The sequence below is a fragment of the Humulus lupulus genome, chromosome 2 (assembly GCF_963169125.1).
Source record: "Humulus lupulus chromosome 2, drHumLupu1.1, whole genome shotgun sequence".
In the NCBI taxonomy this organism is placed as follows: Eukaryota; Viridiplantae; Streptophyta; class Magnoliopsida; order Rosales; family Cannabaceae; genus Humulus; species Humulus lupulus.
Window position 1 is genome coordinate 258,897,486 of NC_084794.1, and position 72,089 is coordinate 258,969,574.

General features: G+C 37.0%; 4 protein-coding genes and 1 non-coding gene across 5 annotated transcripts; 3 read left to right on the plus strand and 2 right to left on the minus strand.

Moving 5' to 3' along the window:
• The first annotated feature begins 17,819 nt into the window (after positions 1-17,819).
• Positions 17,820-20,802, plus strand: LOC133819278 (pentatricopeptide repeat-containing protein At5g19020, mitochondrial-like). Its single transcript, XM_062252477.1, has one exon. The coding sequence runs from the start codon at positions 17,943-17,945 to the stop codon at positions 20,073-20,075; it is 2,133 nt and encodes a 710-aa protein (XP_062108461.1). The 5' UTR covers positions 17,820-17,942; the 3' UTR covers positions 20,076-20,802.
• Positions 20,803-21,528: 726 nt separating this feature from the next.
• Positions 21,529-23,915, plus strand: LOC133819280 (pentatricopeptide repeat-containing protein At5g19020, mitochondrial). The gene has a single exon (XM_062252479.1). It carries the CDS (start codon positions 21,719-21,721, stop codon positions 23,801-23,803), a length of 2,085 nt encoding a protein of 694 aa, XP_062108463.1. The 5' UTR covers positions 21,529-21,718; the 3' UTR covers positions 23,804-23,915.
• Positions 23,916-24,058: 143 nt separating this feature from the next.
• On the minus strand, positions 24,059-31,453 carry LOC133819279 (mediator of RNA polymerase II transcription subunit 33A). The gene is made up of 12 exons (XM_062252478.1): positions 30,939-31,453; positions 30,580-30,690; positions 30,059-30,406; positions 29,516-29,835; positions 29,308-29,399; positions 28,595-28,958; positions 27,680-27,890; positions 27,097-27,211; positions 26,758-26,919; positions 25,981-26,647; positions 25,618-25,824; positions 24,059-25,316 (listed from the first exon to the last, which is right to left on the minus strand). The coding sequence occupies exons 1-12, from the start codon at positions 31,211-31,213 to the stop codon at positions 24,202-24,204; spliced, it is 3,987 nt and encodes a 1,328-aa protein (XP_062108462.1). The 5' UTR covers positions 31,214-31,453; the 3' UTR covers positions 24,059-24,201.
• Positions 31,454-35,848: 4,395 nt separating this feature from the next.
• LOC133819281 (ribonucleoside-diphosphate reductase small chain A) lies at positions 35,849-40,565 on the minus strand. The gene is made up of 9 exons (XM_062252480.1): positions 40,189-40,565; positions 38,896-39,056; positions 38,148-38,196; positions 37,927-38,053; positions 37,567-37,632; positions 37,341-37,457; positions 36,913-37,075; positions 36,746-36,816; positions 35,849-36,220 (listed from the first exon to the last, which is right to left on the minus strand). Exons 1-9 carry the CDS (start codon positions 40,373-40,375, stop codon positions 36,106-36,108), a joined length of 1,056 nt encoding a protein of 351 aa, XP_062108464.1. The 5' UTR covers positions 40,376-40,565; the 3' UTR covers positions 35,849-36,105.
• An 11,834-nt stretch (positions 40,566-52,399) lies between these two features.
• On the plus strand, positions 52,400-52,506 carry LOC133820474 (small nucleolar RNA R71). Its single transcript, XR_009886882.1, has one exon. It is a non-coding gene; the product is annotated as a small nucleolar RNA R71 (small nucleolar RNA).
• The last annotated feature ends 19,583 nt before the right edge of the window (positions 52,507-72,089 follow it).

Below are 72,089 nucleotides of genomic sequence, written 5' to 3' on the forward strand. Positions count from 1 at the left end.
TAATACCATTATACAACATTGCATACAAATATAGGGAACTCTTAGTCCCAACATAATTACACAACTGGGTACAGTTTTCTTACCTTTAATTCCGAGTGCTTTAGTTACTATGAACGGTCCTCGAGCACGATCCCGCTCCGAGCCTTAGCGTACACCTAGTCACAATCCATAAATGAAACCTCAATGAGTTTGAATTCCAAAGGACAATCTCGGGACCAAACTTGCGCTTTCGGGACCCCAAGTTCTACCAAACGAGGTGGTGAACCCGTCCCCCGAGCCCCCAAGCGAAAACCCTAAGAAAATACCCAAAAACCAATTTTAGGAGGCTAAGGAGCGCTACAATGCTACAAGGTGGGTGCTACAGCGCTACAGACAGAAACCCAAAACCCCCAAAAAACACAGCCTAGCGTTGTAGCGCTCCCCACCTAGCGCTACAGCGCTGCAACCCAGCCTGCAAATTTCTGGGTTTGCTCTTCGAATTTTCCCGAGCCAAAGCTCCAAAAACCCATCCCTCAAGACCTCCAAACCCAAAATTAACCACATAAATCACTATAGCTCATCCAAAACAACACAATAACATCAAAACTTATCTAAAAACCTCACCAAACACATAAATCAAAATCTGAGCTTTGAAGCTCAAGAACCCTAACTAAAAACCAAAAAACTTCTCAGAACATTAAAGAAGTCCTTACCTTAAAGAGGAATTCGACCTTAGGTTGCCTCCAATATTATTCCAAGCTTTAACTCCTTAGATTCCCAAGCTTAAGTCCTTAAAACTCCATCCCAAAACCCAAATTCAGAAATCAAAATCAACTAAAACTCAGCAAACTCAAAGGCCTGAAACCTTACCTCCATGGCAGCTAATCCTCAGCTTCAATCCTCCAGTTCTTGAATTTAGACTCCCAAACTTCCCAGCTGAAGTTCCCTCTGGTTTCCCTTCCAAGACCCCAACTTCCTTCAGCAATTCCAGCCTTCCCTTTCCTTCAATTTCCCTTCAACCCAAGCTTTATTTATGCATCTTTGAGACCCTTAGCGTCACAATTCATCAAGAAAAGAGTGAGAGAGAGGAATATGTGAAAGAGAAGGGGCAGGGAGGTTCTACTCCTTTCTGTTTTATTCCTACTAAATCTGAGTACATCTCATTTTAGAAAAGACCAAATTGCCCTCCCACGTAACACTTAATCCTTTAGTCAACTAAGGGGTACACTAGTCATTTGCTCCCAATTCCCGCTAATTCCTCGAGTGTTCCTATTATTTACCAATTAATCTTGTCATCAAATTAACTCCCAATTACTTACCCAAATGTCTAATAATCCTCGATATATTTTCAAAATTCCCAAAATACCCCCCAGGCTCCCTCGAGCCAGGTATAAATCCCCGCTGTGACTATTTCGCCAATCCGCTCACTAGGGCCGTCTCGAACCATATGCTATGAATATATCCACATAATAATGTGGTTTCAACAATTTATCACACATAATTACATTTTATGCCCTCTACGAGCCAAAATTACAAATATGCCCTTCCAAGCAAAACAAAGCCCACATGCATAGTTAATACTCATAAACATGCATTTATTCACATCAATATAATCATATAATCATGCATGCCACATAATCATGCATTAAATCATTAATTCACATAAATACCAATTATGCCCTCACGACACACTAATCAATGCCCTTAAGCCTTATTAGCAATTTGGGTCGTTACAATTTCTTTTTAGTTTGTTTCCTTATTATGCAAAACTATTTCTTGACATATCTACTCGTTTGTTTTTGTATTGTAGTTATGCAAGCCGACGACACATTCAAAATCTATGCTTCTGTCGGCACTCCAGCAAGCACGAAGAAGTGGAGCAAAAGAAATCCTGGAAAAGCCGGTAGGGAACCTTCAAGAAAAAGGGCTTGACCAGAGAAACCTCCAACTCCCATCCCTTCTAGATCAACTGTAACGACCCGGATTTTCAAGACTCGATAATGCGGAAATATAAATGTTTTCATTTAACAAAATGTCTCAAAAACCCATAGAAAAAAAAACTTTTTAAAAAGTCGTATGGCCATACTTAACATTTAATTACAAACATGTTTTATAAAGATTAGAGTGAGCCTAGTTTAGGAAAATTACACAACATTTCCAAAAATAAAAAGGCTTCCCAAAAGGTCGGTCCACATGTACATTTGCAAGGAAGACTCCAACGCTCACTGCTCTGCCTTGCCCTTGCACTTACCTACAACATGAAACAACTAGGAAAGCGAAAACGCTTAGTAAGATCAACTTTCAAATAAAGCATGTAGAGAATTAGGGTGCCGGACCCATTCGGACCCTACACAATCAATTTCAAGAACGCCAAAGCGTCCTGGCAAACTTATGGTCATGCTTGATAGCCAATGATAAATTAATTCATAACTAGATAAAAATTCATAATTAATAAAAGTCATTTGTAAGGATTTATAATCCTTATTTGGTTTTAAACCTATTAAGGAAAGTTATACAAAATATTCGAGACTAAACCCTAAGTCTCGGGGAGACCTATCCTAAGGTCTCGATACCTAGGCTCGGGTATCACAATGGTATTTCCCACAATCCGCTAAAAATCTTATTCTTTCAAGGTATCGCCATTAACCCGCACTTTCGACTAGTCGGTTAAAATATGTAAGATTTTAGCCTGTATTATATCCAGAAAATACAAATAAATTCCTTAATTATTTTTAAAGAAAATAAACTCTTTAAATTTTCCTTTTATTTTTCTTAAGGTTTTAATATCTAAAAATCGTTTTAAGAAAATTGCCTAATTTGTCTTAATTAGGAAAACCGTTATAAATTTCTCATCTTGACTAATTAATTTTCCAAAAGCAATTAATCAATTTTACTTACTAGGAAAATAATTTATTTAATTATTTTCTCAAAATATAGGGTTTTAAACCCTCTTTTAATTTATTAACTATTAATAAATTAAATCTCTTATTTTTAGAAAGAATAAAAACTCTTTAATAAAAATAATTCATTTAAACTCAAAGGGTAAATTTTAGTGAAAATATGATTTCAAGACTTACCATTTTATATCTTGAAATAACCAAAATTTTACTTTTTACCTTATGTTCCAAAATCTCATTTTTACACTAAGTGTGAAAAACATATTTTTCACATTTTTAACTACATACTTCGTTAGTTCATAACTTGAAATTTACTTACCCAATTGTTACCAAAATTTCCCAATTCCATTTTTGTTATGCCATTTAGGTCTTCATAAAATCTTAGGTCAAAATGAGCATTTTTGATTGGTGAAATCATTTTCCAACAATAAGGTAAAAATGACCTTATTTTCAAGTCCTTATTTTTTTTCCAAACTTTGACAGTTAATAACTTTCAAACCGTTTAATATTTTCTTACCAAATTTTACAGTGGACTAATAGGTTATGCCAGAAATATGTCCACAAAATTTTAGAAAAAACTGGGTTCATTTGCCCTATACAGTGGCTGTCCAAATTTGGTTCCGAAAATAAGAATACGAAAAAACAGTTTTTTACCTAAACTTTGAAATATCATAACTTACTCATTTCTAAACATTTTTTAGTGTTTCAAAAGCTCAATTTTATGTACTCAATCTCAACAACATCACAGTACAGTTTAATTTTACAAAAACAATATACAGTGGCTGCTTGACCCCTTGGAAGTCACAGCTTAAAACATGTTTTGTTTTAGGGTATCCTACAAAACCCTTGGGGGTTTTGGTTCCCATTTTCAAAAATCAATACACATGCATCATAAAAATTATTAAACAACTACCATAACCTTATTACATCATCAACAAGAAACTCTAAGCATTAGATATACAAAATAATGCTTAAAACTAAAAACCCTACAACAAACTCATCAAAAGTAAACTTTTTACCTCTTTGGTGTTCTTGCTTAAGGTTTGGACCTTCCTATAAGCTTTGACTCCTTCAAAACCTTTCAAAAACCCTAACAAACTTCCCCCAACAACATAGTCAATTAGCTATTTGAAACTCTATGCTTAAAACTTTACAAAAACCTAGATTAGTGAAAGTTTACCTTAGGGAAAATACTTCCTAGACCAAGACTTAGCCTCCAAGTTTTCCTTGGTGTTCTTGAGGTTGAATATTGAGAGAACACTTTGAATGGTCTTAAAAAATCAGATGAGAGTGAATGAGAGAGGGAGAGTGGTCGGATTTGGGGTTAGAATGGCTCACACAACTCTTCAAAATATCACAAAACACTTGAGTGCTTTTCTACCCACTTGCCCACTTGACTTCTTAATTAAAATGAGAGTTAAACTTTATAAAATTGGGTTCACACCACTCTAAAACACCACATGGCCGGCCACCCTTTCCCATATATGATCATTTCATTATTTTTTAATTTTTTTTTTTTTATTAAAGGTTAATAAAGGTTTCATAAGAAGAAAAGTCCAAATTGGCTTTTGACATCTTTTTTTTCACTCTTATTAAGTTTTAATCACCAAACTTAACATTAATTAATTAAATTAAATGTCTCTCACATTTAATTTAATTAATCACATAGTAAAATTTAACCTAAGGTCCATTCATGGAATAAAATTCCCCATTTTGGTAAAATTAGGCATTTAACACAAAATGCCCTAAAATTTCCATTTTCTTTTAGGTTTATTATTTTTGACAAAACTTTAACTTTTATGAATGTATTTTATGCCCAAAATATAATTGCCATGATTTTTCATTTTATTTTCCGAGATTTTTACCCGATCAGGGTTTTTGTGTCGGTCTAGGACCGAAAGTCTTATCTTGACTTTTAAAATCACAAAATTCATATTTTGGCTAGCAATAACTCATGGAATACTTACAAACAAAATATAATATTATTTAAAATAATATTCTTAACCCGGGGGAAAAATCCCGACCCGAGTCGTTTAAAGGTACCCGAAAATGCAGGACGTTACATCAACTACGCCTCCCCCTCCTCCTCTCATTGGGCCTTCCACCGACCAGACAGGGGGGTCTTTGGCTGCAGAATTGCTGAGCAATGCTTAAAGCTCAAAAAAACGATAAACTGCAGAAATTTACCAAGCACCGCAGCAGCCAGGAGGCCTTTGCCTGTCTTCCTTCATTGAATCCCAACTAGGTCCATGCTCGTGGGTTCAATGAAGTCCTCAGTGTAAGTTTTTTCTGGATTGTATTTTAGTCGAACAACATTTCATTTAATTAGCTCTAACAGCTTCATTTTTCCACTGTTCACAAAGTATTCTGACCATGAACAATGGCTGGCGCCGTGCTGAGGAGGTCGATTTAAAGCATGCCGAGGAGATCAAGGCATGAGAGGCTAAGGTTAAGGTAGCTGAAGACAAAGTTGATGTTTTAACCGAGGAGCTAAAGAAGAGCCAAGAAGATCTGGCTAAGGCTATTGTTGCCAAGGAGAAGTTTAAGGAAGCCTCTGAAACCAACTGCAAGGAAGCAGCCAAGCTTCAAGAGGATCTGGAGGCAAGCATGAAGGAGGCCACTGGCCTAGAGGAGCGAGTCAAACTGCTCGAGGAGAAAAATTCCAAAAACTTGGAGAGGTTCCAAGGAGCCACCTCTAATTCCTTTTACATGTTCTGGAAGAATAATCAAGATGCAAAATTTGACTATCTTCCTGAGCAGGTAAAACAAGCTGAACTCGCCAAGTGTGCTGCTCACCTAGAGGAGGATAAAAATGCTCAAAATGCCTCAAATTCTCCTGAAATTTCCTTGGCTACGAGCATCGATGGTGCTGATGAAGAAGTCGGACGTTCAGTCGACCAACAACCTCAGCAGGACCCCCATTCAGCTACACAGTAAAAATTTGTGTTTAAGTAATTAAAACACCTGAACAAATTGTTCATGGTGTTGAGACAATTTGCTTCCTAAGGCAGTTTTACTTTCCTTTTAATATTTTTAATTACATCTGAGCAGCAATTGCTCATGTTGTAAAGACGTTTCATTTTAATATTATAACAGTTACACATTATTATTGCTATTATAACATCTGCTTGTATGACCGAACTTAGCATAACACTTTATTATGATTTCAAAAAATGAACTAAATTTTTTGAAAAATACTCTAAGTGTCGTAGTATGCTTTCCCTTATTTTGCTCGTGTGTTTACATATGTTTTATGCTGATATGCTTTGCTCGCTTAGTATCTTATATGCCCCCCAAGTGATCGAGGAGTCTAAGGTTCTCGATCATTTGCCATGACCAATAACTGTTCGAACATTACTGCTCGCGTACTTATAAGCAATCAATGATAATATAGCAAAACAACACACATAATGAGCAAATACTTGTAATAAATATAATAATTGGCAAGAATAACTGGCTGCGCACAGTTCCTTTTATTACTCGTAATAAAATGGACAAGATTCGTGTCTGTACGAGTGATCAAAAATTAATCTTACACTTATAAGCGACCAGCCATCGAACTGACCAGCCCTTGTTCAAAAACTTGTAAAAAGTAAAATTAATACAAGCCAAATCTTTAAAAAGAATTGTTCATTGATAATACTTGCGCAAGTGTTCTCCATTCCAATAGCGAGGAATGAGATCTCCATTTAAGCGAGCAAGTTTGTATGTGCCTGGTTGAAGGATTTCTTTAATCTGATACGACCATTCCCAGTTTGGTTCGAGTACTCCAGCAGCCTGATCGTGAGTGTTAAGAAAAACTCTTCTAAGTACCAAATCTCCCACGTCAAACTTTCTTTCGCGTACTTTAGAGTTAAAATATCGAGCGACCTTTTGTTGGTAAGCTGCAACTCGTAGTTGAGCCTGCTCGCGCCTTTTGTTGACCAAGTCCAAAGACTCCATTAATAATTGGTTATTCATGCTCTAGTCGTATGTCAGTCTTCTATGCGATGGTGGATCTAACTCAATGGGTAACATGGCTTCATACAAGTATGCATTACCATTTATGCAGTAGGAATAAATAACATACAAGTATGCATTACCATTTATGGCTAAGTTTATTTATTCTATTGCCATTCTGCATTAACAAAATCACACGTTAATCAGAATATGCAAGATTGTTAGAAATAATATAGCGGAGAAGAAAGAAATATATATATTAATATATTTAATTGAAGAACAAAAATGAAAAACAATACAATAGGAAGAATAAACCAAAGTTGAGGTGCGCGAAACATGCTTTCCTTAAAGCAGATTTGGCCTATCTACCTGAACGGTGCTAGAGAATTCGTGAGCAACCACTTCCCAGGATACAACATCTATCAAGCAGGACGAATGCACCACTGCGTTTGCTTAGGCGAAATCGAAACAAACCTAGAAAATACTACAGAGACTGAAGAGAGAAAAATACTAAGTGTGTGATATTCTGTATCAGTGTGTCCTAGAATGAGAGGAGAAGCCTCCTTTTATAGGCTTCATGGAGAGTTGAAAAATGTGTGAATCAAGTGCATTAATGCCCAAATATCCAACAAATCTGGTATCTTAATATCTAAAAATCAATCAGAATTGATTACCCTTATTCTGATAATATCAGCAGTTACCCAAAGTGATTTTCTGATAATCAATCAGAATTAATCACACTTATTATGGTAATATCAGTTGCTACCCAAAGTGATTTTCTGACAGTTAATCAGAATTAATTACACAATATTCTGATATCTTAATTTTGACCAAAGTGATTTGCCAAAATCAATCAGAATAAATCACACAATATTCAGATAATATCATCTTTAATCAAAATGATTTGCTAAATCATTACCATTTTAGGCATCAATTTCTTATTCACTCAATTGTTTCCAACAATCCCCCACATGAATGAAATTGATCAACATTAAGAAACAAAGGCTCGACACGACTCGACACAACAAGGTGATAGAGTTCTCTTATTGATACCTGCACAGGATAGGTGGGTGTTAGCCTTTGAACCTTCCCTCGTGAGAGTATATTTACTTTACTAACTGATCAGTAGACGCGATGTCTTTGAAATGTTCTGTCATTTGTGTAAACGATGATTTATCTCACACAGATATCTTTCCGGCATAGTTTCGGTTCTCATGGTTATGTTCATTTTGGCCGTGAACATCTGCCTAGTTCTGTGAGAGGTTTTAGAGAATTGAGCCCCCCACAATTCTCCTTCGAAGCGGCCCCACTTCTCTCTCACATAGGTGACCTCTTATCTAAGAGCAATCTTGCATTACTCTGCTCGAACTTCCGATGCGCAAGGGTCATTAAAAGCTTGAGCTTAACCTCTATTACAACGGGCATCACTGTTTCAACATTGGAATGGGTAGGGGTAATCCCCCATAGTGATCCTACTCGGTCTCAATAACTAGGTTGTCCCATTGAACCTATATCTTGGGATCTCCAGTCAATTAGGTTGGGTTTCCTTTATATCGACCTTAATTTCTTTTGGGCTTAAGTCCCATTCCTTCTGATGTTTTTTTCAACTTGATCTCTGTTTAACCCTTTGGTTAGCGGATCTGCAATGTTATCTTTTGATTTCACATAATCAATCGAGATAACTCCAGTTGAGATCAGTTGTCTAACGGTATTATGTCGTTGACGTATGTGTTTAGACTTACTGTTATACAAAACATTTTGTGCCCAACCAATTTTTGCTTGGTTATCACAATATATGCATATTGCAGGCACAGGTTTAGGCCATTCTGGAATATCCTCCAAGAAACTACGTAGCCATTCTACTTCTTCACTTCATTTATCCAGAGCTACAAACTCGGATTCCATCGTGGATCTAGTGATTATAGTTTGTTTCAATGATTTCCATGAAACAGCTGCGCCACCTAGAGTGAACACATATCCACTAGTACCTTTTGAATCTTGGATGTCAGATATCCAACTTGCGTCAGTATATCCTTCAAGAATAGTTGGTTCTCTGGTATAGTTCAACCCATAGTTTCGAGTATACAGCAGGTACCTAAGTACTCTTGTAATTGCCTTCCAGTGTTCAATACCTGGATTACTCGTGAATCGACTTAAAGCACTTACAGTGTAAGCAATATCTGGTCTTGTACAACTCATCAAGTACATTAGACTACCTATCACTCTAGCATACTTTGCTTGAGAGACACTGTCGCCTTTATTCTTGGACAGATGATGACTTATGTCAATTGGTGTTCTGGACACACCAGAATCATTTTTACCAAATTTGTCAAGAATCTTGCCCACATAGTGTGATTGACTCAAACTAAGTCCAATTGGCGTCCTTGTAATCTTTATTCCTAGAATTACATTAGCCAGTCCCATGTCCTTCATGTCAAACCTTGAGTTCAACATATCTTTGGTAGATTTTACCATTCGTTGGTTGCTTCCGACAATGAGTATATCATCTACTTACAAACAAAGAATAATATATCCATTATTTTTATTTTTGATATAAACACATTTGTCACACTCATTGATTTTGAAGCCACTGGTCATCATGACACTGTCAAATTTTTCATGCCATTATTTTGGAGCTTGCTTAAGTCCATATAAGGATTTTACCAATTTGCACACTTTCCTTTCTTTTCCTGAAGCTACAAAACTCTCGGGTTGTTCCATGTAGATTTCTTCATCAAGATCCCCATTTAGAAAGGCAGTTTTTACGTCCATTTGGTGGACTTCAAGATTTCTCAATGCGGCAATTGCCAAAATCATCCTAATGGAATTTATTCTCATCACAGGAGAATACGTGTCAAAGTAGTCATGGCCTTCTTTTTGTTTGTAACATTTTATTACAAGTCTAGCCTTATACTTATCAATTGTTCCATCTATTTCCATTTTTCTTTTGAAAATCCACTTGGACCCTAGAAGTTTACATCCGGGAGGGAGGTCAACAAGTTCCCAAGTGTGATTTTGCATGATGGAATCAATTTCGCTTCTTATGGCTTCCTTCCATAAAGGACCTTCAGTAGAGCTCACAACTTCTTTATATGTACGAGGTTCTGCCTCTACCATATAAGTTAGAAAATCTGGTCCAAAAGAATTTTCTATCCCTGCCCTTTTGCTTCATCTTGGCTCTACTTGGACTTCTTCACTCTAATCTTCTATTTCTTGCTCATGGATATTCTCATCCATGGTCTCAAATGTTCATTTAGAAGAGCTTGGTTCATCCCCATCAGATTTACAAGGAAATATATGTTCAAAGAACGATGCATTTTTGGATTCCATTATCGTATTCTTGTGGATGTCAGGGTTTTTAGACTCGTGTACAAGGAATTGATATGCGTTGCTATTTTGCGCATAGCCAAAGAAAATACAGTCAACTATTTTAGGACCTATTTTCATCTTCTTTGGCAATGGTACTACAACCTTTGAAAGACACCCCCACACTTTTAAGTACTTGTAAGAAGGTAGCCTACCTTTCCAAAGTTCATAGGGCGTCTTTTGTTCTTTCTTTTTTGGGAATCTTATTTAAAAGATAGTTAGCCGACAAAATGGCTTCACCCCACATGTTCTATGGCAATCCAAAACTTATTTACATAGCATTCATCATGTCCTTTAGAGTGCGATATTTCCATTCTGCTACTCCATTGGATTGAGGAGAATAAGGTGGTGTGACCTTGTGAATAATTCCGTGTTGTGCACAGAATTCACCAAAAGGTTGTATGTATTCACCACCACGGTCACTTCTTATCATCTTAATTTCTTATTAAGTTGATTTTCATCCTCTTGCTTATAGAGAGTAAATTTCTCTATAGCTTCATCCTTGCTTTTTAGCAAATATACATAACAATACTTTGTACTATCATCAATGAAAGTAATAAAGTACTTGTTACCTCCTCTTGTTTGAGCAAACTTTAAATCACAAATGTCATTGTGAATTAAATCAAAGGGTTCAGTGTTTCTTTCAACCGTTTGGAACGATGACCTGGTTAGTTTGCCTCTACACAAGTTTCACACTTATGTTTGGAATCAATATTAAACGTGGGTATGTGTTCAAGTTAATCAGTCTACGTAAAGTATCATAATTAACATGACCTAGTCTACCATGCCATAAATTTGAAGACTCAAGCAAGTAAACAGAAGAAGTAGTAGTATTATTATTATTAATAGTCTTTGGCTTAACAGTCATTACATTCAACTTCCACATTCCATCTTTCACATAACCATTCCCAATAGGAACACCAGCTTTAGTCAGTACAATTTTCTGGGACTCAAAAACCATCTTGAACCCGTGTACGCTCAGCAGCGTTCCAGAGATCAGATTCCTGCGAAGGTCAGGCACATACTGTAATGCCTTGGTTACCCCAGAACAGTTACGGTGAATGGTGAACCGGAAATTTGACTCGATACCCAAGTCCTTTGGTCAAAAATGTGTTTCTAAGTGTTATTAACAGGCTAAGGTGGAAAAACCAATTAAAAGGAAAGGATATATTTTATTTAGAACATAAAATTGTCATGGGCCCATAAAAACATTTACAACTCAAAATGGTCATTACTGTTTCAAATTTACAAACCCGTCGACCTAAGCGGCAAAAATAGGGTAAACCCCCTAGTTCCTCTGAGAACTCCTTGGCCGTGGTGGTCAAGCGGCCGCATATGTACACATCACCACCTAAGCTCTCCACTCAAGGATGGGTGAGCTTTTCTTTCCCTTTACCTACACCACATAGCACCCATGAGCCAAGGCCCAGCAAGAAAACACAATATAGCATGATATAATATCAACAATGACCATAATCATCATTCAGGACTTTCAGTCCAAAACAGATGAGTGACAGTCGCAAAAGTCACTAAGGTAGGTTCCGTTCCCTCTAGCCATGTAACAATAGGGTCACCGGGGCTTTACAAATAAGCAAACATTTCACTAGCTTAAACAGGATAGGTGCATGGTGACTAGTCACCAACATAACCTATCTCATGACCATAGAGTCATAACCATGGGATTTCGCTCCCTAGCCATGTGACAAGCAGTCACCTAGGCCTTAGGCCCTGGCTCTGAGTAACTAGTCTTAGACTAGTCAAGCGCTTATAAGTTTCATCGACCTTAGGGTCGGTCCAGCATTAATGCCTTAGAGTCATTCAATGCTGATATCGATTAGATCTAATCCTTAATCGGCCCTGCGTTCAGGACGCTTATGCCGTTTCTGACTCACAGGTCAGTGATATGTGACCAGTGTCGTCCCTGACTAATCAGTGCCATACACAAGTAAGCAAGCCCTACTAAGCATTTAATATGCAATCAATGTCCACATTTATCAACCAACATGCATCAACAACAATCATGCATGTCATATACACAGGGTGCAGTTTTCTTACCTCTGGTTCGAGTGAGAATTAATATAAGAACGACCCTTGAGAACAATCTGTCTTTTTGTCTCTCAACGGTTACCTGGTCATAACCAATTATGGGATTCCATCAATAAAATGAATAATAAAATATTCCCGGACCAAGACCTAGCCTCTGGGACATCGAATCCCACTAAACCGGGTAGTAGGATCGATCCCGAGGCCTAAGGTTTGAATCCCTAAGTCAAAAACACACTTTTAGCCAAGATGGCCCTCAAGCGCCACGGCCCTTCCCCAAGCGCTGCGACCCTTCCCAAAAATCAGAGGCAACTCGCCTCAAGCACCTACCTCAAGCGCCGCGGCCCTTAGGCCTCTTCAGCACCACTTTCTTCTTCAACAAACTTGGGCCGCGGCGCTCTAGAACAGAGCCGCGGCCCCACCCAAAATTCATCCAAAAACCTCTATTTTTCTCCTTTAAACATATTTAAAAACCTTATAAAAACTCTCACAATATCACTAAGCACTGCCACCAATTATTACCACAACTTATCCACCATATAACCATCAAAACCCAAGCTTTACACCAATCAAAACTTCCTCAAATTCCCCATTCAATTATCAAAACTCCAAACTTTAAAACCAGCTCAAAAACAGGGAAAAACACTATAAAATGGAACTAGAACCTTACCTTAAGCTTGAATCTAAGTCCTCTTCAATGGTTGAACTAAGTCTATAACCTCCAAGCATTGATTCTTCAATTTGGGATCAAAAACTCCAAGGAAGAACAAGGAAAGATGATGAACGTGAGGGAGGAAGCTTGGCTCTGTTTTGATTATGCTTTCTACAGGTTACCAAGGTCATATATATCCTAGGGGTGAAATGACTATTTTGCCCCTAGGTCATTTAAAGGTTTCTAAAGACTCCCAAAGGTAAAACTGCCCTTTTTAACCTATCTCGTTAATCATAATTAACACTCTCCAATTCTCGCTATTCTCAATACCAATCATTCCTATCCTGTTACCCTTTAATTCCCGGTAACGCTCTAATCACCGAAATACCCCGAGACTCACCCCGAGCCCCGAACTTAAACTTGCTATGACCAAACTGATAGTTTATATTCAGAGATCGTCTCATGCCAAATAACTCGAACAAATCCACATTATAATGTGGCCTCAACAATTAATCACAACACATGCACCAAAATATACAAATATGCCCATAACGGGCCAAATTACCAAAATACCCCTGTAATCAAATGTGGACCCACATGCATGCATTTAACATCATATTATAATATAATTCACATAAACCTGCATATAATCATTTAATGGCGTAATAAAACAATTATGGCCCTCCCGCCCTACTAATCTAGCCATTAAACCACATTAGGGATTTTGGGGCATTACACATACAACACATTCTGTAGCTTGACACTCTTTCCAGACGTCATCTTCAAGTATACAGTACCCTGCCCCTTTATCTCAGAGGTTGCCGAGTTTCCCATGTAGATCTTATCCCCATTTTCCACTAAAGTAAGGTCGGAGAAGGTAGACTTATTCACACAGACATGACGAGTAGCTCCAGTATCGAGCCACCATTCCTTTGGATTAGCATGCACTAGGTTTATTTCAGAGACCACAGCACATAGGTCTAGGTCAGCGATCTCTTGGGACATGGCTTCCACAGCATTAGCCTCATTTCCTTTCTTTTTCGATAGTCTACAATCTGATGATTTATGTCCTGTCTTGTTGCAGTTAAAGAAATTCCCTTGGAATTTTGGCTTCTTTGAAACTCCACCTTTTGGTCCTAGTTTGGACCATGGCTTGGCCTTAGGCTTCTTCCCCTTGGATCCTTTGTCATGCTCCACCATATTAGCCTTGGCAGCATTGGGATTTGAGGATCGATTCTCAGCACTTTTGTTATCCTCTTCAATGCGAAGTCTGCGAATGAGATCTTCAACACTCATTTCCTTTCACTTGTGCTTCAGATAATTTTTGAAGTCTAGCCATGCAGGGGGTAGCTTCTCTATAATAGCGACTATTTTGAAAGACTCACTCAAGACCATCCCTTCAGCATGTATTCCATGGATAATCAATTGAAGATCTTGCACTTGGCTTATCGCATTTTTGGAATCCACCATCTTGAAGTTCAAGAATTGGCCAACCAAGAATTTCTTGGCTCCAACATCTTCGGCTTTGTACTTGTGGTCCAAAGACTCCCACAATTCCTTAGCCGTTTTCTTCACACTGTACACACTATACAACGAGTCAGACAAGCCATTCAGAATGTAATTCCTACAAAGGAATTCAGCATGCTTCCATGTCTCAACTGCATGTTGAATTTGCACATCTACTTCGTCCTCTCCTTCAGTGGGAGGATCCTCTTTCAAGAATCTCACAAGATTCAATGTTGTTAAGTAGAATAGCATTTTCTACTGCTAGGTCTTAAAATTCACACCAGTGAATTTTTCTGGTTTCTCATTATGGTTCACAGGAACCGTTGGAACCAAAACTTGCACAGGCTGGTCCCTTGAGGATTGGTTCTTTGTGGTCTAAGTCGGAGTTCGGGGAGATCCACCAGTGCTTTCAGTAGGAATAAAATCTATATTTTCAGCCATATCTGAACGGTTACAAAATATTTGGAGAAATGAGTACATATAAATTTATATCATAAAACAATATAAATTTGCATATGGAAACTATATATCCATTAACCATAATATGTATATATACTATACATTTAAATACATTGATATGACAATTTAAAAACCAATTTACAAATATATATATACATATATTTAGGAAAAATTAAAACATGCATTATCAACATAGTAATTAAAAAAAATGTACATTATAAATAGATTAATTTATAATGAAATATTGCGCTTATCAATTTTGTAATATATGCATATATCATCTATTAATCTATTAATTTATCATACATATATAGACACATATATATATATATGATTATGCATATATATATTATTACCATCATATATATATGCTTAAATGTTCTTAAATGATTTTTTTTCCATATATAAGTGATATCGCCCAATAACTTCTATGCGGTTGCAGTAGTAATCGAGCTATGTCGTATCCACAGATAGGTAAAATACAAGTAAAAAGAAAGATTAGTAAATTAGAAATAATAAACTTTGAAATAATGTAACTTTAAAAAAGAATATATTTTTTGAAACATTAAATAAACAAAATCGAGGAATTAGAATCAGAAAGAAAATGTGGAAGACATAAGTTTCATTCATACAAACATATATATATTTTAATAAATTGATTCCTTCTACTCAACTATAATTCTACATCATTAATTATAGTTGGAAAATATATATAATAAAGCTCACCTTAAAATATGTTCTTAATTAAATTATACTAACTTCTAATTTTAAAACCTATCATATTATATACTTTAGAGCGATAAAATACCAATGGCAGAATGCAGTAAAAAACATATAATATAACAAATATCCTAAATTAAATTAAGAGCCTAAATTACATAAGAAGAACATGACTAGACTTATGTAAAAGACACTAATAAATTTAGAATAAAAATTAGAAGAAAATAAATTTAATTGTAACAAAGATATAGAAATGAAGAACAAAATAAAGAATAAATATATTAAAAATATAATGTGAAACATGAACTTCATTCTAGCATTTCCACAAGAGAATTTAGCCTAAAATATGCATTGTTTTCACTCAAAGTAATGTAAAAGAAATGAACGAAAATTAAGAAATAAGTGTTTTTCTCTCCAACAATACTCTCTACACTTCCTTCCACAATCTGATGATTTTTCACAACATTTGGTCCTCTATTTATAGTGAAAATATGACCCAAAATGTGTTAAAATCGTGTACAAAAGAGTAGGAAAAATGGCTGCAAAATAGGTGCAAAGTGGGACAAGTGGGAGACAAGTGCAGCAATAAAGGAGACACGCTGGCCACGTGTCACGCACCGATTGGCTCGTCTTGGAGTGCGTCAGGCGCGTGGGACAGGTGGCAGGCTCAGGTTGGCTCGGCAGCTGGCGCGTCAGGCATGGCAGGTGTGGCAGCGTGTCAGGCGGCTCGGCTGGAGGCGTACGGCTCGCATCAGGCGGCTGGAAGGGGACACGTGTCAGCTGTTGGAGGAAAGGCTCGGCTACTGTCAGACTCGGCTTGGCTTGGCTGAGCGAATGGCAAGCTGCCATGTGGCAGTGTGGGCATTGCTGAAAGCGTGGGCCTGGGCTATTTTTGGGCCTAAGTTACTTTCAAAAATACCATTTTTTCATGGTTTCTTCAATTTTAATTCTTTCTTTCTTCTTTCTTCTTTCTTTTTCTTTGTGTCAAAATACATTTTATTTCCTGAAAATTAAACAAAAATTAAATTAAAATTAATATTTTCAAATATAAAATATATGACAATAAATCCATGAAAATATTAATTAAAACTTAATTTATTTTCAACTTTAAAACTAATAAAATGATATTTTTGAGCACTAATCACAACCCCCAACCAGCTTATTGCTAGTCTCTAGCAATTCAAGCGAAATAATAAATATCAACATGATATATTTCCGATCAAAAATTATAAAAGAACTTAAGTATAATCACAAAATGTTAGTAACAAGTCAACAAGAGTCATCAAAAATTACTTTGAATAAATCTAGAGTTGTGAGTGTGTGCACCAAACTTGAACCTTCTTACTGCAAATTATAGCACAAAAAGCCTTCGAAATTATGCCAAGTAAAAGTCTCAATTCCATTAACATCTCATGTAATTGAAAGTATTTAAAGTTTAAGGGTTTCATTCATGGAGTTGGAAAAGAAGTAATTACTCATCAAACAGGTATATATTTAGGACAAACTTTTAAATAATTATTGAAACGAAGATAGAAAGTAAACTTTTTGGACAACCACCAGAAAGAGTACCACAAAACCAGTTTTTTTGGGAATTCTAAGTTAAATAGACAATCTTTACATTTATTCTAAGAGCCATAAAATAAAACATCAAATTAATAAACACCCTTTTTTTTTTAACACAAGAGACAACATAATTGCAAATGATAGAACCATTGCTCTTGTGTTTTTCTTTTTCTTTTTTCTATTTTTTTTTCGTCTTTTTTTTTTTATGAAGCACATAATAAAATGCTCTCTAATAAGATTTGTCTATAGAAAATATTATCTCTAAAACATTTTGAGGATTGGTTGTTTGTGGTCGAAGCCGGAATTCGGGGTGATCCACCAGTGCTTTCACTAAGAATAACATCCATATTTTCAGCTATATATAATTACCAAAATGCCATTATAATGAAAAGTGGACCCAAATGCATGCATTTATCATCATATAATAATATAATTCAAATAAACATGCATATAATCATTTAATGACATAAAAAATTAATTATGGCCCTCCAAACCTACTAATGATTGACCTACTAATCCAACCATTAACATCATAAGGGATTTTAGGGCATTCCAGTCGTAATAATCATATTTTTGTAAACTTCTCAAAACACACACACACACATTCCTCATTTATTAATGATACATAAAGGTTTGGATTAGATTTTGATAACCCCAAATAAAATATAATTAATTGAAATATTTAACCTTGAAAAGACTGAAATTTAGGGGCGTACCTATCATTAGTCATTACTCTTGTTTCCTCCCAAATGAGCTCTTAACAGTTAACAACACCATGCCAGACTTGCCGGTGCCGTAGTCCCTCTCCTCTCACTCTCATGCTCTTTCCTTTCCGACACAACTCCTTTCCTGTATTTCCGTACACCTACCTCTCCTTCTTCAGATGGCTCTGTACCGGAACCCCAATCACCGGAGCTTCTTCTTTTCCTCCTCCCGCTCATGCCCAAAACCGGCTAAACTATCTCCGTATGTTCTTTCGTTTGGGCATGCAGTTGCAGAATTATCAGACCAACGATTACGAACTCGCATTGCTCTCCGCTCTGAGGACTATCTCTTCCATCTCCGACGTTTTTCTCGGCCAGCAAATCCATTCTCGTGTGTTGAAATCTGGGCTCGGATTTAATACTTTTATTACCAACAGTTTGATTAGTATGTATGCCAAATGTGGGGTCATTGAAGATGCTCGCTCCTTGTTTGATTCTTGTGCTAGCTTGGATACTGTCTCTTGTAACATTATGATATCTGGGTATGTTAAATCAGGGAATTTGAACAATGCCCGCCAACTGTTTGAGATTATGCCTTGGAAAGATTGTATCTCTTACACAACTATGATCATGGGTCTTGCCCGAAATGAATGTTGGACTGAAGCAATTGAAGCTTTTAAGGACATGAAGTCCGCTGGTATTTTACCAAGTGACTTGACAATGTTGAATATAATCTCGGCATGCTCACACATCGGTGGGATTTGGGATTGCCGAATTCTCCATGCATTGCTAATCAAGCTGCAGTTACTGAGATTCGATTTTGTTTCCACAAATTTGTTGAACTTGTATTGTGCTTGTTCGAGTGTAGGGGAGGCAAGGATTTTATTCGATGAAATGCCTGAACTGGACATAGTTTCATGGAATGCAATGCTGAATGGGTATACAAAAGCAGGACTTGTTGATGTGGCTAAACAATTTTTTGAGACGATTCCTACAAAAGATGTGGTGTCGTGGGGTACAATGATTGATGGCTTTGTGCAATTGGAAAGATTAACTGAAGCTCTAACAGCCTTTCGTGCAATGCTGAGTACTGGATTGCGGGCCAATGATGTTATGGTTGTAGACTTAGTTTCAGCATGTGGACGATTTACAGCATTTGCGGAAGGTTTGCAGTTCCATGCTATGATTGTGAAGGAAAGTTTCGATTGTTATGACTTTATACAGGCAACTATTATCAACTTTTATTCAGCTTGTGGTAGAACCATCCTTGCACGTTTGCAGTTTGAAATTGGCATCCAGGATCATCTACCATCTTGGAGTGCACTCATAGCAGGGTACATAAAAAATGGAATGATTGACCAGGCAAGGGGATTATTCGATGAGATGCCTGAAAAAGATGTTTTCTCATGGAGTGCCATGATTTCTGGTTATACTCAGAATGAGCAGCCTTATGAGGCTCTAGAACTCTTCCATGGAATGAAAGCTAGTGGGATTGAAGCAAATGAAATTACCATGGTGAGTGTTTTGTCTGCAATAGCTAGTTTAGGCACACTGAGAGAAGGAAGATTGGCCCATGAATACATACATAGTAACTCCATCCCTCTTAATGACATCTTAATGACAGCAATAGTTGACATGTATGCTAAGTGTGGGAGTATAAATACCGCTGTAGAAATATTTCATCAATTCTGCGACAAAGTTTCTACCATCTCACTGTGGAACGCAATAATATGCGGACTTGCCATACATGGACAAGCAAAGTTATCTCTTGAAATATTTTCGGACTTGCAGGGGCGTCATATCGAACTCAATTCAATCACATTCATTGGTGTCTTGAGTGCCTGTTGCCATGCTGGGTTGGTGGAGGTCGGACAGAGACATTTCAAGAGCATGAAGAATGTTTACAACATAGAACCTGATATCAAGCATTATGGTTGTATGGTGGATCTTTTGGGGAGGGCTGGTAGATTAGAAGAAGCTGAGGATTTGATAAAGAGCATGCCCATGGAGGCAGATTTTGTATTATGGGGCACAGTATTGGCGGCATGCCGAACTCATGGGAATATCGAAATAGGGGAAAGGGCTGCAGAGAGTGTAGCCAGATTGGAACCATCTCATGGAGCAAGTAGAGTTCTCTTGGGTAACTTGTATGCAGATGCAGGGAGATATGAAGAAGCTTTTTCAGTAAGAAGAAGCATGCTGGTTCTAGGAATGATGAAATCTCCAGGGTGTAGTGGCATTGTATAGGTTATGATACACTCAAGTGCTTGCAAAATGCTTGAAAACTTCAGATTAATATGAAGGACGAAGACGAACAATGATCAAACTTTCCCTATTGACTTATCCTTGCTTTGTTGAGTTGACACATTTAGTTTTGCTAAATGAAGAGAACAGAATAAACGGATAAGTCAAAATTAGGTTGACCTTCAATGTCCATCACCTCCAGGAGCTACCTTAAACTACTACCTTCTTTGTCGAAAACTGTTGTGGTGCCTGCTCGGACAAGTGCAGTAAACCTGGATGAAGGGGCATAGAGAAGGCTATGGAGTTCGATTAGAAATTGCAGAATAAGTACTCCATCAAGAGCCACTCCAAGAAGATGGATAAGTTGCCTTGAAATGGTGGTTGGGAGGCTACCTAAGGAGAGCTGAAGGTCCAAGCTGCCCCTTCACCAAGCTTGAGGGCTAGGGCCGCAAGTGCTGTTGGCTGCATTAGAAGTTAGTTTGCTTTGATTCCATAGCAACCATTTCTCACTTTCCTTTGATCACCTTACATTTATTTGGATCACTGTTTTTGAGTTACAGCTTTGAATCTCACTTGATACTTCTCATAATTGGATTCCGTAGTTGTATTTAATCCACTGATTTATTCTCTTAAAAATTTCTTAACTACTTATGTATATAAAAAAGTTTTTAGCATAAATACCTTATTTTAAGGTTTATTATCTTAGACAATTTAGACATTGAGAAATTATTATGACAATTAAATTTCTTAGTTTTAAAAAAGTGTAGTGTAGTAATTAAGAGTTTTATTATAAAATTACAGATAAATTCTCCTATATTTAAGCCTTACCAGTGGGACTCTTAGTGTTTTCAACATGTTTGAACATAATTTTCGTTATTGTAAATTATTTAGAATTTTCTGAAAATTTGTAAGATGCTCTAAATAGTTACAATATATACGGTCATTAAAAAAAATCGCGTTGAAAACTGTTCACGAGTCGAGAAACACTGAAAGTCTTACAGTGGGATTTAAATTATACTAAAATTATAATATTTTAAAAAAACTAATGTATAATATACAGACTAACACTAATTTTGTTAATTATAAAAAATTAAAATTTTATTAAAAAAATAACAATAAAGACTAACACTAATTTTGTTAATTATAAAAAATTAAAATTTTATTAAAAAAATAACAATAAAGACTAACACTAATTTTGTTAATTATAAAAAATTAAAATTTTATTAAAAAAATAACAATAAAGACTTTATTAGTAACACTTTTAAAATTTAAGAACTTAATTGTAGATGGCCAAAAATATAAGGATATTTAAGGCTGAAAAAACCCCGAGTAAAAATATTACTGTATGTTCGAACTTTTTTAAATGAATTATTAAAAATTGGAAAAAGTATAATGTTACGGGAAAAGTCCAAATGTAATACTTTTTTAGGAATGTAGATAAGTTATAAGTGTCATTCCCTTGGGTGTGTCCCAAGAGGTACCCATTTTTGTGTACATCGGTGAGGACTCACACACTTGACCGGCTTGCACACTTATAGCAGAACCGGAAAATTGATCGTAATTTCGTTCCAATTTTATTTTCGTTACTTTCTTTGCCTCCAAAAAGTTGTGAGTGATGGGTTGGAGAATTTGAAGTGTCTTCTCCAATGTTCTTCTCTTTGCGTCCGAAGTCCAAGCCTTCACCTTTACTTCAGAATTTCACTTTCAGATGGCTCTCTACACCAACCGCCAGAGCTCCTTCCGAAGACTATCTCCATACGTTCTTTCGTTCCGGCTTCAACTTCAAGGATATCGATTACGAGCTCGCCTTGGTCTCCGCCCTCAAAGCTTGCTCCTCCATCTCCGCCGTCTTCCAAGGTCAGCAAATCCATTCTCGTGTTCTCAAGTCTGGCCTCGGTTTCAACTCGTTTATAACTAATAGTTTGATTAGTATGTATGCCAAATGTGGGTTCATTGCCGATGCTCGCTCCTTGTTTGATTCTTGTCCTACCTTGGATACTGTCTCTTGTAATATAATGATTGCTGGGTATGTTAAATCTGGCCATTTGGACGATGCTCGCCATGTTTTCGAGATTATGCCTGACAAAGGTTGTATCTCGTACACTACTATGATCATGGGTCTTGCTCGTAATGACTGCTGGGCGGAAGCAATTGAAGTTTTTAAGGACATGATGTCCGCTGGTGTTGTCCCAAATGACGTGACTATGGTGAGTGTTTTCTCAGCATGCTCGCATCTGGGTGGGATTTGGGATTGTCGAATGCTCCATGCATTGCAAATCAAACTGCAGCTACTAGGGTCTATATATGTTTCCACAAATTTGTTGAACTTCTATTGTGCTTGTTCTAGTGTTGTGGATGCAAGAAGTTTGTTCGACGAAATGTCTGAACGTAATATAGTTTCGTGGAATGTAATGCTAAATGGGTATTCGAAGGCAGGACTTGTTGATCTAGCCAGCGAATTGTTTGACAAGGTTCCTGCTAAAGATGTTGTGTCTTGGGGTACGATGATTGATGGTTTTGTGCAAGTAGAAAGGTTGAGTGAAGCTCTAATGATGTGCCGTGCAATGCTGCATACTGGATTACGTGCAAACGATGTTATGGTTGTTGACTTAGTTTCAGCGTGCGGGCGATTTACAGCAATTTCTGAAGGTCTGGTTTTTCATGGTATGATGGTGAAGGAAGGTTTTGATTGTTATGACTTTATTCAGGCAACTATTATCAACTTTTATTCAGCTTGTGGCAGAACAAGCCTTGCACGTCTGCAGTTTGAAATTGGCATCAAGGATCATGTCCCATCTTGGAATGCTCTCATTGCAGGGTACATAAAAAATGTAAAGATTGACCAGGCAAGGCTACTATTCGATGAGATGCCCAAAAGAGATGTTTTCTCGTGGAGTGCCATGATTTCTGGTTATACACAGAATGAGCAGCCTGATTTGGCTCTAAAACTCTTTCATGAAATGATAGCTAGTGGGATCCAAGCAAATGAAATTACAATGGTGAGTGTATTGTCTGCAATAGCTAGTTTAGGCGCATTGAGAGAAGGAAGATGTGCACACGATTACATAGACAGTAACTATATCCCTCTTAATGACAACTTAAGTGCAGCACTAGTTGACATGTATGCTAAGTGTGGGAGTATAAACACTGCCTTAGAAATGTTTCATCAAATCCGTGATAGAGTTTCCACTGTCTCACCTTGGAATGCCATTATATGTGGACTCGCCATGCACGGACATGCAACATTATCTCTTGAAATATTTTCAGACTTGCAGAGGCGTCATATCAAACTCAATTCAATCACATTCATTGGAGTCTTGAGTGCCTGTTGCCATGCTGGGTTGGTGGAGACCGGAGAGAGACATTTCAAGAGCATGAAGGATGTTTACAACATAGAACCTGATATCAAGCATTACGGTTGTATGGTGGATCTTCTAGGCAGAGCTGGTAGACTAGAAGAAGCTGAAGATTTGATAAAGAGCATGCCTATGGAGGCGGATATTGTAATATGGGGCACATTATTGGCAGCATGCCGAACTCACAAAAATGTCAAAATAGGGGAAAGGGCTGCAGAAAATTTAGCCAGGTTAGAACCATCTCATGGAGCAAGTAGAGTTCTTCTGTCTAACTTGTATGCAGATGCAGGTAGGTGGGAGGAAGCATTTACAGTAAGAAAAGATATGCAGGTTCTAAGAATGACAAGATCTCCAGGGTATAGCGGTGTTGTATGAATTATGCTACACTCAAGTGAAATGCTTGAATAATTTTGTTCAGTATGAAGAGTGAATATCAAAATAAACTTTCCCTATTGGCCTGTACTGCCTTTGTTGGGTTTTGACTTTATTTTCCTTAGCAAGGGGGCCAACATTTTCAGTTTCCCATTGATCATAGTGGAGATTAAATTCAAATCAATTTAGCAAAAGAATGGAGAAAAAAAGTTAGTAGTAAAACATTACTGTCTGAAATAATATGCAAAGCCGCCTTCGTGACAAAATCTGCGGAATGCTTTTCATTGAACAAGGTTATGATCTTCATGGGAAAAGGTTCTAATTTACAACTACAATCTAGTAATCTACCTACATGTATTGCCGCCACCTACAAATTTCAATAAGAAAAGAGTAAAAAGAATTTACATCTCAATTTCAACTATTAGTTCAGCAGCTGCACCCACTGTACCTACCCCCAACAATGCAAGAGCAAGTTCTACTTCATTCCACTGCTTCAGCCCAATACTCATTCTTTTCAGCACATTTACATCCACCTCGAGCACCCATTTGGGTGTGCAGCCCACCATTAGGCTCACAAAACCAGATACATAAGCACGCCATGTAGCACTATCGCAACCAAGTGATATCTTCCCATCAAGAGCGCTTGCCAGAAACTCCATGTGGGTCCCCAGAACTTTTGGACGCCGCTTTGATGCTGCTGATGATGAGTCAACACCCCAGGCAAATGCTCCACACAACACTGCAAAGTAAGCCAGTGCATAGCCCCCAAGCATAGCAACCATTCCTTCTGATGATCCTTCTTCGTGTTCAGACCTATGCTTAGATATAAACCAAGAAGGCAAAGTTTCTTTGAACAATGACTGAACCAGAACTAAGCCTCCAGTCAACCATACTAACGAAGCACCAAGCGAAGCTGCTAGTTTCACCCGAGTCATTGCTGCAGCAAGTGAAACCTGTCCATATCTCACACCATTTTTCTTGGTTGTCTTTAACTTCCCCAACTTTTCTCTGGAAGGACCACTGCAGGCTATCTCTCTCACAGATTGCATCAAGATGGCAACAATTTCTTCTGTTGTAAACACAATATCTCTCATTGACCGGAACACACGTAGGTAAAGAATCCCAGGTGCCACAGGGGACATACCGCCACAGAAATGAGATCCAAATCCATGACCAAGAAGAGTTCCAACGCCACCATTGTTTGAGATTGGAGTGGCATTCAGACCAAGTGTAGCAGTGAAGCAGCTCTTAAGAAGCTGAACTACCGCATCACTGTTGTGGAGGAAGACAGTTCGAGATGCAGAAAATACTAGGAAGTCAGTCCATCTCTTGGCCTTCTGGGTCCATAGGGACGCCACAATTGGCATGCAAGGCCACGGGCAACCTGCTGCAAGAGACTCTAAGGCAGGGCCAGCCAAATTTAGAAAACGCTCTGAGGCCTTGTCAATCTTATAGGTTATAGTCAGGCTCACAAATGCAGCCAGGGGCAAAGGAAGTATAGCTGGTGAGTTTCCGCCTATTACAGTGACAATTCAGACAGTCAAATTACTGGAGCAGAAATACCAGCTTTACTATAATGAGGAAAGAGGAATAGAATATATTTTCAGGGCAGTACTTTAATAAGTTCAGCTTGTTTTGTATCCAATATTTATAATGTTAGCAATAGTAATGGTGAGGTTTATTTGAATGCACTCGCAGAACAATAAAGATTTTAGTGGGAAAGCAAACTTGCTGAGATGCCCACTGGCAGCAAGCAGCATCAGTCATGCATATTCAAAAGAATATAAGCATTCAACTAACAGTAATAAGGAAATAACCTGCAGCAAGGCTAGGGACATCAACGCCAGTAGCAGCCAGGATTTCTTTTATCTGCTCCTCAACATTGGACAAAGTTGCAGCAGGACTTGGCCAATCTGTTCCATTCATAAAAGCTGGCTTCCAAATTCCACGAGTTACTTCAGCAGAAAAGTAACCCACAATGCCCGCCAAAGATGCAGGCAGAAAGTCAGCTAAATCTTTAAGCCCTGTAACAGCGAAATCAATGTTTTAAGTGAAAAATCAAGTATAGTTTAGGGAGCAGCAACACACCTAATAACCCAAACTTAATTAATTTGCTTCTCTTTACAAACCCTTTATACAAAAGCAGACAAGACAAACAAGTGACAATGTGCAAAACTAACCAGTAGCCAGCTCACGAGGAGAAAGTGTTCCATGAGCACAAGCTGTAAGAGCAGCATCAACCACAAAGGGAACAGCTGCCAGTATATCCCAGGCGGGCAATTTAGGTCTGAAGGAGTTATCTTCAATTCCAGGTCCTGAAGAACTACTACTCCCAGTAGCAGAAGTAGCAGAAGTCAAAGACTGACTTCCTCTATTAATCTTTCTGAACATCATGTTAAGAAGTCCATCAAAAATCTGATGAACAGGGGTTCCATGAACAAGACCAGAAAGAGTTGATGCTATACATGCTTGGTGCTGCCGATACCAGGCCTTTAATTTTGGAAATGAATCAACAAACACGGGTTGAGGACATGACGAACTTGCAACAGAAGAGAGTCTCCTCTTGTTTTGGTCCTTGAAGGCATTTCCAGAAGATACTAGATGTGAGTTACGTGCAGCGAGAAGGTATTCGGGAGTTAACTGGGATCCAACTGTGGGTACATCTCCCACTCCGTGTTCAAGAGGAGGATGATTAAACCTCCATAGCTTCAACAGAAGAATAAATGCATTGGAAAACACAGCATGGGCAGAAAATTCTTCTCCTGATTTGAGAGTCCAAGAGAAATTGGGCACACATGAACCAAACACTTCACATATTGGCATTAGGGAACAAGCAAGTTGCGGAACCTGGCAAGAAAATTTGAAAACAATATGATTATTTAAGCTCGTAAGACATCCACACCATCCCCCAATACCATATATCTAATCTTAATTGCACAAGATAATTCTATACATACCAAGCCAAGTAGAGAGAAAATCTGAACACAGTCAACAGAAGCTATTCCAACAATGAGTACATTCAGCATCTGAGCATAGCCAATTAAATGGCTGTCAATCCCAGAGTAATCAGCCGGAGCTGGGGGAGACAACAATCTGATGATAAAATAAGCAGTGTGTTCCTGCATCAAGACATTAACATGACAAAAAATTTCAATCTAACAGTAGAAATTAAATGAAGGTAAGTTGGGTGGGGAATGAAGTGATGAAATCAATGCCTTTATTAATGGATTCATAGTTGGGGCTTTATTGATGGATTTGAAGACTTCAGAATATGATTTTCAACTAATTCTCTTTACCTGTATATTCCATCCCCGAATTAGTGAGGCTCCACAAAGAATTGTAGCAGCGGATATCCTCTCATCTTCTGATCCATTAATTGCAATCTCAAATACTTTCTCAAGTTCTGCTAAGCTTCCATCAAATCCATGAGCTTAAATTCAGTGGCTTTACCTATGATTAAATTTACGAAAAAAGCGCATCTGATATACCCGGCTTCAGAAAAGAAAAAGAAGTGACTGAAGACCAGGCAAAACTAAAAAAGTTGATTATTTTAAAGTCATCAGGAAGGAATTTTCCCTCAAATATTTCATGGATAACAACTACCATCAAAATTGGGAATGCCTCCTACGGTTAACGGACAATGTGTAATCAATCTTGCTCATAAACTAAGGGTGACACCAGAAGAATAAGGAATATGTGATAAAGACTTTTAGAGCATGACACACATCATACTAAAAACAACACCCTTAATTTGCTCAAGTCACCACAGATGTAAAAATAGTTGTTAATGTTTGACGCCAGTAATGGTGTAGTACCAAAGACCAACATGAATTATTCAAAGGATTAACTACATTATTTCAAAAGTTTGTGCAAGTATACCTTGAAGCTGGGCTTGCAACCAAAACATTTATCATTAATGGGGTAAGTGTGGCCCCTTTCATAAGTGATGACCAACCAGGCACTTGGGATGGAACACCTTGAGGTATTTGGCTGACATGTCCATTTATATAGCCTGGCCAAAAGTATGCAGATGTGTCCAATAGTTGTCTTGCAATACAAGCCTCAACTATCAAATGACGCATGTTACCAGCTGCAAAATAATATAATTGAATTAGAAACATTAGAAAGTCTAGCAAGCACATCTGACCCAGAAAACAATTAATATATAAAGGATATGAACAGTGCGATAAACAGTTCTGAGGGTCTTAAAGAAAAATGGTGCATAAGCATCCTCAACCTAAGAAAAGCAGGTTTACTTCACCAGAAATGATGATTTTTCGTTAACCTATATTCATTTCTAATTTTTGTACTATTGACAAGCAAATACTGTGTAAACACCACTGAACAATATGTACTCTGCTGCAAAATCCAACTGGCACAAAAAGCTATTAGGTAAAATAGGCTTGTATACACATTTAAGACAAACCCTATCATCAAGAGGTTTCCATCAGTTATGTTAGGAAACCCCGTAATCACTGAAAACTCATTAACGACACACTCCTGAAACCTGACAAGCTCTTAGAACATGCAGAGAAAAAACACCATTTCCTTTGTAGTTAACAAGTTTCCTTGTATTCTGTTATGAGTTCATATAATGGCACTTGATAACATCAAGGGATAAAACTGCTCATAGTGAGGTGAGATGTAGGAGGCCAATTAAGTATACTTTCATTACCATGGCCAAATCTTTATTGCAATGTCATGCTGTTTCTAACATTTTGGCCACAAAATTAGATATTCATGGTGAAATAACTCAATTCCAATGCTGACTGATAACCAGATATTATTACTTACAACAGTTGATTGGCATGTCTTTTACACTGAGGCACTCAAAGTATTGATTTCCTGCACCAATGCCTGAAATGAAAAACATTGCCTTTGCAGCAGCCTGATTGGCCACAGGAACAACAGATTGAGGTGGAGCTAGCAAACTCTGATAATCACCCAACATCTGCAGGCTAGATATTAGATCATTACGGCGCTTTCCTGATATCTCTTTTTTTTCTTTCCAATGATTGGTGGAATCGCATTCTGTTTCATCAAGTGGAGCACTTTCCTCTTCCTCGATAAGATCCACAACCACAAGAGTAGTGATACACAGCAGTATGGACAAGCGGGTATCAAGGTGAGGTACAGGGCCTTCTATGGGGTCCCTTTCCTGAAATAAAAAAAATAAATATATATATATATATATATATATATTAAAGCTATTACACACCCCACTTATAAAGTAATAGTTGCTTCAATCTGGTGTTCACAAGCCGATTCTGGAATATATTGTTTTCTGAGTTGTTGCAAAACATTTTCATCAAAATTTTGAGCAATGAATAAAGTATCAAAAGTATTAAGTCATAAATTTGAATTCCATTAGAAGTGTCCTGTCAATTCTTAGGACAATTGAAATGTTATATTTTACAGCAAAATATAGCAATCATTATAAACCATACACATGGAAAAGAAAAGAAGAAAAAGACTTTTTAGTTCAGGCAGAAGTCCCAAGTTCTAACCCTTTGAATAAGACGAAGAGCTGCAATCCAAAGACCTAAAAATGTGTCATGCCAGGTTGTGCCATTTATTGCTTGAAGGGTCTTTATCAAACCTGCAAAAAATGAAAAGAAAACAAATACATATTGCATGTTCACAGGAATTTTACCATAAAAAATAAGACTCGCTAATAAAAATACTACAAGAAAGGCAAAGAACATCTTCCTTTACCAGTAATTCGTTCTACAGCACTAGTTGCTTCCACTTGGTATCCATCCATGGCATCTTCTAATACAAGGTCAAGAGGAAGCCACAGAGCAGAGCGGCTAGCCCCATAGCAAAGACCAGCTGAAGAAGACATAGATCCAAAGGCCATGACAGCATGGAACTTTTGTAGAGAGCTTGTTTTGCATTCTCGAGACAAGACAATGCGAGTATCTGAAACTAGCTGCATAAGAGCCTCAGGTGATAGAGTTTTTGAATTTCTTAATGCTGATGAATTTTCTCCAAGAAGTTGTAGTCTACGAAGAAAATTCGCCCAATGTGTGGACCTGAAAGTAGTAGAGCATTGTCAAACACTCTTCAATTTGAAACAATGATAAGAAGGAAAGCATAGTAAACTGTTGGGAAGTTATGAAGAATGTTGAATGTAGTGAAATGGGAATACCACTTGCTAACCAAATGTTATTTACTGAGATTTTACATACACAAAATAAAAGGCAACCAACACAAATTTATAGAAGTAATCAAAATTAAGAGAAAAAGTACACATACAAATGTCGACGAGCCAAGAACAAAATTCTTGCTGTAACTTTATTTCGGAGAAGTTCTCCAACTATCTCAATGGCCGTGACAGTATTTGCATTCTTCAATGTCTCATTGTGTTCGTTCCACTTCTCATCATAACTATTATGACCATCTATTTCCATTTCTTGAGTTGTGACTGCCCATCTGGAATTCTGTTCCAGAGTATGGTTCAGCAACCCTTCATCATCCAATGCTGCATCAAGCAACTGCCACGCCATTGAAAAGATAAACTCAACCACAACAATCCCAGGTTCACTTGCTGGCAGACCAAAATAATTGGAGAGGTGAAGGACATCATCTATTGATTTCATTACCCTGAATGAACAAGAAAAAAGAAAGGAAGAAATTGAAGATCAACAAAGTAATAGCACATTCTGTTCCCTGAACTCCCTAAGGCAAAGAGGAACAAGCCTAACGCCATTGACAATGTTAGGTGCAGAAGCTGAGAATATCACTCATATGGCAAGAAAAACACAACTAAAGCTTACAATTCACAATTTGGTCCGTTCATCTGGGATTTGAGGTTGAAAACATGGCGTTTAACAAGTTCCATATAAAGTCTATACGCCGCTGGCTGAGAGCTTCTTCTTGGAATGACCCTGTAGAACATATAACATTATAGAGACCACTTTAAACAAATACAAGCAAGTCAATTCAAAAACAAACACATAACAAGCAATAAATACATAACTGCTCCAAAAAGCCAAAACCCAACCAAATCCTTATTTCCAATAACCAGCAAGAAAATATAACAACAAAAGCCATTACAAATCACAGAACCAGAGACAAAAAAATCCCAGGAACCCATATGAGAAAAGAAAGCCTTAACATGACATGAAACACAAACCTCGTAGAAAGCAAAGCAAGCACAAACATAGGAGGCACGATCTTCAACATCAATGCCTTTTCAAGAAATTTCCACAAAATGGGCACGTTGTTTTCCCAACAGATGTAAGAAACCAATGAATTAGCGACCTCCACAGAAGGCAAAGACACGCCGGCCGAGCTCAAATTCGACGACAACTGAATCGCCCAGAGCAAAGGGTCGCTACCCTTTTGCTGAGCCACCTTGGTGAGCTCCATGACACTGTCACAGAGACTCGTTTGGACGGAGACCGCCATGACTGAGCTGAGCTCCCCCAGATTGATTAAAACCGAAACAAAATAAAACAAAAAAAAAATGTTGTTTTCCGGTATTAAGGAAAGATAGTAGCCGAAGTTGTTACCCCCGAGATGAAGCAAGGATGATGGAAGCGGTTACTACATTCTTGGGTTTGAGTGATATGTTTTTGGTAATGGTCGAAGAAGTCGATCCATAAAACTTTAAAGTCAAACTCCGAAACTGTGCTACTAATAATCAATATCAATGTTAGATTTTTTAAACTATTTTTTTCATATTTTTAGTAAATGAATTATATTTTTTACATTTATCATTTTCTTTACCACCCACTATTTATTATTTGTTTGATACTATCTCTTGTCGTTTTTTGCTTTACTTTGTCAAATGAAAAAAGGACAAAATATTGCATTACGTTGATCCATCAGTTTAGTCAATTACCACTTATTCTTTTTTTTTTTTTAAATAATAATTTATTTTTTACAAAATGTATAAATAATTTCGACTTTGGTCCAAAAAAAAATTAATGTAATTATCGTGCATGAATTGACAAAAATAAAAATAAAAGTAACTAAAATAAATCGTAAAATTAATTTTGATCAATTATATCAAACCAAATTTTATTTTACAATTTTTTAGATATAATGTTTAGCTAAAAATGAGTAATCAAAATAAAATATGTTTTCAAGTAAACAACAAAAATTACATCTTAGTTTGTGACAATTAAAGATAATTACTATTCAGAAAAAATAAGCTATTTACTATGAAAAAGGTCAATATCTTACCAAATTCTTCGCATCCAAACCAAAAAAAAGATGAAATACCTTGACATAGTATAGACTTCATTTTAGAGTGTAACTTTTTATGACAATATTTAGCATAGATTCATTTGTTTCTCTTTTTTTTATTTTTTTTAAAACAAACCTCATAGTCATTAGATGGAAAGAGGAAATCATTTTATTTTATAATTTTTCATTTAGAAGATAAAGTTTGGAGTTTGGATTTATTCTGAGCCACTATTTATTTTTATTTATTTTTTCCAAAATATGTAATTTTGAATTTATTGGAATAAGATTCTGATAAAGTTGAGTGGTTTAGAGGTAGGTAAAGATGATGGCAGGGGAGAGTCAGTGAGTGATATATCCACTAGAGAAGAAGTAATGATATGATGATATTAATATATGGCCAAAAGCAAAAGCCTTTATTGGTAAGGAAAGGTAAAGAGTCCCTTTTTTCTTTCTTTCTTTTTTGCTCACTCATTAATATACATAATATTTATTTATTTGCATAATTGAAAAGAAAAAAGAAAGAACTTTATCCTTCTATTACTCATCAATACTTACACATCTTTGATAAGTATAGATGGAGATGGAACATCTGGGTTGGTAAGCACTAGTGGCTTGTTTAGTTAGGAACTATTATTATTATATGTTATTGTCATTATCCTCAGAACTTTTTTTCTCAACTAATATGGTTCAACCTCTTCACAACATGTATTCACTTAATCTATATAAATACACAAATATTGATGTTAGATTAGCTTAGTTGGAAGAGAATCTAATTTGTTCAATCTCAAATATCAGTCTTAGTAGATTGGTTGGTTTAGGGTACAAATACCCAAAAATCATTTTCTCTAAGCTGAAAAAGGAGCCACTTTAATTATGGTTTAGCTTAAGAAAGTTAAGCTTATTGATTGATTATGATTCTTCGCTAACTGTCAACCAATAATAATTACAATAATAGTAATAAAATGGTAATTAGTCAGAGAATGAGTGTATTTGCATGGGAAAACAGAAAAGATTATTCAAAGAAAAATATGGAGTTAGGTGAAATGGATGAGTCATAGTCACACTCACTCTCACCATAACATTTATTAAAATTAACAGCTTCATTTGAGAGTTTCAAAGTTGTTATGAGCTGATTAAAAAATAAAAAACAGGGATGTTGGTGTATTTTCTAAGGCAATGAAACAATATTATTTTATTTATACATTTAACAATATTAGACTAGTTTCATGATTTCTTGTCCCAGCTCTCTTGTTCTTTTTTTTTTAATGTTTATCCAATTTAGAATTGGAGAGAGAGATTATTTTTTATATATTTTGTTTAAATTAAATTAATATAAAAGTTTTTCTTAAATAGAGAGAATGTCTTGCCACCAAAACTTAAAACGACCAAGGCAAGCAAACGTGATTGATAGTGTCAAGCCTTTAATAATAATAAAAAAAAAGTTCACAGAAGACAATAAAATGCCTAATAATAATTAAAAAGAAAAAAAGTAATGATTGTTTTATTTTCAGATAAAATGGCAAATTAGTAGAAGATAAAATAATTCATCACAAGCTTTTAATCTATCTTATCATAAATTATTATGGTATCATATAAACATAATAGTTTGTCATTTAAATAATAACACGAATTAAAATGAAATTTAATAGTTATCATAAATTAATAAACTTTAGTAGTACCTATGTTGCCTAAGTCAACAAATCCCACCCTAAAAACAAATAGCATCCATTATGCCAAATTGGCCATGCAAATGTGGAAAAGATAGAGAGATTGGCGAATAATTTTTGGGTGATAGTTCCTTAAATTATTTGTAATTTAGCAAATTAATTATTGAATTATAAAATGTAGCAATTAAGTCTGTAAACTAATTAAATAATAACAATTAAATCTCACTTGTGTGATTTTTAGAGTAATTTATTTTATGAAAAAGATTGTTTTACATTGCCAAAGTAAACAAATAGAGATTTTGGATTCGTCATTTTGTTCATAATGCTATATTTTGATATGCATAAGTTTAAATTTTATTTTTCATTGTTTACTTTTTAGAGGGAGAAATAGAGAAAAAAGAGAGAGATTGTGTGTTAGAATATTTAATAACGATATATATTAAAAATTAATTTGTTATAATTAATTGATTTTTTATTTATTTAATATATCAAAATTAATGATCAATATTTATCTGTTAAACCCAATTTGAATTTTCTAACTAAATGGAGGGAATATCTTAATTAAATTGAGAGAATATCTCAACTTCTATAATTGTGGCAGAGACTTTGATGGTAAATCTCACTCTATAAATATAGAGTACCAGTCCCAAGAAGTCCATGTACTCGTTCTAATTTCTCTTATAATCTAGAGTTGTAAATCAAGATTATCAATAGCAATGACTGGAGGTACATATATTCGATCATTTATAACAATCAGTTTATTCCACATTAGGATTGTTATAACAATAAGTTTATTCCGCATTAGGATTGTTATGTATCTAAATTAATATTTAATCTAACATTGTGATGTTAATTAAATGCATTTTATATTTTTGCTTTTCTATATTGACACTTTAATAATGTTATGCAATATTTTCCATCAATAATTAGTCACAAAATTACATATAATGACTTAATTACTATTGGTAATGAGATTAGGAACTTAATTACTATACTTTATAATTCAGCGATCAATTTGCTAAATTACGTATAGTTCAAAAGTTCATGCTAAAAATCCTAAAATTTTTTTCTGCAGTAGAAGAGATAAGGTTGTTTTGATAAGAATTTTTTATTTTTATTTTTTACCAAGTGGAAGATGGCATTATACCGTTTGTGTAACTATAATGAGTGCCCTGAGATAGTCAACAACTAATATTATGAGATTAACATGATATTTTTATTTAGATCATTACCATTTCTTTACTATTTAAAAGTGATTGCAAAGCCTGTTTCAACTGGCCTTTCCACAACTTTTGTCTTTGTATTCGGTTTAGACATTCATTACTAATTAACTCCTAATAAACTAGCCTATGATGATGGAATATTTTGGACACTAACCAATCCATTCATATCATTTTTTTCCCTACCAAAACAAAACAGAAAATGTCTACTCATACATAAATAGTTTTAAACTTTTGTACTCATTTTCCAATGACAATTATGTACACACACATATATAAAGGCATGTCGAAATAAAAAAAATAAAACGACTGTTATGTAGGTACATTCAGAGACTCAAATCTCAAACTTTATAACAACATAATCTTGGATTACTGTGCACACACAAATTTTGAAAAATATGAATAGTAAAAAATGATGTCACATGAGTAATTTTGGAGGGTAAATCTTGAGTTTCAATCAGTAATCTAAAAATATTTATATATATGTTAGGATATGTGACTGAGTATTCATACACGCAAGTATTTTTAATCTCATAATATTTGGAGTAGAACACTTTAAGACAAGTGTCGATGTTTTAAGATCAAAGTAAGTCCTATGTAAGTTATGTTAACTAATGAAAGGAAAAGGGTACCAAGTAGAAAAGCCTGTCACAACTACCACTACCGGACAGAAATCGCCATGAACACCTTGACAAGGAAGCTACTAACCTAAAACAGCATGTATTGCAGTTTATGTAGCATGCCATCATTACAATTCATACTTGGAATCTTTTCCATAAACATACCAAGAGGTAAGCAAATTATTCTTCTATTTAATCTCATATCTTATTGAAAAGGAAGTGCATAGATACCTAATTCATGTTAAGCAATGATAATCAATGAACTAATGAAAGAAAACTGAAGAAAGATCCCCAAGTTTCCATCTCATGCTAGTGATTTTAAAGTAGATAAAGACTCCTTTCAGCTAGGAAAAAAAAGAAATTGTTATATATTGATACAAGAACAGTAGTGTAGATCCAAAATTTATGTGTATATGACAAGTTTAAGGGAACTAAACTTGATAAATACTCACTTCAAATTATGGTTTGATATGATACTCACTTCAAATAATGGCTCAGATATGAGGTAGATGGCAGATAATATGTAGTTGACACAAGGAGTGTAACAACAATTTGATGCTGATTTGAGCATCTGAATGAAACTTGCAACACTGTGATGATGACTAGAAGTCCTCGTCCAGCTTGAAGACGAAGTTTCTTTCGCCACCTTGAAGGCTTGGCATTACAGATGCCTTCTGATAATCACCCACTCTTCTCTCGAAGAAGTTTGCCTTTCCTCTGCATAATTGAACAATGAAGAAGAACATCATGTTATTGAGCCATAAAGAAAACATTATGATCATAGTTTTAGTGCTAAACTATCAGATGAGTAATGTGGTAGTACAAAAGGTTTGGGCTATCTTAACTTCTCAGGATTCCCAATATTACTATATGGAAGAAAGAAAATTTAACCTGTTTTAATCTTTCCTTATTGCATACTCATGATAAAAAATTACAAACATAGAAGTTTAAAGTCTACAAGATGGATATCTACAAAAACAAATCATTTGTTGTACATGTAGTTTGCTAACTAAGGTTGGTCGGCCAACTTTGGGGTGTCACACCTTAGATAACAGTTAAAGTAATAGTACTGATATTATTATAAAGTGAGGAATAATAAACTGTCAAACTAACTTCCAAAGTAGTGTCTGTAAGTGGGTACAGAGCCTTGAGCAACCAAGTGAATTTTCTTACTATTAAGGCATCAGATAACCTAAGGTCCTTGAAAAATAATCAATTAAAATAGTATAGATATGAACTCACTGCAAAGATATAAACTCCATCCAATCAAAAGGATTTTCCACATTGTACTTTTTCTGGCATCCCAATGCAACCTGGGAACATAGAAAGCTTGACTTTAATTGAAAAGCATAAAGTAGATACAAAAATGTCAAAGAAAAAAGAACCAGAAATGAGTTCTTAAGAGATACCAAAAGTCGATCCGCAACAAATTTTATGTACTGGCTCATTAGTGTTGAGTTCATGCCAATCAATGCACATGGGAGGGCCTCACAAACAAATTCTGTCTCAATCTCAACGGCTTCATCTACAATGTGATGAACTTTTTCCCAAGGTAGTTGCTTTTGGAGTAAACTGTAAGCAATACATCACACGAGTATGTTATTCTTTCACTTAGCAAACCAAAAGGCAAAAATAACTGAATTCTCATATTCAAAAGTTCCCAAAAGAGAACCAAATAACCCAGATTCAGCCAAGAAAGTATCTAACACTAGCAGTATGCTTATTCTCAATACTGAAAGATGCCATATGTGAAATTTAACAGGTGTGAACCCCAACACATAAGCACATAAGCTTAGAGAAAGGTATAAGAAACAGAGAACAAACATACAAAAATTACCTGTACAGAAGACAAGCAAATTCACAGTGGAGTCCTTCATCTCTAGAAATAAGCTCATTTGAGAATGTCAATCCTGGCATTAATCCCCTCTTTTTAAGCCAGAATATTGCACAAAAGCTGAGGATGACAACAAGCACCAATAATAAGGAAAATGATCCGAAGAGATGAACTTGGCCACATCAAACACGTAAGGTGCATATGACTGATTACTATCAATGAAAATTACCTTCCAGAGAAAAATATTCCTTCAATACAAGCAAAAGCAACAAGTCGTTCCGCAAACGAAGTGGAACTGCGTGTCATATATAATAAGAAATTATGTAACAAAAAAGACAGGAAAAACAACTAATATGGAAAGGACTGTCAATGAAGTTTGAACAGATAACAAAAGTATCTAGCTCAAAGTTTGTCTAATGTAAAATTGAGAGAGCCATGGATTCATTAACACTAATAGCTTATTGAGATTTAAGCAATATCCCTTGAAATGAACAAACATAATATGCCACCTAAAACTATACCATGTAGCCACATAAGCTAGTGATATAGATTTTTTCCGGAAAAATTAAATAGAAAGATGCATTAGTACCTACGAATCCATTCCAGAGCCCACTTAGCCTTCCTCGAGATACAAGGAATGTTTTCAAGTGCATTGAACAATCTATGTTTCTCACTTGAATCCTTAATATATGTCTCCAAAAGCAAGCTGTACATTTCTGACAGTAGCAGAGCCAAAAAAGTATAACTCTAATCAGGTATGTGTTAAATGATTTATAGAAGAATGAGTGGAAAGCATCATTAAAGATATACCAGAATGAATATTTTCCATTGCAATCTGAAAGCCATAGAATGCCCGAGCCTGGGAGAAATGATGAACATTGAAGTAAATAGGCTAACCAGGAAAGAACAGAATATATATTAAGTTAAATAAGTGATGAATTCTTATATCTGAACGACAACAAAAATGGTTGAGGGAAGCAGAATAGGGGATAAGTAGGAATTTGCAACTTTTAATGAAGATATTAAATTGAGACAACTTAGTAAATTGGTGTCATACTTATTAAGGACTAACCGCATAGTTGCAGGTTTGAAAACAAAAACAAAGTCATTAAAATAGATCTGAGAAATTATAAAGTAGAGAATTCCAGCAAAATAGTAAGACAATGCAGAGCAAAGTACAGTGTTAAGAATTAACGAAATATTCTTTCACTTGTCATCGGCAAAATATTCTCATACTAAATGAAAAAAATGCTAATAAGGGTCAATATAAAATTTAGGTCTTCTACAGAAAACCTGTACCTATTTGTACAATCAAACGAGGAATTAGCCTGAAGACATACGACTTTCCAGTAGGATATCGGATAACCTTGAATAAAGGTGAAGAAGTCAAGAGTAGGATGAACAAGGAAGCATATGAAAGACCAAATATTAAATACAGATACTAAGCCACAATACTGTATTCATAAAAGGAATAAAAACAAAGAAAGAAAGAAAGAAAAAAAAGAACTTATCATACTCTTACAAATTAAATAGAACAAAACACACTGAGGAAAGTCACCTCTGGAATTTGAACATCATTCAGAAATCTTGCGGCCAAATTCTCCAAAACAATCCCATCAGATGCAGCAAAAAATGCCAAGACATGACTTATGAAGTGTTTCTCTGGATCAGACAAAGTATTCCACTGTTGAACATCATGAGAGAGATCAACCTCTTCAGCTGTAACCCCATCAACACATCATGAGAATACACTATTGCAATTTGAGAGCCAAGTGAACTGATGCACATAAACCAATACAGGAAACAATATGGAATCACGGTGACTGGCCCCATGCAATGATTAATCATATCTTTAAGATGGTATCTTTCTAACTTTGTAAATATTATTGGATTCTAGTTCTTAATCATGCCACTGTCCCACCTAAGATTATGTTTTTCTAAAGTACCATTAAAGTAAGAGTTTAGATTCAAGATGCAACTTTCATCAACCATCTGGTGCTTGTGCAAAACTCATGTTTGCCTTTACATTATAAGACATGATAATAATTCCAATTAGAGAGAGGACAACTACAGTTCAAGAAGTGTTATATCTGACAAAAATTGGTGATGAGAAAACTATCAGCCAAGGCCTTATCAAATGTGTGAACCAAACAGTTAGAATGAAGGGCATAAATGTAAAGCAAATATACATTTCATGGAAACTCAAACAGAGACTATAAATATAATGTTGAACATGAATACTAGACTAGAGTTGTAAACACATCAAAACTCAGGAAGCAAAAGCGAAAAAAGAAAATTTTACTTTTTAAAGAAACTAAATATTTTGGTCAGCTTAATAAATCAGACCTCAGAATTCTCCTCCAAAAAAATCTTCTGGGGCCCAATAAGAGATTAAAAAAAAAAGCTACAGCTTTCTTCACAAAGCAGCTCCTTGGGAAATAAGTCAAAAAACGGTAAAATACAACTTAATTTAAAAGTACAACCTCAAAAAGAAACAGAGCAAACTCAACTTCATGTTCCTGAAAAAAACTCAGTGTTAACAAAATGACCCAAAACTGCACAGTAGTTTCCCATTTTCCGAACACAGCTCGAAAATTAAAAATAAAGACCATCTAATTAGCAACCCAAAAACTAGTTCAACAGAATCAAAAAAAAAAAAAAAAGAATATCAAGAAAATCCCTGCAAAGCCTCTTAATTCACATGATAACAGAAACGCAAAATTTGAGAAAATGGAAAATTAAAATAATAAAATAACACATACCCACTTACAATTACACAACAAAAAACAGATAAATAAAATAATTAAAAGCATGTGAATTTAGAGACTGAGAGGTTGGCAATAAATAGTACCAGTCCAAAAGCTGGCTAAAGCCTTCTTGTACATCTCCCAAACTTGCTTATATCTTACAGGAAACATACAAAACCTCTCGCTTTGCTCCATTAAAATTGGCTCATGCTCATCCACTTCTTCTTCTGGTTCATCTTTCTCTCTCATATGGGAACCTCCTCTCTCCACCCCATTTGTCAAAGACCCCATTTTTCTTTTTCTTCTCTTTATTTTTGTGTGTGGCACTGGTTATGGTTTTCCCACAAGGTGGCGTACGGACAGATGAAGAGAAACCCTTCTAAAACCTCAGAGGAGAAGAGAGAGAATGAAATGAAAGCAGAGCGAAGGGTTGAAAATCGTCACAGAGACCAATGATGATCTTATGATTAGAGATTGATTTGTTTTGCTTGTTTCTACGTGGATGTCGGATTGTGTACTATTCTGGGAGTTTTTTTTTTCTTAGAACGACATCGTTTTGCATATACGATGAAATGAAATGAATTGAATTAGGCTTCTTGGACCTAAAGTTGGGCCTGATTTGGTTAACCCGTTGGAAATTGCATTGAACGACATTGTCTTGCAATTAAAGAAAATATTTTTACAAAAAATACTTAATTTTGCAAAAAAGAAATATATTTTTACGATGAAACTTTTTTTTTTCTCAATTTTATGATTTTTGAATTTTTTTATATTTTAACGATTTTACCTTTTTTTTTTTGTTATTTTTACATTGATTTTAGATTTATTTTGAATTAATATTTATTTGTTATTAGAGACGCGCATTCGATGCATTCAAACATTTTTATAATAACTCAATCTAACCTAATTAAGCTTCAAAATTTAATACAACTTAATCTAACTAGTAATTGAATTGTTTTGTTTTTTTAATTGAATTTTGAGCTGAACCTGATTTTTAATATTAAAATCTAAACAAAATCATTGGTCAAAGATTATTATCTCGTCCAATTAGTTGTTTTTCCAAATATTGTATTTTTGTAATTATTATCTCGTCACTTCGTCAATCTTCAACCTAACTATTGGAAATATTTCCCCTCCTAATGCAACCATGTCTTCCAGATCTATATTGTCAAAGATTCCCTCACACACATTATTCAAATCTTATCTTGAGTACGCATAACTCAACAACTCATCACTGAAAGTCTGAAATATCTATTTCTCTCCATGTTTTTTATTTCTTTCTTGAGTTTTCTTTCTCGGACCTAAGTGGTAGAATAACCATCTAGTAATTTTCGACAAAATCAAACACACATATATAAGTTTTTGATGTTAAGGAAAATAAAAATCAAGGACTAATTAGTTCATAAAATGAAAGACTATATTTAAAAAAAAAAGTGAATTAGAGTATAAAATTCAAAATTATATATTGAAAAAATAAAAATGTAATTGGTTGTACTGTTTATAAATTCATGTATAAATTTTTTTGTTTGGTATAGTTAAATCTAAAAATGATTTTTATTTGATGACAATACTTTTTTGGCTTTATACTTTTTTACGCTTTGTGTTTTGTCTCATTACCTATTTGGACCTTGTGTTTTGACAAATTACTTTTTGGACCCTGTGTTTTCTAAAATAGTTCAAATAGACCCCTAAACTTGATTTTGATCAATTTTTTTTTAACTAAAATCACAAATAATTCATCAAACTAACAACTCAGAACAAAAATACAGTCATTCTGCCTAAGAACTGTGTTGTTATACTCAATTTTTTGTTCATCAAAATCATGTTTATGGGCTTATTTGAACCATTTTACAGAACACAGGGTCCAAAAAATAATTTGTCAAAACATAGGGTCTAAACAGGTAATGAGGCAAAACACATGGTCTAAAAAGGGATAAACCCTACTTTTTTTTTTGTCTTTCATTATAATATAAATGTATAATAATTATTATTTGAATGTAATATTGTTTAACCCAAAATTAGACAAGGTGATGTGGTATAGGAAAAGGACACGTGGCCACAGAAAGTATTAAGTTTGCATGTAATAGTCCATCTACACAAGTTGGTCGATTATACTCGATCAACATGCAGGTAGCTAGCCACCTTAGAACTAGGAAAGAGATTAAAGCTTATTACACAAAGATTGTTGGTCGAGCAGATGAGGCTTGGTCGATGGCATGATACCCACACAGGCTGCTCGGAAGATTGAGTTGCTCGTAGGACGTTCCATTCAACCAGAATGACTCAGATTTTATGAGATATTTATGTAACCGATATTTGAATTTATTTTTTATATTCTTTTATTATGTAATCAATTGTAATAAGCCCACATTATACGTGTAGGGCATACTTCATGCTTGTAAGGTCCATGACCCACTAAGGGACTCTATAAATAGAGATCTCTCACAGTCATTATGCTCTTATGTGCACTTTACATACAAAATCTTTGTCGAATTGTATTATCTCTCAGGCTTAGGAAACTCAATTGAATCTTGTTCTTCTGATATTGAGTTTGGGATCTTTCTTAATTAATAAAAGTGTAAGTGGACGTAGGTCATTACCAACTCTTGAGGCCAAATCACTATAAAAAAATTTTGTGTCGTTTACTTTAATTCAGCTCTTTAAATTCTTAATTGTCGTTTAATTTGACTCAGTGTCGTTGACCAAAACGTCGGTCTTCAAATATAATAATAAATTTATATTAATTATTTATTAATAGTAGTTATTTATTATTATATATTTTATTTAACAATAATAATATATTTTTCATGAAATAAACTTTTTTTTAACAAAGTTTAATATTTACATAGGTTAAAAGTGAAAAAGAATAAATAAACGTGAAATATTATAAAATATTTACTGGCTAGTTAAAAAAGAGGAGTAGAGGAATAAATATTAAAGTCTAAAGGGTATATACTCATTTGGTACCCTGAATTTTGTCAAAATACAAATTTGGTATTCTAGGTTTTCAATAATGCTTATCTGGTACTTGTAATTTGATATTGTACATATTTGGTATCCTGAACCCTAATTTGATGGATAAAATTTTCTCATTATGACTAAATTGTCATTAGTTATATGTAATTAAATAATTAAATTTGAATTTAAAACTCATATAATTGATGACTATTTGGTCATATCGACAAAATTTTATCGATCAAATTTGAGCCCAAGGTACCAAATATGTATTATTTCAAATTACAGGGTACTAGATAAGTATTATTGAAAACATATAGTACCAAGTCTGTATTTCAATAAAACACAGGGTACCAAATAAGTATTTACCCAATTCTAAATTACTTTTTTTTTATAATCCCTAAAAGTCTTTTTGAGAATTACGGACCTAAGTTTACAAAAATTCTATATTTAAAATTTTGTTATTTTAAAAATATGGTATCTCAGTTGTCAACTAGATATTAACCCAAAGTATACTAAAATGTCCCAAAAATATACTTAAAAAAAACTAAACATATACTAAAAATAAACTAAAAAAATATGCCAAAATAATAGAAAAAATAAAATAATATTATAAATTTTTTTAAAATACTCAAATTTAAAGTATAAAGAAAGAAATAGATAAGGATATAAAGAGAGAGTGAACTCTTATATATTATTTCAATGGGGATGGACCCCTATTTATACAGAAAATGTGAGTAACTAACATAAATGCAATAAAGAATTAATGATGATATTTAACTTTAAGTAACCCGGTGATTATTCATTATTTTTATATTTGACTAAGAGGATTCTCTATTATCATGGATCCATATATATATATATATAATATTTATAGTACTCTCCCTTGGGTGTCCATAAAAACTGCCTTGCTAAAACCTTACTAGAAAAATCCAACGGGACAAAAACTTAGTCAGGAAAAATAGTACAGTGTTTATTTACTCCCCTCATTGTGACATTCCATGAAATCTTTTAATCGGTGCCTTCCAAGCTTACGTTCTATCTTCTTGAATTTAGGGGTTATATCGCCAATAACCTAAAATTCATCTTAAAAAAATCATCTTAAAAAATTATTAAATTCATAATTTTTTTAAGATGAATTTTTTATTGTTATTATTTTAATTAACATTTCAATAATTTTTTAATTAGATTTTAGTAATTTTTTGAGGTAAATAAATTATTTGATTTGATTTTTGGCAATTTTTTTTGTACTTAGGCATTAAAGTATAACAAAATATACTACATAGGTATTTATGCTTGGTTTTGATTCTATTACTTTGTGGCATAATAGACTTGCCCATATAGGATATAGTACCATTAAAAGAGTTATCAAATGTGGTTTAATTATATGCAATGATGTTGAGCATGATAAGTGTGAATTATGTGTTAAATCTAAGATGGTAAATCAACATTTTCCAAGTGTTGAAAGGAAAACTAATTTGTTAGATTTTATACATAGTGATTTATGTGAGTTGAATTGAATAATTACTAGAGGTGGACATAGGTATTTTATTACCTTGATTGACGATTGTTCTAGATTCACATATGTGTACTTTCTTAAGAATAAGGACGAAGCCTTTAGCATGTTTAAAATCTATAAAGCCGAAGTTAAAAATCAATTGGAAAAGAAAATAAAAGTGATTAGAAGTGATAGTGGCGGTGAACACTTTTCCAATGAATTCAGTATGCTTTGTGAGATTCATGGTATAATACATGAATTTACAACCCCTTATACACCCCAACAAAATGGTATAGCGGAAAGAAAGATTAGAACATATGTTGAAATGATAAATGCTATGCTATTACATGAAAATTTGAGTTTTGCGTTAAGGGGAGAAGCCTTGTGATATCGCCCAATAACTCCTAAGCGGTCGCAGTAGTAATCGGGCTATGTCGTATCCACAGAGAGGTAAAATACAAGTAAAAAGAAAGATTAGTAAATTAGAAATAATAAACTTTGAAATAATGTAACTTTGAAAAAGAATATAAACATTAAATAAACAAAATCGAGGAATTAGAATCAGAAAGAAAATATGGAAGGTATAAGTTTCATTCATGCAAACATATATATATATATTAATAAAATTGATTTATTCTACTAAACTATAATTCTACACCATTAATTATAGTTGGAAAATATATATAATAAAGCTCACCTTAAAATATGTTCTTTAATTAAATTATACTAACTTCTAATTTTAAAAACCTATCATATTATATACCTTAGAGCGACAAAATACCAATGGCAGAATGCAGTAAAAAGCATATAATATAACAAATATCCTAAATTAAATTAAAAACCTAAATTACATAAGAAGAGCATGACTAGACTTATGTAAAAGACACTAATAAATTTAGAATAAAAATTAGAAGACAATAAATTTAATTGTAACAAAGATATAGAAATGAAGAACAAAATAAAGAATCAATATGTTAAAAATATAATATGAAACATGAACTTCACTCTAGCCTTTCCACGAGAGAATTTAGCCTAAAATAGGCATTGTTTTCACTCAAAGTAATGTAAAAGAAATGAAAGAAAAATAAGAACAAAAATGATTTTCTCTCTCACTATACTCTCCACACTTAATTCCCCAATCTGATTATTTTTTCCCTACATTTGGTCCTCTATTTATAGTGAAAATAGGACCCAAAATGTGTATTTACGTGCATTATGAAATGGAGAAAATGGCTACAAAAGCTGATGGAAGTGGGAGACATGCTGCAATAATGAGGTTGACACGTTTGACACGTGTCGTTTGCTGGTTGGCTCGACAGAGGTGGTGTTGGGTCGTGGGGGACATCTGGGCGACGTGGCAGCATCTGACGGGCTCGGCAGGCGCAGGCAGTCAGATGTCAGGTCGTGGCAGGCTTTGTCAGGCGTGTGGGGAGCATCCGTTGGTAGCGTGGGACCCGCAGAGCAGACTCGTCAGGTGGCAGCTGGTGGCAGTGCGTCAGGCGGCTCGTCAGTGGCTCGGCGTGGCTTGGCTCGGCTTCGCTCCGTGGGCACAGCTGAAAACTTGGGCCTGGGCTCATCCTAGGCTTATTTGGGCCAATTCATCTTAAAAAATGTCATTTTTTTTTTCATGATTTATTCAATTAGAATCATTTCTTTATTCTTTCTTTTTCTTTGTGTCAAAAATACATTTTATTTCCTGAAAATTAAACACAAATTAAATTAAAATTAATATTTTAAAATATAAAATATATAACAATAAATTCATGAAAATATTAATTAAAACTTAATTAATTTTAACTTAAAGACTAATAAAATGATATTTTTGAGCACTAATCCCCAACCAGCTTATTGCTAGTCTCTAGCAATTCAAGCGAAATAATAAATGTCAAGATGATATATTTTAGGTAAAAAATTATAAAAGAACTTAAGTATTAACACAAAATGTTAGTAACAAGTCAACAAAAGTTATCAAAACTTACTTTGAATAAATCTAGAGTTGTGAGTGTGTGCACCAAACTTGAACCTTCTTACCGCAAACCATAGCACATAAAGCCTTCGAAATTATGCCAAGTAAAAAGTCTCAACTCCATTAACCTCTCATGTAATTGAAAATATTTAAAGTTTAAGGGTTTCTCTCATGGAGTTGGAAAAGAAGTAAGCACTCATCAAATGGGTATATATTTAGGACAAACTCTTAAATAATTATTGAAACGAAGATAAGAAATAAACTATTTGGACAACCACCATAAAGAGTACCACAAAACCAGTTTTTCGGGAATTCTAAGTTAAATAGACAATCTTTACATTTATTCTAAGAGCCATAAAATAGAACATGAAATTAATAAACACACATTTTTTTTCTTGGACACAAGAGACAACATAATTGAAAATGATAGAAATATTGCTCTTGTGTCTTTCTCCTTTGTTCTATTTTTTTTTCTTCTTTTTTTTTTCTTTCTCTTTTCTTCTTCTTTTTTTTTCATTTTTTTTTTCATGAACAACATAATAAAATGCTCTCTAATAAGATTTGTTTATAGAAAATATTATCCCTAAAACATCATCCATTCATACCACAATACCTTGTCCAAATAATTATAACCATTTCTAAGAATCAACAAAAATTTTAAAGTTTTTTTCTCAAGTCTCACCTCTCACAGAAAATAATGAATTCTTAAACAAGGCAAAGTTCTAAGCAAATATGTGCTAATCAACCATCTTACCACAATGTTTGGCATGTGCATTAGGTAATTCTAGAGAAACTCTTAGTAATATAAATAACCAAAATTGACTCCAAAGTAACATTTTGCAAGAATAAATAAGTAATTTAAAAAAAAATTTGACCACGAAAATATTAGTATGACAAAAATCAACATGAATGTGCATGAATATGCTCACCACCCCCAACCAAAATCTGACAGTGTTCTCAATGTCTCAAAAGATAATAAATGTAAAAGAGCAGGGAAAGAGAACACATAGATAGCGAGCGTTGAGTGATAGAGAAAATATTGATTCTCTAAAACATGAAAACTTGAAAACACAAAATGATAACAAATAAAATAAAATGACAAAAGGGAAATAAACAGAAAACAACCTATATACAAACAATTTGGAACAGTACTCAGACTTGGTAAACCGGTTCCACGAGAGTGACTTCTTTAGGTTGGGTCACCCTCTCTATGTAGTGTTTCAGTCGCTGGCCATTTACTTTGAATTCTCTCCCATCAGTTGGGTCTATGACCTCAACAACATTGTTGGGAAAGACGGTTTTCACAACATATGGGCTAGTCCACCTTGATCTCAGCTTGCCAGGGTGGATATGCAAACCAGAGTCATAAAGATGGACTCGTTGGTTTGGCTCAAATTTTTTTCTTAGGATCTGCTTGTCATGGGCCGCTTTCATTTTAGCCTTGTAGATCCTAGAGTTGTCATAAGCATCGTTTCTTAATTCTTCAATTTCTAACAACTGAAGCTTACGATTGAGTCCTGCCGCCTTGAGATCAAAATTTAGGCTTTTAACTGCCCAATAAGCTTTGTGTTCCAGCTCAATAGGAAGGTGGCAGGCTTTACCATAGACTAGCCTATAAGGAGACATACCAAGCTGAGTTTTGTAAGCAGTGCGGTATGCCCAGAGAGCATCGAGAAGTCGTGAGGACCAATCTTTGCGGTTAGGATTAACTGTTTTTTCTAAAATTTGCTTAATTTCTCGGTTGGCTAACTCAGCTTGGCAATTTGTCTGTGGGTGATAAGGCAATGCAACCTTATGAATTACACCATATTTTTGCATTAAGGTCTCAAAAGAATAGTTGCAAAAATGGGTGCCTTGATCACTTATGATAGCGCGTGGTGTGCCAAACCTAGATAACACATTTTCCTTTAAGAATTTCACAACAATTGTGTTATCATTATTTTGACAAGGCACAACTTCCACCCATTTTGAGACATAGTCTATGGCGAGGAGAATGTAAAGGTAGCCAGAAGAAGGTGGAAATGGTCCCATAAAGTCTATCCCCAAACAATCGAATATTTTTATTACAAGAATTGGGTTTAGTGGAATCATATGTCGTCAGGACAGAGCACCTAATTTCTAACACCTTTCACATGATTGGCAGAAATTGTTAGTGTCTTTGAACAAAGTGGGCCAATAAAGACCACACTGTAAGATTTTTGCAGCAGTCTTTTTCATAGAAAAATGACCACCACAAGCTTCATTATGACAAAAGTTCAAGACACTAAAAATTTCATCATCTGGAATGCAACGTCTCATAATTTGGTCGGGGCAATACTTAAAAAGATATGGATCGTCCCATTAGAAGTTACGAACCTCGACAAAAAATTTACGTTTTCTTGTGCACTCCATGCAGTTGGAAGTTCGCCAGTCACTAAGTAATTGACGATATGAGCGTACCATGGCAACTTAGTGACTGCCAAGAGATGTTCATCAGGGAAGTCATCTCGAATGGCTGGGCCATTAGTGGAATCAGAAAATTCAAGACGAGATAAGTGGTCTGCTACCACATTTTCAACTCCTTTCTTGTCTTTTATGGTCAGATCAAATTCCTGTAACAGAAGGATCCACCTAATTAAACGTGCCTTAGCGTCCTTTTTGGAAAGGAGGTATTTTAAGGCAGAATGGTCCATAAAGACTGTGATAGGTGAACCAATCAGGTAGGAACGAAACTTGTCAACTGTGAATACTACAACAAGTAACTCTTTTTCAGTAGTAGAATAGTTCATATGAGCACTGTTAAGAGTTCTACTTGCGAATAAACAACGAAGGGCTTCCCTTCCCTTCTTTGACCTAAGACGACCCCTATAGCATAATTGCTAGCATCACACATGACTTCGAATGGTAAGTTCCAATCTGGTGGCTGAATGATAGGGGCGGAAGTGATTTTTGCCACGAGCGTTCAGAAAGATTCCTCACACTCAGGTGTCCAACTGAACACAACATCTTTTGCTAGGAGGTTTGACAAAGGGCGAGCAATTGTCGAGAAATTTTGTATGAACCTCCTATAGAATCCTGCATGCCTAAGAAAAGATCAAATGTCTTTAACAGTCTTGGGGGTGGGCAGCTTTGATATGAGTTCAATCTTTGATTGATCAACCTAAATTCCTCGTTCCAACACGACATGCCCCAAGACTATGCCTGATGGCACCATGAAATGACACTTTTCCCAGTTGAGTACCAAGCCCTTCTCTTTGCAACGTTTAAGCACAGACTCTAAATTGAGAAGGCTTGACTCAAAGGAATCTCCAAAGACTATCAAATCATCCATGAATACTTCCATATATTTCTCGATCATATCACTAAATATGCTCATCATGCATCGCTAGAAAGTGACTGGAGCATTGCACATGCCAAATGGCATACTCCGGAAGGCAAAAGTACCAAAAGGACAAGTGAATGTGGTCTTATCTTGATCTTCTTAGGCAATATAGATTTGGTAATACCCTGAATAACCATCGAGAAAACTATAGAAAGGATGACCTGCCACACGTTCCAATATTTGATCGATGAATGGAAGTGGAAAATGGTCTTTGCGGGTGGCTGCATTTAATTTTATATAATCAATGCACATGCGCCACCCAGTTGTGACCTTGGTAGGAACAAGTTCCCCTTTTGCATTTGGTACCACTGTTACCCCAGATTTCTTGGGAACAACCTGAGTTGGGCTGATCCATTTACTGTCAGCAACATGATAAATTATGCCAGAATCAAGAAGTTTCAAGACTTCAGTCTTTACTACTTCCTTCATCGTTGGGTTCAATCTTCTTTGACGGTCATGACGTGGTATAGCCCCGTCTTCCAATTGAATGTGATGGGAGCAAATTAAAGGATGAATACCTTTGATGTTAGCTATCGTCCATCCTAATGCATCTCTTTGTTCTTGCAACACATTGATGAGTTAGCGCTCTTGTGTAGCATTGATCTTGAATGATATTATGACAGGAAAAGTGTTGTCAGCTCCCAGGAAAACATGCTTAAGACCCTTGGGAAGTTGTGCCAACTTTGGTTGAGGAGCTTCTTCAATGGATGGTTTTGGTGTTTCTCAATCTTGAGGGAGTTCCTCAAAGATTGGATTCCAAAACATGGTTCTTCTAGCCTGTGAGTGTTTGACGATTTCAAGTTTGATTTTAGACTCATCGGGCTCAGAGCTTTCTGAAATTTGGAAGAGGTGATTAAAATGATTAGACGTGTATTTCGCTTCGACCTCTTCCGAAATAAGTGTATCGATCAGATATGATTGGAAACACTCATCGTTATCAGGTGGTTGTTTGCCGATATGGAAAACATTCACTTCTAGAGTCATGTTCCCAAAAGAGATTTTCATGAGACCATTCCTACTGTTAATGAGTGCATTTGATGTTGCGAGGAAAGGTCTACCGAGAATGATGGGAATTTTGGACTCTATACTCACTTCAGATTGAGTGTCCAAGATGAGAAAATCAACAGGGTAATAGAAATTTTCAATTTGAATTAGAACGTCTTCTACTATTCCCCGAGGTTTCTTAACTGATCAATTGGCTAGTTGTAGCACCACGGATGTGGGCTTGAGTTCTCCTAGATCTAATTGCAAGTATATTGAATATGGCATGAGATTTACACTTGCTCCTAAGTCTAGAAGGGCTTGGCCAAATTCCTGCTCCCCAATTTGTCATGAGATAGTGGGACAACCAGGATCTTTGTACTTAGGTGGTGTCTTGCAGTCAATTACCATGCTAGCTTGTTCCGCCAAGAATACATTTTTCTTGACATGGTGCTTTCTTTTAATGGTGCACAAATCCTTGATAACCTTGGCATAAGCCGGCACTTGTTTGATCACATGCAATAATGGCAAGTTGATCTTCACTTGTGTTAAGAGGTCTATGATTTCACTATGATTTTCCAGTGGATTTCAAAGCTTGAGGAAAGGGTGCCTTTACTGGAATGCTTATTGGCACATCATCATCTAGAGCAAGCATTGACGTACTCGTTGTCTTCGTTAACGGTGAAACCGTACTTTGACCACTTCAAGTAGAGATGGCATTGACCTCTTTGAAATTTGTATATGGAGAGGAGGAGGTTTGTGCCATGTGTTGCCCTTTTTGATGGATTAGAGGTTGAGCGGGAAGTCTACCATGCTCTTGAATCGCCAAAGAAGTGTTTAGCTTTGTCATTTGGATTTTCATGTCTTTCATTTCCTCTACCATTTGTGTGAAACAAGATTTGAGCTCTTGAGTTGAGGCTATTTGAGTTTGCACAAGCATCTGCAAAGTATTCTCTAGAGAATTATTTGACTGCATGTTATTTTGAGGAGCAATGTATGCTTTTGGCGGTTGTTGTTGCTTAGGCCTCCATTGGCTCCCAGATGCTTGGTTTGAATCCTTCCAGCTGAAATTGGGATGGTTGCGCCAACTGGGATTGTAAGTGTTTGAGAAAGGGTTATAAGGCTTCTTGTAATGCCCTAAAGCATTGCATTGTTCCTCATTTCCTCCTCTTAACTCACCAAGAGTTGGGCACTCTTGCGGTTGATGTTCCGTCCCTCCACATATGAAGCATGGATCTCGTGTCTCTACCTTTGCAGCCATATGGATTCCTCTACCTTCTTGAGATTTGAAAGCCTCGAATTGTTGTCTCAATGATTCAATTTGGCTTTTGACGTTGTCATCTTCCCTTAATTGGTATATTCTAGTTGATCGTGGCTTGTCCATAAGACTTGGTCCATTCCATGTGTGGGACTTTTCAGCAAGAACGTCGAGGTACTCGAAAGCTTCATCGGGATCTTTTTGAAGGAATTTTCCATTGCACATCATTTGTATGAATTGTCTTTGTTCGGTTGTGAGACACGTCATAGAAATAGCTGATCAGACGCCAGCTTTCGTATCCATGATGTGGGCATTGATTTATCAAATCTCTAAACCTCTCCCAGACTTGATGGAAAGTTTCATGGTCTTTCTGGATGAAGGTAGAGATTTGCCTCTTAAGGCTGCTAGTCTTATGGGGCGGGAAATATTTGGCAAATAATGCTTTTCTCATTTCATCCCATGTTCTGATAGATCTAGGCCTTAAGGAATACAACCAGCTTTTTGCTTTGTCTTTGAGAGAGAAAGGAAAAAATTTCAATCTCACAATGTTGGTGACATCAGCTCGGTTGCTGAATGTAGCCACCACCTCTTCGAATTCTCGTATATGCACGTACGGACTCTCATTTTCCAACCCATGGAAGGTTGGTAAGAGGTTAATCATGCCGGGTTTGAAATCGAAATTTGGCATATTGTTGGGATACATTATGCATGAAGGTGTGGCTGTACGCATAGGATGTAAATAATCTTGTAGCGTTCTTGGTTGGAATTCATCTTGATGAGCCATCGTGGGTGGTTCAGGAAGTCTCGGTGAATCGGGAGTGTTTGAACGAATGGAAGAAAACAACGAACTAGGAGAGTTTTCTAAAGTTTCTACTTGTTGTCTCGCAAATCTCCCTAGTGCGTCTCTGTTTCGTGGCATAAATATTTTTTATTTTGTAAGTATTATAAGCGCAAGTGTGTAATAATGTAATAAGTATACACCAAAATGTTCCCATGCCAATTGGAAAGGCTGCCAAGGTACCACTTTAGGCCCAAGAGCTTTTCTAGAACTCCCCGAGGTTCTTAGAAAAGGTTGGAGCGTAACGCTAACACAGACCTTATTTAAGAACCAATTTTTCTAAGACAGAACAAGTTTGGTTTTTACTAATTTCCACAATTACACAAATGTTCTCAATACTTGGTTTGATTTTTTATTTTTATTTTTATTTTTTTATTTTATGATTTAAAATTTTATGCCTTTTTTTTCGAAAAAAAACCTAAATCTAGAAAATACAATTCTAAACCTAGAAGGAAAATAATTAAAATAAAATAAATTAATAAATAAAATAAAAGACAAATAAAAAAAATTAGACTACTTTTTTTTTTTTTAATAAACGAAAAAAATTAATTTACTGTTGCGAAAATTAAAGCTACGCAAGTATACGTAGTTGTGTCAAGTAGTAAATTCCGTAAGAACGGATATCGTCCCACAGAGACTATCTCCCAAATACCACTTATTGATTTTCAAAATCTATTTGGTTAATTAAAATTTAAGTGAATGATTAAAAATAAAAGAAATCCTATAAACTATGAACCAAACTTAAAGAACTGGAAACAAAACAATGAATCACTACTTAAGAATCAATAATAAAAACAACCTAGGAATTAATTTCATCAACTGTTCATTCTATTAATTTTAATAATCAATTCTAAATCTCTTCTTTCTATTCTAATAGCAAGTTAATATAGTCGATTCCTATTCTTTTTTAAGATATAAGATCTCAATCTATATGCAAGTTTTCTACATTTCTGTGATAAACTTAAACATATAAAAAGCATTAAACATGAAAACCTAATTACTACACAAGTCATATAGGTACTTTCGTCCAATATGCACCCTATGTCTATATAATAATAGCACATTCAATTCTCATCTTTCGAATTTTGAATCAAAAACATTAAATCAAGCAAATAGTGATCAAGTATTTACTTGCATTAAACACACATCATATAGATTAGAATAGAAAATAAGTGTCAATAGAAAATCATAATAAAATTAAATAGAAATCCCAGTGACTACATTAATTCCTAGATAAAAGAAATTAGTTCATAAATGCCATGATGAAAATAAACTGCAAATAATTGTTCATAAAATTAACCTAAAGAATTCAGATGAAAAAGAAAACTAATTACAACAACCTCATTTTATCTAGGGTTTATAAAAACTTCCAGTCCTCCCATAATCGCAGAATAATGTCCCTTAAATAGCCCTCCAAGGTTCCCAAGTGAAAAGACCAGATTGCCCTTCAAAAAGTGGTCTAAAATTTGAAAATCGCGTCACCAGCGCTATAGCGCTGTATTGGTAGCACTGTAGCGCTATTTTCAGTGGCAAAATGCCTCAAAATCTGGTGCACTAGCGCTGTAGCGCTACTTCCAGAATAGAACAGAAACTCATTTCGAACAGCCTGCAGCGTCAACCCATCGTATTTTGATCATAACTTCTTAGATATAACTCCAAATTGAATGATTCAAAAAGATATGGAAACCTAAGAGAAATATCTACAACTTCTATTTCTAGAAGTGTTTCCAGAAAGTGAATAAGGTATGGTCAAAATGCGGCTTGAAGTCTGCGACTTGCGTTATAGAGCATAAACGACGTGTGTTGAGCATCTTCAATGTAGTATTTTCCACACATAAAGTCTTGAAACTCCACAATCAATACGAAATCCATCTTATTTATCATATTTAACATGTTTCTTCTGATTTCACTCCATATTATGTAATTGACCATTAAAACCTGAAACAAGAAGAAAACAAGCATAAATCTGCACTAAACAATCCTAAATAACTAAAAACACAACCTAAAATGATCTCTAAAACAAACCTAAAATGACCCTAACATTTACTATACAAACCTTTAAATTACCTCCCCGGCAACGGCGCCAAAAATTGATATCGCCCAATAACTCCTAAGCGGTCGCAGTAGTAATCGGGCTATGTCGTATCCACAAAGAGGTAAAATACAAGTAAAAAGAAAGATTAGTAAATCAGAAATAATAAACTTTGAAATAATGTAACTTTGAAAAAGAATATAAACATTAAATAAACAAAATCGAGGAATTAGAATCAGAAAGAAAATATGGAAGGCATAAGTTTCATTCATGCAAACATATATATATATATTAATAAAATTGATTTATTCTACTAAACTATAATTCTACACCATTAATTATAGTTGGAAAATATATATAATAAATCTCACCTTAAAATATGTTCAATAATTAAATTATACTAACTTCTAATTTTAAAAACCTATCATATTATATACCTTAGAGCGACAAAATACCAATGGCAGAATGCAGTAAAAAGCATATAATATAACAAATATCCTAAATTAAATTAAAAACCTAAATTACATAAGAAGAGCATGACTAGACTTATGTAAAAGACACTAATAAATTTAGAATAAAAATTAGAAGACAATAAATTTAATTGTAACAAAGATATAGAAATGAAGAACAAAATAAAGAATCAACATGTTAAAAATATAATATGAAACATGAACTTCACTCTAGCCTTTCCACGAGAGAATTTAGCCTAAAATAGGCATTGCTTTCACTCAAAGTAATGTAAAAGAAATGAAAGAAAAATAAGAACAAAAATGCTTTTCTCTCTCACTATACTCTCCACACTTAATTCCCCAATCTGATTATTTTTTCCCTACATTTGGTCCTCTATTTATAGTGAAAATAGGACCCAAAATGTGTATTTACGTGCATTAGGAAGTGGAGAAAATGGCTACAAAAGCTGATGGAAGTGGGAGACATGCTGCAATAATGAGGTTGACACGTTTGACACGTGTCGTTTGCTGGTTGGCTCGACAGAGGTGGTGTTGGGTCGTGGGGGACATCTGGGCGACGTGGCAGTATTTGACTGGCTCGGCAGGCGTAGGCAGTCAGATGTCAGGTCGTGGCAGGCTTTGTCGGGCGTGTGGGGAGCATCCGTTGGTAGCGTGGGACCCGCAGAGCAGACGCGTCAGGTGGCAGCTGGTGATAGTGCGTCAGGCGGCTCGTCAGTGGCTCGGCGTGGCTTGGCTCGGCTTCGCTCTGTGGGCACAACTGAAAACTTGGGCCTGGGCTCATCCTAGGCTTATTTGGGCCAATTCATCTTAAAAAAGGCCATTTTTTTTCATGATTTATTCAATTAGAATCCTTTCTTTCTTCTTTCTTTTTCTTTGTGTCAAAAATACATTTTATTTCCTGAAAATTAAACACAAATTAAATTAAAATTAATATTTTAAAATATAAAATATATAACAATAAATCCATGAAAATATTAATTAAAACTTAATTAATTTTAACTTAAAGACTAATAAAATGATATTTTTGAGCACTAATCACCTTGCTTACCGCTTGTCATATTCTAAACCGGATTTCTCTAAAGAAGAATCAAATTTCACCATATGAGATATGGAAAGGTAAGAGGCCCAACCTAGGGTATCTTAAAGTGTGGGGGTGCCTTGCTTATTGTAAGATCACAGAGCCTAAAAGGACCAAGTTGGGTCCAAAAGCCATCAAATGTGTAGTTTAGGCTATGCCTCAAATTTCAAAGCCTATAGGCTATTAGACTTAGAGTCTAATGTGATAATTGAATCAAAAGAAGTTGAGTTCATTGAGAATTTTTTGTATGGGAGACACTTGGAAATATCCTATGGAACTTCAAGTGGAGGATGATCCTAAAACTTTCCAAGAAGCTATGTCCTCAAGGGACTCTAACTTTTGGAAAGAGGCAATAAACGATGAGATGGATTCAATTATGTCTAACCACACTTGGGAGATTGTTGATCTACCACAAGGATCAAAGCCAATAGGTTTCAATTGGTTATTTCGAAGAAAATACAACACTAATGGAACCATTCAAGCCTATAAGGCAAGCTTGGTGACCAAAGGGTTTAGACAAAAGGAGGGCATAGATTATTCTGATACCTATGCACCGGTAGCAAGGACAACATCTATAAGATTATTGTTTGCCTTATCATCAATACACAACCTATATGTTCATCAAATGGATGTCAAAACGACATTCCTAAATGGTAACCTTGATGAGGAGGTGTACATGGAACAACCGGAAGGGTTTGTTCTAAGGGAAAATGAACATAAGGTGTGTAAGCTTGTTAAATCATTATATGGTTTAAGACAAGCACCAAAACAATGGCATGAAAAGTTTGATGAGGCCATTGTTTTGGAAGGGTTTAGACATAATGGTGCGGACAAGTGCTTATACTCTAAGATTTGTGATGACTATGTCATCTTAGTGTATCTATATGTTGATGATATGTTGATATTAAGTAATGACATGAAAGGTGTAACGCCCCAAATTACCTAATAAGGCTTAGGGCCTTGATTAGGGGGCTAGGATGGTAAATTATGGAGAATTATTTGGGTATATGTGATTTAATTATGAAATATGTGTTTATGTGATATGTATATGTATCATTATATGATTATGTGAGTTATATTATAACATGACTAGATATGAATGGCACCCATTTCTTATTAGAAGAGCAATTTTCGTAATTTGGCCCAATACAGGTATATTTGAGATATATGTGATATAAGTGTGAGATCACATTATTATGTGGATATATTTGGGTTAATTGGCACAAGGCGATCCTAGGGAGCAAGTTAGCGGGAGGGTCACAACGGGACCAAATACCTGACTCGGGGCGAGTCAATGGGTATTTAGTTCATTGCTGGGATATCGGGTAATGGGAATAAATAATTGAGGATATATTCAGAGTTAGTGAGATTAGGAGGGAATTTTCAGGAATTTTGACCATTTTAACCTTGGGGACGTTTTTGGTACCCCGAGCTTCGGGATTTGCTTAGAGTTACTTGAACTCTAAGTAACCTCCACATAAATAGAAAACAAAAGGAAAGACACTCTCAAACTATATCTCAATCGTGTACACACTCTCTCTCTCTCTCTCTCTCTCTCTCTCTCTCTCTCTTAATTCCTTGGAATTTCTTGAGATCTAAGGGGAATCGAAGCTAGCTTAGGCTGGGAGTTGTTGGGGAAAGGCTTAGTGTTGTTTTGGGCAGCAGAGGTGTAATGCCCCAAGTTCTCCGTTGTGTTTAACGGCGTGAACAGTAGGCCGGGAGGGCCATACTTGCTTAATTATGCTATTAATTGATTAAATGCATGTATATGTTGATTATATTATGATATGATGTGAAATGCATGCATGTGAGTCCATATTTTTATCCACAGGGGTGTGATGGTAATTTGGCCCGTTGAGGGTAAATTGATTATTTGTTCGCATGTTGGTGATATAATTTGAGACCACATTATGATGTGGGTTTATTCGAGCTAAGCAACATGAGACGGTTATTTTTAGGGGATTAGCGGTTTTACCATAATGGGGTCAATTTTGGGGTAATAGAAATGTTCATTTGATGATAAATTGGGAATATTTGAGATCAGGGTGAAATTCTGGAGGTTTTGACTATAATGTCCCTGGGGGTGTTTTCGGGACCCCGAGCATTAGGTTTTATTTGAGGTTACTTAAGGTTGAAGTAGCTTATCAGATAGAACATACGATAGAAAACCTCTCGTTTCCCTTCGTTAGTTCATTTTCGCCACCCGGAGCATATTTGACGAAATCTTGAGTTCTAGGAGTCGGAATCAAGTGAGGATCGAGGCATAGCGATCCTAGGGAATATTAGAAGCTTCTTAACTGAAGGTTTCGACGGAAAACAACCCAATTGAAGGTAATCGGAGTTTAAGTTTTGAGTTTTTCCGAGTTTCTAAGCTTTGAATTGATTTTGTGAATTGTTGAGTTTTCGGTTCGTTCAAGCCTTAGGTTTTGAGGGTTTTGATGCATGGGGAAGCTTGGGAACTTTGTTTTGATGATTGGGGAATGTTTAGGGATGATTTTGGAGGCTTTGGAGTGTTAGAAACGCGGTTGGGAATGGCCCAGGGTGGAGTGCCGCGGCCCTGTTCTTGAGGCGTCGCGGCCCTTCTTTGAAGAAGCAGGAGGGGAGCTTGTGCTCACTGGACGCCGCGGCCCTAGCCTCTGGGAACCCTGGGGGCCGCGGCCCAAGGTGCTAGGGCCGCAGCCCTTGCCCTGTTTTCGCCCAGTTTGCTCGTTTTGGCCCCTGAAACCTAGTTTTAGGCCTCGGGAGTGTCCTTGCTACTTGGATTAGTTTGGATTGATCTCTTGGAGGTTAGATTATGGTTTGAGACCCTTGATTATCTTGATTATTAATGGTATCCCAAATGTGTTGTGATTAGGTAACCGCTAAAGGACTAAAAGCTAAACCGTTCTCAAAGGTCGTTCTCTTGTTCATTCTAGCTCGAATCAAAGGTAAGAAAACTGCACCCCAAGTGTGACATGCATGGATATTTGTAAGGCATGTTGATTGTGTAATATGGACATGGATTGAACATGGAATGCTTAGCATATGTTGTTCACTTGTGCATAGCACTGACTAATTAGTCAGGTTTGGCAAAGGTGCTAGTATCAACTGTGAAGCTGTGACTGATTAGTCAGGTTCGGCAGTGGTACTGGGCACTGGTCACGTTTCACTGACTTGTCAGTCAGAATTGGCAAAGGTGTTAGTGTCAGCTGTGAAGCTGTGACTTATTAGTCAAGTTCGGCGGTGATGCTGGACACTGGTCACTTAGCGCTGACTTATTAGTCAAGGATGGACTTAGCGTGGTTCACGCAAGCCAACGGAGATTAGATCTAATAGACTATTAGTATTGAATGAATCAAGGAGCATTAATGCCTGACTGACCCTGAGGGTCGATGAACAAACAGAGCTTGGAGGCTGGTGGCTTACCTAGCAGCCACTCTCCCGCTAGAAAAGAGAGCCTGGAGGCTAGTGGCTTACCTAGCAGCCACTCTCCCGCTAGAAAAGAGAGCTTAGAGGCTAGTGGCTTACCTAGCAGCCACTCTCCCGCTAAAATCATGTGATGTTCATTTGCTTGTTGAAAGCTTTATGTTCAGTATGATTATAATGATAATCATTTGATAACGTTTATGAGAAGTGTTATGTTTTCTTGCTGGGCTTTGGCTCATGGGTGCTATGTGGTGCAGGTAAAGGGAAAGATAAGCTCACCTAGCCTTTAGTGGGGAGCTAATGTGGTGTTGTGTACATATGCGGCCGCTTGACCACCACGGTCAAGGTGTTCTCAGAGGAACTAGGGGGTTTACCCTACTTTTGCCGCTTAGGTCGGCGGGATTGTAAATTTAAAACTGTAATGACCATTTTGTACTGAGAACCACTTGTAAATGTTTTGTTTAGCTCTGCAGAGCAGTTTGTAATAAAATCTCCATTTCCTTTTTATTGGTTTTACACCTTAACCTGTTAATTGCACTTAGAGCACATTTTTGACCAAAGGACTCGGGTAACGAGTCAAATTTCCGGTCCACCGTAACTGTTCTGGGGTAACCAGGGCGTTACAAGAGGTATCAATTTCTAGCCTTAATTCTATATGTTTTCTCTGATTTTGGTTGAATTTTAGAGTTTTGAAAACTCAAATCTAAATTTCGTTTTGTGAAGGGTTTTAAGCCTGTTTTTGGGGATAGTTTTGAGGCTTACGAAGTGCTGAGTTGATTGAGAACTTTGTTTTTGGGATTTGGCTATGTTTGGTTGGGTTTTTGGTAAGTTTTGTCTTGAAGAAAATGGAGAAAAAACTTGATGTGAGTTTTCATGTCGAGTCGCGACCCTATTCTTGGGGCGCCACGACTTTCATGAACGAAGGGAGAAGGAGGTGTTAAACCTCCATTTGAGTCGCGGCGCTTGCAGGGAGCACCGCGATGCGTGTGACCAGAGGAGAGCCTTTTGGCTCTCTGACTAGGGGAGGGCCTTGGGTCATGGTGCTTGAAGGGCTTTTGAGCCCCGGGAGGGTTTTGAGTGCAGGGACTCAGACTTAGGGACACGGGATCGATTCTACTACCTGATTTAGTAGAATTCGACGTCCCGGAGGCTAGGACTTGGTCCGGAAGCCTTTATTCGCTCGTTATTGATGGGATTCTATATTATGGTTGTGACTAGGTTACCGCTAGGGGCTTAGAACTGGGATCGTGCTCGAAGGTCGTTCTTATTATATGTTGCACTCGGACGTGAGGTAAGAAAACTGCACCCAATACATGATATATGTGATTAGGGCTTGGCTAGTTGTTAAATATAATTATGAATAGGGCTCGAGCCCTTGAGAATGAACATGATTAATATTAGGCTTGTGATTGTCGATTAAGCATGCTTGAATGCTCTATATCCAGATAATTGTTAAATGATATACGCTTGTTGCATTATCTGTGTGATTAGGACTCAGCCCCGTTAAGGGACATGGTTATTACTGTGTTTGTATTTAATTGGCTGAGATATATGATTAATATGTATGCATACTTGTATTGTCTGAAGTATGCTTATCTATATCTGTATCTGTTTGTCTGAATATCTGGTTAAGGCATTGACTTATTAGTCAAGGGCGGCAATAGCGCGTCGAGAGGCTTAGGCCTAATCAGGGACGTACTATTACTGTTATCCAAATTTTCCACCTTAGACATGTGGCATGACCAAACGAGTTTCATGGACTCTCAGGAGAGGCCTCGACCCAACCAGAGCCCAGCGAACAATGAACAACCAAACCCTATTGGCCCGAACCATGCCGAGCCCAATAACTAGTGAGTAGCACGATCATAGTAAGGGGGCTGGAAAAGAGATATAGACCAGAACCACTTTCCCAAGCACACCCAATCTCTATCCTCCGGGATTTAGATTATGGTGGCAGACAGTCCATTCCAAGAGACGAATCTCATCAAGTGGGATCCAGATGAAGTCTTCGGGTCCATCCTCAACATTCTAATTTGCCATCAGGATGTCCTTCGATCCATCATTTCTAGTTGATGTTCGCCCTGGTAAATGAACCCGGGTCTTGATCTATGAACTTGGACATTGGTAAATGAACCTGAACCATACGTCCAGGTGCAGCAAGCCCAGTTCTTCCCACAACTGACGTGTCCCCGAGAAATCCGGCAGTTGGTCTCCCTAACTAACTTGCAGAATGGGGTACGCACGGAATGTACGATGTTCCTAGGAAATGGTACCGCAACTACTCTGACAGATACTGTCCCCAGGATCCCCCTAGCAGCGCACGCGGACCAGTCTGCACTAACAGACAAAGGCCAGCTGTAAGGCTTTACTATGCTTAAACCGGCCCAGTGGGCCCGTGTAACGACTGGTTTACATGTTACACTCTTGTATTATGGCTTCGTTAGAGAGCACTTATGATTATATCCTTATTGAGCCTGGATTAGTCTAGCCCAAGTCACATGACTGCCTATAAATAGGGTCATTCGTGCACTATAGCAAGGATTCAATTTCTCTTGTATGCATAAACGCTGCTGAGCTTGCAGAAAACCTCAATTGTTAAAATCTCTAAATCTCAATACTAGTGACTCGTGTGGACTAAGGCTCATTAACTCCCCAACCACGTAAAAACTTTGATCTTGTTCATTTCTTTGCCTTTCTTTTTAGCTCTTATTTCTAAATATATTTATAGTTTCCGAAAAACTCGGTAAACATTTTGGTGCTTTTATTGAGAGCCTAAAGAAAGCTTGAACTAGCCTTTGTCATCTACAAAGATGGTGAATACCAGACACACTGTGTTTGATCCCGCTCAGCAGCAACAATAGGAAAATGGAGTAGCATTGCAAAACCAACAAATTCCTCATGATCCACCAGAGGATATACCTTATCATGGACCCTGCCTGATGACTCCCAGAACTTCGAAGAAGGGGGTGAATACGATGAAGATTGTTACGAAGAATATGGAGAGGGGTATGAAGACCATGAGGCCGAAAATCCCGTATATCCTAGCAAGAATGATATGGAGCCTGAACAAGAGGATCTGGAAGTGGTCTGTTTGAGACAACAGGTCCTCGACCAAGAAGCAAGGGTGGCATAACAACAAGAGACCACATGCCAGATGCTAGAGTCCCTCTTGACTCTTCAAGCTTTTATTGCTACTCAAGGATTTACAGTTAATCTTGCAACTGTTCCTCCCCCAAGAACTCAGCCACTTGTCCCACCTATGGGGATTGGCGCTCCCAACAATGCTAGGGTGGTGGAAAAGGCTCAAGACAGAATCGATCCAAACTTGGTTTGAATTGCAGTCAGCTTTCTATAAGAAATTCGTAGCCACCCAGAAACTGGACATGGAGGTCAGTGCACTGGCCAGCATTAAGCAACATCCCACTGAAACCCTTAGAGCTTACATCCAATGCTTCTTGGAAGAAGCTTCAAAAACTAAGGTGGATGATGGACAGTGCCTAGTATCCCTCCAATCCAGAATCAGAGATGGATCCCCTCTCTGGGATGACATGCAACGCAGCAAGGTGGCCACCCTTGAAGAATTTATAAGGAAGGCTCAAGGCTTCTTCAACTAGGAAGAAGCTCGAATCCAAGCTTTTGGATGGCATTCAACACCACCACCAACAACACAAACCCTTCCTAGGTATGGAGCGCAATACCCGGAATATCTCTATCAGGCATCTCCAGCGATGTCCGGACCCACGGGAACTCTTGGGATGCAGTTCATGTCCCCGACCGTCTATGCGCCCGCTTCATTGGGATATGATCCAACTTCTTTGACCCCTCTCTCTGGATACGGAGTGGCACCAACTGGACACAGTGTCGCTCCCAAAGCTATTCAACCATCCCAGTCTGAAGCGGCCAAGGCAAGCATAAACCTTTCCTGGGGAAAACAGTTCAATAAGAATCAAAGTCGGATTGAGTCCGAAATGAAGGGAAAGAGGGGGCATGAGCCCCAATACACAGAATACAAAAACTTGGTGGATACTCGAGAGAATATCTACCTTGCAACGGGCAACGCAGTCCACTACAAGAAACCAAGCCCCGTGTTTAAAAGGGGAAAAAACCCGAGGGACGTGAGCAAAAGATGTGCCTATCACAAGGACATAGGCCATACAACGGAGGAATGTCATCAGTTAAAGGATGAGATCGAGAATTTGATCAAGCTGGGGCACCTCCATCAATGGGTCAGAATGCCAATTGGAGTTGTGGGACTGCCCGCGTCTCCCGGACAACCTATGGCCCAAGGAGCATAAGTACCATTCAGAACTCCTCAGGGAGGATACGCTCCAAGACCGTGAGCACAGGCCCCTTAGGGGGAACCCAATAGTGCAACCTCTTGGAGGCCCTGTGGCTCTCGGACCCAGGATGCCTTATCTGCCTGGAACTGCGCCCCCTCGAGTAGATGGCCACATAGCCACCATATCAGGAGGCTCGCACCTAGGAGGACCATCCCGGAATGACCAAAAGAGGTACCTCAGTGAACTTAACCACGACCATGAGGTGTCTGCGTTGGTCCTGACTCTAACCCAATGCCTAAAGCTGATGTTGCTGATAATGTTCATAGAGGAAGATGCCCGGAATGTCCACTTCCCGTATCATGATCCCTTGGTCATTGACGCCCAAATCGCCAACAAAAGGGTATCCCGAGTGTTAGGGGACAACAGGAGTTCTTTCAATTTCATGTTTATGCCAGAATTCACAACGATTGGATTAACAAAGGTGAACCTAGCATTGTGTCCAATGCAGATGTATGACTTCAATGGGGATTCATTGCTCCCGATGGGCAAGACATAGCTCCCTGTCACGTTTAGGAACGATGCTCAAAACTAGTTCAAATACTGCACATTCATAGTGGTCAATTGTACCACTACATATAATGTGATTTTGGGTGCCCTGCTCTGGTCGACTTTGCTGCCGTTACCCCCATCCGCCATTTATGCTTGAAATTCCCGTGTGATAACGGCGAAGTGGGGACAATACGGGGAGATCAAAAGAGTGCCCGCTTAAACAATCTTCATGGTCCGCGAAGAACCTCTCAAAGAGGAAAACGTCGATCCAATCCCACCTCCATAGCTAGCATGGAGGGTGGTCCAGGAAGACGACGAATTGGACCCCCGGATTGAAGCAGACTGGACGTTAGAGCTTATGGAGGAGGTGTGCATCAATGACACTGATCCGACCAAAGTATCCGAGTAGGAAGAAATTTGAATCCAGAGGCCACGCTGCCATAATTGCCTGAGAAAAAGAAAACCAAGACGTCCTGGCTTGGTCCCACTCGGATATGACTGGAATTGACCGTAACATCATACGTCATGCCCTGAACATCGGCGAGAATGCAACTCCCATCCGGTAGAAGTGAAGGCCATTGGACGCGGAAAGGGTAGAGATCCTCAATCTAGAAATCGATAAATTGTCCTTGATCAAATTCATCCAGGAAGCTTTGGCTAGAAAATTCGTTTGGCTGGAAAATTCGGTGTTGGTGCCAAAACCAAACAGTACGTGGAGGACTTGCATCAACTTCACGGACCTTAACAAGGCATCCCCAAAGGACTACTTCCCTCTGCCCCGGATAGAACAGATGGTGGATGCCACATCTGGGTACGATTTGCTAAGCTTCATGGATGCTTACTCCGGCTACAACCAGATTTCAATGTGTAGCAAACCAGGAACACACCAGCTTCTAGACGGATAAGGGTGTATACTGCTACATTGTCATGCCTTTCGGGCTAAATAATGATGAAGCCACATATCAAAGGCTTTTCAACAAAATGTTCCGGAGCCTACTTGGGAAAAACATGAAAGTCTACATAGAAGACATGTTGGTCAAGTCCAAGACATCGGCCTAACACGTAGATGACCTATCAGAAGCATTCACCATTATCCAGTAGTACGGGATGAAGCTAAATCCCAAGAAGTGCACTTTTTGCGTGGCATCTGGGAAGTTTCTAGGCTTCATAGTAAGCTCAAGAGGGATAGAAGCCAACCCGAATAAGATCAGGGCATTGATCGACATGACATCACCACGAAAACACAAAGATGTTCAGAGCTTGATGGAAACAATAATGTCTTTGAGCCACTTTGTGTCGAAGTCCATGGAAAAGTGCACCCTTTTTTCAACATACTTCACAGAAACCAGAGGTTTGAGTGGACGGCTGATAAACGAGTTTTAGGCTCGTTTATGGTCTAGCTTTTAGGGCGTTTTTCGTTAGTTTAGGATTATTTTATTTAGAAATTATGTTCGTTTTTTCATGTTTCAGGTTGATTAATGCTAAAGTGGTACAAATAGTGAAAAGGAGTGAAAGTGGAACAAAATCGGGATGAATTTGTGCAATTTTGGGTACTGTAAGTAGCGCTATAGCACTACTAAGGGAGCGCCGTAGCGCTAGGAAGGACTTTGAAGAAGGAATGCTTCTGACTTTAGCGCTACAACGCCACAACAATAGCGCTACAGCGCTTGGAGGAAGTTTTTCTGGGAGTTGGTTCTGGAAGTAGCACTATAGCGCTACAATAAGAGCGTTATGGCGCAAGTGCCCAGATTTTTTGAACGTGTTGCCTCTGAATTTAGCGCTACAGCACCAAGAATACAGCGCTACAGCGCCGGTGACGCGATTTTCAGATTTTAGACCACTTTTTGAAGGGCAATTTGGTCTTTTCACTTGGAACTTTGGAGGGTTATTTAAGAAACATGATGTTGCCAATTTAGGAGGCTTTTTTTAGATTTTCAAAAACCCTAGATTAAAAAGGTTGCTAGATTGATCTTCTTGTTTTTCATCTGAATTCTTAGGTTGATTTTATGAATAATTGTTTGCAGTTTATTTTCATCATGGTATTTATGAACTAATTTCTTTTATCTAGGAATTAATGTAGTCACTGAGATTCTATTTAATTTTAATATGAATTTCTACTGATACTTCTTTTCTATTATAATCTATATGATGTGTGTTTAATGCTAGTAAATACTTGATCACTATTTGCTTGATTTAATGGTTTTGATTCAAAATTTGAAAGATGAGGATTAAATATGCTATCATTATATAGACATAGGGTTCATATTGGATGAAAGTACCTATATGACTTGTGTAGTAATTAGGTTTCTATGTTTAATGCGTTTTATATGTTCAGGTTTATCACAGAAATGTAGAAGCTAGCATATAGATTGAGATCTTATGTCTTGAAAAAGAATAGGAATCGATTATATTAACCTGCTATTAGAATAGAAATAAGAGATTTAGAGTTCATCATTAAAATTAATAGAATAATCAGTTGATGAAATTAATTCCTAGGTTGTTTTTATTATTGATTTTTAAGTGGTAATTTATTGTTTTGGTTCTAATTCTTTAATTTTGGTTCATAGTTAATTATTCATTTAAATTTTGATTAACCAAATAGAATTCAAAAATCAATTAGTGGTACTTGGGAGATAGTCTCTGTGGGACGATATCCGTTCTTAAGGAATTTATTACTTGACACGACTACGTATACTTGCGTAGCTTTAAAATTTTGCAACAACGGCCGAGTGAGAAGAGGCTTTCCAAAAATTGAAGGAGGATTTGGCCCAAGCACCAATATTGTCGAAGCCAGTGGATGGGGAACCACTGTACCTAAATTTGGTAGTGTCAGAACATGCCATAAGCGCTGCCTTAGTGCGAGAAGAGGGAAATGTGCAACTCCCGGTCTATTACGTAAGCAAAAGGTTGCTGGGCGCGGAGTCCAGATACCCTTTGATCGAGAAATTGACATTTTGCTTATTGACCTCTTCCAAGAAGTTAAGACCTTACTTTCAGGCCCATGCCATCAAGGTACTAACGAACCATCCCCTAGGACTAGCATTACAAAAAGCTGAATCATTAGGAAGACTTTTGAAGTGGGCCATGGAGCTGTGCCAATTCGATATTGCCTACGTCCCCAGAACCTCCATCAAGGGTAGGCCCTGGTCGACTTCATCGTAGAATGCACCGGGATTACTGAGGACAAAGAGCCAATTGACCTTGTAGTGGCCTTTTGGTAGATCTCTGTTAATGAAGCCTCCAATGAGAATGGGGCTGGGGTCAGGATCATTCTAATATCCCCCCAGGTCACCAGTTGCAAAGCACCCTATGCTTCTAGTTTGGAGCGTCAAATAATGAGGCTTAGCACAAGGCCATGCTGGCCGGATTACACTTAGCTCAGGAAGTGGGGGCAGAAAACATCGAAGTCCACATCAACTCCCAGTTGGTGGTACGACTGATTTTAGGAGAATACCAAAAGAAGGGGGAGAAGATGGCCATCTACGTGGCACAAACCTGAGAGTTATTCCAATCTTTCAAAAGATACATCATCCGCTAGATCCCTAGGGAACAAAATGTGTTCGCGGACACACTAACAAAGTTGGCCACAGATGTTGAAGCAGAACTCTCCGAGGTAGTCCCAATCGACCATCTACCCATGCCCAACATTCAAGCCCCCACAATCATAAATGCCATTGATTACACAACGTCCTGGATGGGGCCTCTCATCCAGTATCTAGCCACTGGAGAATTTCCCACAGACAGGGCCGCCGCCAGGAAGCTTCAGTACCAGGCCCCCATATACGTCACGATGGATGACAAACTCTATCACAGGGGGTTATCCATGTCGTATCTTTGATGTGTATCCGTGACCGAAATAAGCACAATCATGCCGAAGTGCACGAAGGCTTTTGCGGATATCACACAGTCGGACTCAGCTTGTCCAAGAAGATCCCAAGGCAAGGATATTTCAGGCCAACAATGAAGAAGGATTGTATAGATTACGTTTGCAAGTGCGAACAATGCCAAAGGTATGCAAAGATCCCGCGAGCTCCTCCCACGGAGATAACCTTGATGACCAGTCCCTGGCCTTTTGCAGTTTAGGGAATTGATTTGGTAGGATTCCTCCCGGCCGAGAGGTGCAGATTGAAATATGCCATTGTAGCCGTCAACTATTACACCAAGTGGGTCGAAACAGAACCAATGAGCACCATTACCTCCAAAAAGGCCATGGACTTTGTCATCAACAATATTGTGTGACGATACAACCCTCCTAAAATCGTGTCCGACAACGAGAAGCAATTTGATAGCATCCACTTCACCAACTTCTGTGAAAGACATGGAATCCTCAAAAGCTTCTCTGCAGTTGCAACACCTTAAGAAAATGAGCAAACAGAGGACGTGAACAATATTTTGAAGGGGACACTAAAGAAAAAGCTACAAACTTGCAAGAGCAAATAACCCAAAGAGTTGCCCCACATCCTATGGGCATACCGGACCACAAAAAGAACTTTGACCGGACATACTCCCTACTCAATGGTTTATGGATGGGAAGTAGTCATCCTAGTAGAAAATGCGATCCCATCCCACATACGAGATACGTATAATCCCATCCAAAATCACGCCTTACTTTAGGAATCCATGGATCTCATCGAAGAGATCTGGGAAGAATCACAACTGTAGCTGAAGATGTATCAGGGAAAGATCGCAAGGCATTTTAACTCGAAAGTTAAGAGCCGAAGGTTCAGAACATACGATCTAGTCCTGAGAAGAGTCTTCCCTGCATCTCAAGATCCGGGAGTGGGGTTTCTAGGACCTAACTGGGAAGGACCATATGAGACCCAAAATGAAATATGTCAGGGAACATATCGCCTAAAGCGGCTAGAAGGAATAGAGGTCCCAAGGGCCTAGAACGCTGAACACCTCCGCTGGTACTATCAATAGTCGGGAGGATTTAGCCCTACTCTTTTTAACATTTTTACTTTCAATAGTCGGGAGGATTTAGCCCTACTCTTTTTAACATTTTTACTTTCAAGTAATGTATGCCCTAGAGCCATTTCTTATCTAATGAAAATTGTGTGAACAAAAAATCATAGGGAATGTTTTAAGGAAAGAAAGAGTTCATGTCTGTAACGACCCAAATTCGCTAATAAGGCTTAAGGGCCTTGATTAGTGTGCCTGGAGGGCATAATGGGAATGATGTGTGATTTTGATGAGTAAATGCATGATTATGAATTAAAGCATGTTATATGACTATTTGAATATTTGAGATGCATGACTATGTGTATTAGTATGCGTGTAGGCCCTGACTAGGTTAGAAGGGCATAATCGTAATTTTGGCCATTTTGGGCATAACTGTATTGATATATGTGATAATTGTTGAGACCACATTATTATGTGGATATATTCATGATCTGTGACTCGAGACGATCCTAGTGAGCAAAGTAGCGAAAAAGTCAAGGCGGGGATTTATACCCGACTCGGGGTGAGCCTAGGGGTATAAATGGGAATTTAGTGAGTATACTGGAGTCTATCTTGACATTGAGGAATATTATTGGTGATTAATTAGGTATCGAGAGTTAAGCGGGAAATATTAGAGACACTCGAGGAGTTAGAAATAAAAGGGAGGGCATTAAGGACATTTGGCTTTCTAAAGATGGGAATTACTGAGGTTTTATGTTAGTGGAAGTTGTAGAAAAATATAGAAGTCTGAGGAAAGAAAGAAAAGAAGGAAAAGGAAGGAAAAGAAAGAGAGAAAACAGAGAGAGTTTTCTAAGGTCGGTTTATGCTTCCTTCATCAGTTTCTTGAGGATTTTTGGAGCAAAGCTCAGAGGAGAGCTGGGTTAGGCTGGGCATCAAGGATCCTAAGCTAGGTTTAAGGAATTGGCAGAGGTTTAGCAAGAACTTACCAACACTTGAGGTAAAATTCTGTAAGTCTCTTCAGTTCTGGTTTTGGTTCTTAGCTAAGTTATCTAAGCCGTGTTGATGGGGAATTTTAAGAAAGTTGGAGCCAAGGGTTGAGGAAGAGAAAGCCAAGGAGGTCTAGAAGCAACTTGAGGTCAAAATTCCACCAAAGGTATAAATTCTAAGCTTCTAACTTTGATGTTTAACTGGTTTTGCTGAGTTTTAATGTCTAGAAGTGGCTATGGTGAATTTTGAGATTAGGGATGCATGTGTTTGAGTTCTAGGTATTTGGGGTGCTTGGGATGAGTGGAGTATGTTCATAAGGTTGTTTTTGAGTTTGGTAAAGGTTTGGAGAAGTTTTAGTTGAGTTTGGTTCGAGGAAATCGCAGGAAGAGAAATTTAGAGTTTGCCTGTCTGTGACTAGCCCTAGCCTTTGGGCGCTGTAGCGCTAGGCCAAGCTTCCTGGGGGATTTTGCTTCTGTCTGTAGCGCTGTAGCACCCTCCTAAGAGTGCTATAGCGCTGCCCTATTTTCAGAAGAGGATTTTAGGGTTATTTGCAAGGGTTTTTGACCAAGGGTGTGGGGTTTGATTCCACCACCTTGTTTGGTGGAACTAGGACTTCTCGGGGGCTCGGGATTAGCCCCAAGGCTAGGTTTTGAACATGAGGATCGATGATGACTTTGGCCTATGGTTGTGTTTAGGTGAGCGCTAGGGCTCGAGGGGGATCGTGCTCAAGGAGTCGAGTGATCAAAGCTAGTGTATCGAAAGGTAAGAAAACTGCACCCGGTTATATGATTGTGATGGGACTAAGTGCTCCCGATATTTGTATCGTGTCAATGATGGTATTATGCCATGGGACATGTAAAAGCAGCCTAAGGGTGCCGTTCACTATATTTGCGCACAGGGCGCGGCTCGGCCACTGGTAGCCGAGGACAACTTAATATTCACTGAGCTCGGTTTAAGCGGGCCGGAGTCAGTGGGATAACAGAGGGAGCGGCCTGAGGGCGCTAGCCCTAGTTATCACTTGTGAACTGATATATGATATGAGATGACATGTTAATGTGCTGAATACTTGATTATACTGAATGATTATATGGTTGAGAACTTGTGATGCGAAATGAGATATTGATTTGTATGTTGATTGCTTATGCTCTGTTGTTGTGTTTTCTTGCTGGGCCTTGGCTCACGGGTGCTACGTGGTGCAGGGAAAGGCAAGCTGAACCAACCCTGAGATGGAGGGCCGCGGGGTGGAATGTACATAGCTAGCTGTTCGATCACCATGGTCGAGGAGTGGATCAGGACAGGGATTGCCTAACTATTTTTTTTGCCTTAATATGGCTTGTTATTGTATCTCAACCTTATGACCTTTGTAAATGGTCTTTAAACTTATCATTTTTTTGGGATCCCGTGTAAACAGGAAATGTTTCTTAATGAAATGTGGCTTTTGAGAC

What these genes read in the sequence shown, in the direction of transcription:
- LOC133819279 (XM_062252478.1), bottom strand. Translation starts at nt 31,213, where the DNA reads ATGGCGGTCTCCGTCCAAACGAGTCTCTGTGACAGTGTCATGGAGCTC. An exon ending in AGACATGCCAATCAACTGTT is followed by an intron (nt 27,891 to 28,594) that starts GTAAGTAATAAT and finishes ATTATTTTGCAG; the next exon opens with CTGGTAACATGCGTCATTTG. An exon ending in TTCGGGGATGGAATATACAG is followed by an intron (nt 26,920 to 27,096) that starts GTAAAGAGAATT and finishes GTCTTGATGCAG; the next exon opens with GAACACACTGCTTATTTTAT.
- LOC133819281 (XM_062252480.1), bottom strand. Translation starts at nt 40,375, where the DNA reads ATGGGGTCTTTGACAAATGGGGTGGAGAGAGGAGGTTCCCATATGAGA. An exon ending in GGAATATTTTTCTCTGGAAG is followed by an intron (nt 37,458 to 37,566) that starts GTAATTTTCATT and finishes TGTCATCCTCAG; the next exon opens with CTTTTGTGCAATATTCTGGC. An exon ending in ATGGAGTTTATATCTTTGCA is followed by an intron (nt 36,221 to 36,745) that starts GTGAGTTCATAT and finishes TCAATTATGCAG; the next exon opens with AGGAAAGGCAAACTTCTTCG.
- LOC133819280 (XM_062252479.1), top strand. Translation starts at nt 21,719, where the DNA reads ATGTTCTTCTCTTTGCGTCCGAAGTCCAAGCCTTCACCTTTACTTCAG.
- LOC133819278 (XM_062252477.1), top strand. Translation starts at nt 17,943, where the DNA reads ATGCTCTTTCCTTTCCGACACAACTCCTTTCCTGTATTTCCGTACACC.